General features: G+C 48.3%; 2 protein-coding genes and 1 pseudogene across 3 annotated transcripts; 2 read left to right on the top strand and 1 right to left on the bottom strand.

The window, feature by feature from the left end:
• Positions 1-3,784: 3,784 nt before the first annotated feature.
• Positions 3,785-4,260, top strand: LOC118641230 (annotated as a pseudogene).
• A 15,405-nt stretch (positions 4,261-19,665) lies between these two features.
• SLC47A2 (solute carrier family 47 member 2) lies at positions 19,666-44,758 on the top strand. Its single transcript, XM_036278373.1, has 17 exons — positions 19,666-19,791; positions 20,654-20,755; positions 21,031-21,099; positions 21,796-21,944; positions 23,186-23,228; positions 25,703-25,747; positions 25,986-26,083; positions 26,331-26,428; positions 27,403-27,516; positions 28,252-28,319; positions 29,289-29,397; positions 30,207-30,282; positions 30,686-30,755; positions 42,209-42,341; positions 42,418-42,512; positions 43,511-43,604; positions 44,544-44,758. Exons 1-17 carry the CDS (start codon positions 19,669-19,671, stop codon positions 44,756-44,758), a joined length of 1,701 nt encoding a protein of 566 aa, XP_036134266.1. The 5' UTR covers positions 19,666-19,668.
• A 2,843-nt stretch (positions 44,759-47,601) lies between these two features.
• Positions 47,602-66,054, bottom strand: ALDH3A2 (aldehyde dehydrogenase 3 family member A2). 2 transcript variants are annotated; one of them, XM_036278368.1, is made up of 12 exons: positions 66,012-66,054; positions 65,703-65,862; positions 63,464-63,695; positions 62,630-62,715; positions 61,995-62,203; positions 60,732-60,849; positions 58,373-58,514; positions 56,708-56,874; positions 54,590-54,689; positions 51,883-52,118; positions 51,046-51,140; positions 47,602-48,437 (listed from the first exon to the last, which is right to left on the bottom strand). In XM_036278368.1, coding segments are annotated over exons 1-11 (1,515 nt in total). In that variant the 5' UTR covers positions 66,014-66,054; the 3' UTR covers positions 47,602-48,437; positions 51,046-51,077. The 2 variants fall into 2 exon arrangements, with proteins under 2 accessions (XP_036134261.1, XP_036134262.1); XM_036278369.1 differs by lacking the exon at positions 51,046-51,140 and having other exon boundaries at positions 48,258-48,437.
• Positions 66,055-70,598: the final 4,544 nt, after the last annotated feature.

The following is a 70,598-nucleotide window of genomic DNA, read 5'->3' as shown; positions in this document are numbered from 1 at the left end:
AATGTCCTCAGGTAAAGATAAAAATAAATATATAAACAAATAAATAAACAAACATAAAATAAAAATTAACCCCTTATCTGATGTATCATTGGCAATTATGCTCTCCCATACAGTAGGTTGCCTTTCCATTTTGATGGTTGTTTCTTTTGCTGTGCAGAAGTTTTTGAGTTTGATGTAGTCCCATGTGTTCATTTTTTCTTTTGTTTCTCTTGCCTTAGATGTTGTATCAGTGAAAATTCTGCTGCGTATGATGGCTGAAATTTTGTTGCCTACATTTTCTTCTCGGATTTTCATGGATTCACAAGTCACATTTAACTCATTTATCCATTTTGAGTTTATTCTTGTGTATGGTGTAAGTTGATGGTATAGTTTTATTTTTTTGCATGTAGCTGTCTAATTTTCCCAACACCATTTATTAAAGAGGCTGTCTCGACTCCACTGTACGCTCTTGCCACCTTTGTCAAATATTAATTGAGCATATTGTCTTGGGTCAATTTCTGGGTTCTCTGTTCTGTTCCACTGGTCTAGATGCCTGTTCTTGTGCCAGTACCAGGCTGTTTTGATTACAGTGGCTTTGTAGTATAACCTGAAATCTGGTAATGTGACCCCTCCTACTTTGTTTTTCTTTTTTCTTTTTATCCTCACCCAAGGACATTTTTCCATTTTTTGTTCAGATAGAGTGGGAGGGAGAGAGAGGAAGAGAGAGAGAGAGAGAGAGAAACATCGACGTGAAAGGGACAGATCGAGTGGCTGCCTCCTGCACGACCCAACCAGGGCCAGGGACAAACTGCAACCAAGGTACGCGCCCTTAGCGGGAACTGAACCCGGGTCTCTCTGGACCGCAGGCCGACGCTCTAACCGCTGAACCAAACCGGCCAGGGCGGTTTGGTTTTTTTTAGTTTCTCTTTCTGTGAGTTCATTATTGGTGTGTAAGAATGCTGTTGATTTCTTGATGTTACTTTTGTATCCTGATACTTTGCCAAATTTGTTTATTAAATCTAGTAGATTTGTGATGGAGTCTTTAGGGTTTTCTATGTACAATATCATGTCATCTGCAAATAATGACAGTTTCACCTCCTCCTTTCCAGTTTGGATTCCTTTTATTTTTCCTTCTTGTCTAGTTGCTGTGGCTAAGACTTCCAGTACTAAGTTAAATAAGAGTGGCGAAAGTGGGCATCCTTATCTTGTTCCTGTTCTTAAGGGAAATGCTTTTAGTTTTTGCCCATTGTATGATGTTGGCTGTAGGTCTCCCATATATGGCCTTCATTATGTCGAGATATGATCCCTTTATTCCTGTATTGCTGAGCGCTTTTATCAGAAATGGGTATTGGATTTTGTCAAATGCTTTTTCAGCGTCTATTGATATGATCATATGGTTTATATCTTTCATTTAGTATATGTGGTGTATCACATTTATTGATTTGCGAATATTGTACCAGCCTTGCATCCCTGGGATGAATACCACTTGGTCATGGGGAATGATTTTTTAATGTGTTGCTAGATCCGATTTGCTAATATTTTGTTCAGGATTTTGGCATTTGTGTTCATCAGGGATATTGGTTTGTAGTTTTTTTTCCTTGTAGTGTCTTTATCTGGTTGTGGAATGAGAATTATGCTGGTCTCATAAAACGAGTTTGGAAGTTTTCTTTCTTCTTCAATTTTTTGGAATAGTTTGAGGAGAATGGGTGTTAGTTCTTCTTTGTATGTTTGGTAAAACTTGTTTCTTGAGGTAGGCCTGTAATGCTATGAACTTCCCTCTCAGAACTGCTTTTGCTGCATCCCATAGATTTTGTGTTGTTGTGTGTTCATTTTCATTGGTTCCCAGGAAGTTTTTAATTTTGAAGTTTTCTTTTGAGTCTTTTTCTCTTCCTTCCTCTTTTTCAAAAAGACTTGTTATACAACAAAATTTGTTATGCAGATTATTTAATTTATTCAAGAAAAGAACCTGAGAGCTTTGATAGTGTTTTCATGACATAAAGGTAAAGTCTGGGCTATTTATAAATTAGTCTGTATTGGTGATTTTCAACCTTTTTGTCTCATGATACACATAAACTAATTATTAAAATTCTGTGGCACACCAAAAGATAGATTATATATTTTTGCAAATCTGATAAGAAAAATAGGTATAATTTTGATTCATTCACATCAGACAGTTATTGTTGTATTGGCTGTTGTCATTTTTAAAAATTTGACAATCCAAGGGAAAAGAGGTCAGTGCCCCTGACTAAATAGTCAGGTATTGCATGTTTTAAAAATTCTTGTGGCACAACAGTTGAAAATTGCTGGTCTAGCCCTGGCCAATGTCGCTCAGTGGTTAGAGCATTGTCCTGCATAATGAAGGATTGCAGATTTGATTCCCGGTCAAGGGCATGTACCTCGGTTGCAGGTTCAATACCCAGCCCTAGTTAGGGCGTGTGCAAGAGGCAGCCAATCGATGTGTCTCATGTTGATGTTTCTCTCTCTCTCTCTCTCTTTCTCCCTCCCTCTTCCCCTCACTCCCTCCACTCCACTCTCTCTAAAAATCAATGGGAAAAATATCTCCCGGTGAGGATTAACAAAAAGAAAACTGCTAAAAGAAAATTGCTGATCTATATCTTTATTTATTAAAAAAACTTTTTTTTTCTTTATTGATTTTAGAGAGAGGGGAAGGGAGGAGAGAAAACATCGATTGGTTGCCTCCTGCACGCCCCCCAGTGGGGATTGGGCCCACAACCTGGGCATGTGCCCTGACCAGGAATCGAACCAGCGACCTCTTGGTGCATGGGTCAGTGCTCAACCACTGGGCCACACCAGCTGGGTGCTGGTCTATCTATATCTTTAAAACATCAGGAGTCAAGGGCCAGAATTTAAGGAAGGAAGAAAGAAAAAAGACCTAATGCCTCTTAAATGTCTACTATGTTCCAGGTGTTTCCATATCTATTGTTTCACTTACTTTTTGTATCAATACTTTCTGTGAGGTTTTGACTTTTTAAAAATATTTTCAACTGTGGTAAAATATATACAACATAAAATTAATAGTCTTAAACATTTTAAATTTCAGTAGTGTTAAGTATATTCACATTGTCCAATCAATCTCCAGAACACTTCACGTTGCAAAACTGAACTCTCTACTCATTAAATAACAGGTCCCCATTCTCCCTCCCCCAGCCCCTGACACCTACCATTCTGTTTTCTGTCGCTATGAATTTGATTATTCTAGGGCCCTCATAGGAGTGGAATCATATAGTTGTCTTTTTTGTGACTGGCTTATTTCACTTAACATACTGTTTTCAATGTTCATAATATTCACATGCTGTGTGACACCTGTTAGAATTTCCCTCTTTTTTAGGATGAATATATTCCACTGAATGTATACATCACATTTTGTTTATCCCTTTATCTACTGATGGACACTTGGGTTGTTTCCACCTTTTGGCGACTGTGAATAACGCTGCTGTGGACATGGGTGTACAAATATCTGTTTGAGTCCCTGCTTTCAACTCTTTTGGGTATATATCTGGACGTGGAGTTGCTGGGCCATAGAGTAATTCTTATTATTACAAAGGAAGAACAAGCTAAAAAGAATAAGTAACTTGCCCAAGGTCAACACACTAAGTGGCAGAATCAGAATATAACGCTAGTCAATTTAATTGAGCTTAAATTATATATTTCCTTTCTCCTGTTAAAAGATAAACAGGTGTATTAAAAATTGCAAAAGTTGGGGACAGAGTAGAGAAAAATGGCAGTGCCAAGCTTCCCCAGACCTTCTGCATGGGCAGGTGGCTTCTGGGCCCTTCCAGGCGCCATGGCTGAGCTCACGGGAGTGGGAACATGCCCTGAAGTAGGCTCAGGGTCTGGAGCGGTGTCTGCGTTCCCAGACTCCCCGCAGGTCCTCAGGCTATGGGCCCTGACAGTAGCAGCTTGTGCCCTGGAGACAGCACGCCGTAACAAAGTTCACATACAACCCGTATTTACAGATCTGGTCAAAGGCTTGCTATCCAGATTGAAGGAAAAAGTTGATCTGGTGTTTAATCCCGCCCACGCAGTGACTCCACTGAAGAGGCAGGAAGTCACAGAGCAGAGGCAGCTGGGGCTGGTGGCAGAAGTGTTCGCAAACTCATATATTCTTTCCACTGGTTCCAGACCCTCTTTCCCCAAGAGGATTATTCTGTTCAGCTACCATTAAAGAAAATAATCCAGGTGAAATTTTGGAAGCAATGAAGATGAAAGGGGACTACTGCACTTTCCAGGAGAGCTGGCCAAGAATCCCTTTCAGTCTGAACTTCCCCGAGTCCTAATGTGCAGTGTGCACTCTCTATTACACTGAATAATACATTACATTGAATACACATGTGAGTACAGATTGTATTGCATATGTGTGTGTGTGTGTGTGTGTGTGTGTGTGTGTGTGTATCAGCATTCAGGATATTTTGAAACTGAAGTCATTTCCTGATTAACAAGTACAATTTACAGAAATTTATCACAGAAAAAGGTGAAAGGGTAAGGCATCCTCTTTTACTCAGGAATCAAGCCTACAGAAATATTTGTGCAAGTAAATACACACATTATATATAACTTGTACTTTATATATAAATACAGGTTTTTTTGTTTTTAATTTTTTTTCTTTGTTGACTTTAGAGAGAGAGGAAGGAAGAGGGAGAGAGAGATAGACACATCGATGAGAGAGAATATCAATTGGCCACCTCCTGCATGCCCCACACTGGGGATTTGGCCCACAACCTGGGCATGTGCCCTGACAGGGGAATCGAACCAGTGACTTCTTGGTACATGGGCCAATGCTCAACCACTGAGCCAAACCAGCTGAGTTGTACTTTATGTATAAAAGATATTTATATTATATATGAAAGGGTATTCATTTCAGCATTATGAGGAAATCAGCCTAATTGTTCATCATTAAAGGAACTGGTAAATAAATTACACTATATCCAGAACACTGAATATGAGTGACATTTGGTCATTAAATATGAGGTAGAGCCGAACCAGAAGGTGTTCATGATGTACTATTGAGAAGGGAAAAAAGTAAGTTACAGAACAGCATTATCCTAGATGTATGTGTGTGTATCTATTTGTCTATCTATCTATCTATCTATCTAATTTTAATATTTATTTTTTATTGATTTTAAAGAGAAAGGAAGGGATAGGGAGGGATAGAAATATCAATGAAAGAAAACATCGATTGGCCCCCACTGGGGATTGGGCCCACAACCTGGGCATGTGCCTTGACCAGGAATCAAACCGGGGACAAAAAAACCAACAGAGAGAATAGGTTTGTATGTGGATGTAAGAAAGTCTCAGAAGACTCCAGGTGGGAGTGGAGGAACTTATACTCGTGGTGGTAGCATGTGCACAATGATAATGTATGACTTGTGTACTTTTAAATTTTACTTTCACTTGCTTATTGTCTTCATTTTATTATTTAGAATGACATCTGCTTTCATTCTTCTCCTTGGTAAGATTTTTTCCTTCTTGTTATCCTTTATCATATATTTCTGTTTTCTTCTTGTACATATATGGCAAACTGCTATACATTTTTTCTTCGATCCAGAGAAATGTATGTAAATAAACTTACCACTCTTAATCACATTTCTGAAAGCTTAAAAAAAATTAAGAGTTTATTTGAGCAAAAATCTGTTCAAATCCAGCAGCACCAGTCAGAAGTGGTTAGGCGCCCTCCACGGACAGGAGCTAGAAGGAAGACTTTTATAAAGAGACAGAAGCAAAGGAAGGAAAGTATTTGACTGGCTCTAGCTTAGCCGTTGCTTTACTTGGAAATGCCTAGTTGGCTATTTGTGATTGGTTGTCCTTGGGTTTTGATTTCTTAACCTTGAGGCACTTACAGGCTTAGGTTTTGGTTTGCTTAAGTAGGTTTACTAAAGTATTAGAACTGTGTCGGTCTAATGGCTTCCTTGTTTAATTAATTTGACACTCCCATGAGCAATGTTCAACAAACTGCCTCATGAAAAGGGTGCAGGTATGAAGAAAAGTGGGGATGTCTTCTTTCCTCCCAGGCTGGCATATAATCTGATTGGTCAGGAAGGGTCTTGCTACATGGTCTGGAAGCATCCTACAAGACCCACGGGAAGGACAATGGGCCCGGCTTTGCTCCGCGTCCAGACGCAGAGGCTGGCGGAGAGCTGGAAGCGCAGGCCTCCGGGAGGCACACGCAGGATCACGCGGTGGCGAGGACAGACCTTCAGTCACATCTCAGCTGGAAAACAAATGCAGATGTAAGGAGGACGCTCTTCTCACAGGGAAGAAGAACACCAGGCTACACAGTGACCAGAAATGCAAAGACGTTGAACAAAACAAATGACTGACGGATGAATGAGCACGTGGCCCTTCTCTCGGGTTCCTCCATTGCTGCCTCTCCCTGGGGCCTGCTTTTCTCTTTTCTCCTTCCAAACGGCGTCCTCGTGCCTCCAGCGCCCTGTCTGGTTTGGGATTTGACACAGCTTTGCCGAGGCCTGGCATGCTCCGGGCTCCCCAAGTCTCCGCCCGCCCGCCCGCCTTCTTCTCACTGACCCCTCTCCACGCCCAACTGCCCACCCCGGGAAGAATCTGACCCGTCAGCAGAGGCGGCGGGGCTGAGGCACACGGCCCCCCCTTTCCGGGCTGTGGGCGGGGCCTGCCTGGACCGGGGGCTGGCCTGGTTCCAGGTGAGTGGGGCGGGTCCACGTGTTGCCTCTGGCTCTGGGAGGCGAGGCTATCCAACCCAGGGAGACACCCCTGGGCCTCCATAATCCAGGCCAGTTGCATAATCCAGGCCAGTTGCATAATCCAGGCCAGCTGCGCACACGGCTGGGCTGAATTACGGCTTGTTTTTAAATAAAGGCAAGTTTATTTCCATCCTACAGTGGTCAGGAGTCCGGGTCCGGCTTCCTGTTTGCGCTCCCAGGAGGGTCACGCTCTGGTGCCATAGGCTTTCTAAGGAGAGTGCGCTGGTTCTGCCCTGCCTTGACCTCTGAACGCTTCTTGTTTCCGGCCAGCCTTTTGGACAGTGGGGCCTGAGCCTCGGGGTTAGCGCTTGGGAGGGATCCCTGCTGCTGGGTACCTGAACCCTCAGCCCCTGTTCACTGGATGTCCTCTGCGAGGCGCTGGACAGACCCTGTGTGCCAAAGCTGAGGAGCTCCCCAGGGCTGCCCCTAGCAGCACAAGCAGGGCTCCTGTCCATGAGCGCCCCCAGGACAAACCGTCATGGGAGCTGATCTCCCAGCACACCACATGCCTTCCAAATCCTCCAGTGGGGAGGGGCAGCTGGCCAACGTGGGCGTGGGGGCAGGCAGTATCAAGTCACTGAGCCCTGACATCCCCGCAGTGTCTGGAAGGGCAATCTCTTGGGGTTAGTGGGGAGAACCAACTGTAGGGCAGGCTCAGGGGGCCCCTTAGGACTGGAAAAGGCCGAGTTGGGACTTGCATCTATTAGTTTGAGAAGTAACCATTGACGATGGTGCAATTGAACCCTTTATCTTTTTTCCCCCCTTTTTAAACTATCTTTATTGTTGGATGTATTACAGATGTCCCTCCTTTTTTCCCTCCTTGATTCCCTCCTCCCACTCCCACCCCCTTCTGCCTTGCCCACACTATTGTCTGCGGCTATTGGTTATGCATATATGTATATAAGTTCTTTAGTTTCTTTCTTCCCGCCCTATCTCCCCGCTTCCCTTTGAGGTTCATCAATCTAACAACCAATTTGTACTTCTTAATTCCTTCATCTTTTTTTTTTTTTTTTTTTTATCCTCACCTGAGGACATTTTTCTATTTTTTGTTCAGGTAGAGTGGGAGGGGGAGAGAATTCCTTCATCTTTTTCACCTAACCCCCCTCCCATCTGGCAACCAACAAAAGTTCTCTGTATCTATGAGTCTGTTTCTGTTCTGTTTGCTCATTTTGTTTGTAGATTTGATTGTTGATGGATATATTTATTCATTGCTGTTTTATTTATATTTTTGTATCTTCTTCTTCATCAAGAAGACCTGTCAACATTTCATATAATACTGGTTTGGTGGTGATGAACTCCTTTAGTTTTTTCTTGTCTGGGAAACTCTTTATATGGCCATCGATTCTAAATGATAGCTTTGCAGGATAGAGTAATTTTGGTTGTAGGTCCTTGCTTTTCATCACTTTAAGTATTTCTTGCCACTCTCTCCTGACCTACAAAGTTTCTTTTGAGAAATCGGCTGATAGCCTATGGGAGCTCCGTTGTAGGTAACTAACTGCTTTTCTCTTGCTGCTTTTAAGATTCTCTCTTTGTCTTTAACCTTTGGCACTTTGATGATGATGTGTCTTGGTGTGGACCTTTTTGGGTTCATCTTGTTTGGGACTCTGTGTGCTTCCTGGACTTGTATGTCTGTTTCCTTCACCATGTTAGGGAAGTTTTCTGTCATTATTTTTTCAAATAGGTTTTCAATTTCTTGCTCTCTCTCTTCTCTGGCACCCTCATAATGTGAATGTTGGTATGCTTGAAGTTATCCCAGAGACTTCTTACACTGTCTCATTTTTTAAATTCTCTTTTCTTTTTGCTGTTCTGATTGGGTGTTTTCTGCTTTCTTATATTCCGAATCAATGGTTTGCTTCTTGGCTTTACCTACTCTACTATTGATTCCCTGTAAATTATTCTTTATTTCAGTAAGCACTTCTTGTAAGAATGAGGTGGAACGAGGCGGTGCAGGGTCTCCAGAAGCGCAGGTTTACTGGGAATCAGCCTGCCAGACTACCTCTAAGGAGAGAGTAGCAACCGGCTTGTACAGACTAAGGATTTTTATTTTTATTTATTTTATTTTATTTTTTTTATCCTCACCTGAGGACATTTTTCCATTTTTTGTACAGATAGAGTGGGAGGGAGAGAGAGGAACAGAGAGAGAGAGAAACATCGACGTGAAAGGGACACATCGAGTGGCTGCCACCCGCACGACCAACCAGGGCCGGGGACAAACTACAACCGAGGTACATGCCCTTAGCGGGAACCGAACCCGGGTCTCTCTGTACCACAGGCCGACGCTCTAACCGCTGAGCCAAACCGGCCAGGGCCTGAGTAGTGGTATTTAAAATAAATAATAAATAAGAAACCAAAAAAAAAAAAAAAGTTTACCAGGTGATTCTAAAGTGAAGTCAAGGCTTAGAACTGCTGGTTCAATCCCAAATTTAGTAATCCCATTTCCTGGAGGTGGACTTAAGCATGGGTGTGTGTGATATTAGAGGGAGTTGATTGTGGAACTTCTGGGAAAGTTACCCTATTCCCCAAAGGGTCTAAGAGATTTGAGTCGGGTATTGTCATGGCAGTGAGCTGCTCGTCACTGCTGCAGCCGGCGTGTAGTCACGAAGGAGAAGCCCAGAGGGCTGCCTGACCCAGCGCCCACACACTGTTGAGCTGCTAAGTTTCCAGTCCTGACTGATCACTGGGAACACCCAGAGAATGCTTTAAAATGCAGATGCGCACCCCCCCAAAAAAACAAAACAATCCAATTTAAAAATGGGCCAAGGACCTGACTAGACACTTCTCCAAAGATGACATACAAATGGCCAATAGACATATGAAAAAATGCTCAACATCAGTAATCATCACAGAAATGTAAATTAAAACCACAATGAAATATCACCTCACATCTATGAGAATGGCTATCGTCAATAAAACAACAAACAACAGTGTTGGCAAGAATGTGGAGAAAAGGGAACATTCATGCCCTGTTGGTGGGAATGCAGGTTGGTGCAGCCACTGGAAAACAGTAAGGAGGTTTCTCAAAAAATTAAACATGGGACTGCCTTATGACCCAGTGATTTCACTTCTGGGAAACCCAAAACACTAATTCAAAAAAAATATTCATTTTTGCATATTCAATGCCGTGGTAATTACAATTGCCAAGATCTGGAAACAGCCCAAGTGCCCATCAATAGATGAATGGATAAAGAAGCAATGGTACCTATATACAATGGAATATTACTCTGCCATAAAAAGAATGAAATCTTACTATTTACGACACCATGGGTGGACCTTGAGGGTATTATGCTCAGTGAAATAAGTCAGAGAAAGACAATAACATATGATTTCACTTATATGTGAACAATATAAATGAACAAACAAAACAGAATCAGACTCATAGATACAGGGTACAAACTGATGGGGGACTGGGTGAAAAAGGTGAAGGAATTGAGAAGTACAGTGTTAGTTACAAAACAGTCCAGAGATGTAAAGTACACCGTAGAAAATATAGTCAATAATATAGTAATAACTATGTATGGTGCCAGCTGGGTACTGCAAATATCAGAAGGAACACTTTCTAAGTATATGATTATCTAACCACTATGTTATACACCTGAAATTAATACAAAATAATATTGAATGTAAACTAATTGGAAAATAAATAAATAGATAGAAATGCAAATTACCAGGCCATACCCAGAAATTTTAAAAAATCTTCCCAAGATTTTTGCTTTGCTAAGGTGGACTCATCCATGACTACTGGGCGGCGGCTCTCTGACTTCCTGCTCCAGTACAATACCCAAAGCCCACATTTTCCAGTATGTTGGATCTTTTTTTTTTTTTAATCCTCACCCAAGGATATTTTTCCATTTATTTTCAGATAGAGTGGGAGAGACAGGGGGAGAGAGAGAGAGAGAGAGTGAGAGAGACACACCGACTGGTTGCCTCCCGCATGACCCGACCAGGGCCAGGGAAGAACTGTAACAGAGGTACGTAGGTACGTGCTCTTGACTGGAATCAAACCCATGGCTCTTTGGTCCAAGGGCTGACACTCTAACCACTGAGAAGACTGGCCAGGGCTATCACTTGGATCTTGATTCTGTCCCCACCTACACTGCGATTTTTCTGAGAGGGCTTGCCTCCCGCAATGCATTACACCGCGGTCCCCTTCCCCGCTGCCCAGGACGCCCGTGGTGGATGAGTCCTTGAATGAAGGTACAAATATGGGCCTGATGGGCTGATGACACACCCAGGCTGCCTCATAGCAGGATGGCTGCCCAGACTGGTTGTCATAAGCTTTGGGTCTTTGAGTAATGAAGTCCCCCCCATCCCCTGCCTTTTGTAGACTGTTTTATTTATTTATTTATTTATTTATTTATTTATTTATTTATATCCTCACCCGAGGATATTTTTCCATTTTTTTGTACAGATAGAGAGGGAGGGAGAGAGAGAAAGGGAGAGAGAGAGAGAAACATCGACGTGAAGAGACACATCGAGTGGCTGCCACCCGCACGACCAACCAGGGCCGGGGACAAACTGCAACCGAGGTACGTGCCCTTAGCGGGAACCGAACCCGGGTCTCTCCGGACCGCAGGCCGAAGCTCTAACCGCTGAGCCAAACTGGCCAGGGTTTGTAGACTGTTTTAAAATGTAGCTTTTGTTATTGTTCAGGGGCAACAGGTCAGGGAACAACTGCCACTGAAAAGATCCTTTCTCATACAAAGTTCCCCAGAGGAGGGGCACTCCATGTCACTGGGGGCCACATGGGGAAGCCCCAGGGTCAGTCAGGAGGGAGACTGTGGGCAAGAGCCCTTAGGGTACTTTCTAGGGAAGGAACGGAGGAGGCAGGGTGAGCAGGTTTAGGGTGGACTAGTCTGAATAGTTGGAGCTGGCTCTGGGGTGCAGCTGGTTGTCTGCCGGCTGGCTGGTCCTGGGTGGTTAGGGCAGATGGCTCACGGCCTGAGTCTGAGAGCTCCTAGCGGGGTATTGGGATGTGAACGCCCTGGAGGGTTGGCTGGGATGTAACAGAGGCAGAGTTGTTTGTATCTCGAGGGCTGGTTAGTCCTGGGAGGGGCAGTCTCTTCAGGGTCAGCAAAGCCCCCAAGATGTCAAGGTGTCAACAATACAGAATGAGGGCCCTGTGATGCTCCTGTCTTTCAGGACTCTCTGGGTAGAAATGAAAAGGAGCAAGAGAGCAGCGAGGGTTGCTTCTGCCTTGAAGCCAGCCACTCCCGTCCCTGCAGCTACTCCAGGAGCAGGTGGGCGCCACAGCGAGGGTGCCTCTGCTGAGAAGCCAGCCACTCCCGTCCCTGCAGCTACTCCAGGAGCAGATGGGCGCACAGCGAGGGTGCCTCTGCCGAGCAGCCAGCCACTCCCGTCCCTGCAGCTACTCCAGGAGCAGATGGGCGCCACAGCGAGGGTGCTTCTGCCTTGAAGCCAGCCACTCCCGTCCCTGCAGCTACTCCAGGAGCAGATGGGCGCACAGCAAGGGTGCCTCTGCCTTGAAGCCAGCCACTCCCGTCCCTGCAGCTACTCCAGGAGCAGATGGGCGCCACAGCGAGGGGACCGTGAGGAGAGGAGCCCAAGTAGCACAGAATTGAACCAGCGGCTCTTTGGTCCACAGGCTGATGCTCTACCTGAGCCAAACCAGCCAGGGCTCATTTTGTACTTTTAAAATTTAACTTAATTAGACATGAAAATCTGAGGAGCAACTTCACTGAGTGTGTTAAGAGTCGTGGAATTTTAGTACATTACTGGCCCCATAAATTCTAGACTTAAGGAATTTGTTGCTTAAAAAACTTCAGAGATGATTTATAGCTTTTTTCAGGAGTTTGCTGCAGTATTTAGCAAACTTTTCTCTCAGAAAAATCGTAATACTTTTCTCAAAATGTATCCCTACTCTTAAGACAGATCAGTATGATGACACCATTTCAAAGACAGTCTTGCGCTGTGAAGGGCAAACTAGAAGACAGCAAATAGGGGACATGGGAACCTGCCATTAGAAATGTTCCATTAGGTAGACCTTACCCCCTGAACCTTAAGAGAATAACAGGAACTGGGCAAAGGGGAAGGAGATATACATCAGCCAGAGTTAACCATTGCATTGTGCAGTTAACCATTGCATTGTGCAGTTAACCATTGCATTGTGCAGTTAACCCTTGTATTGTGCAGTTAACCCTTGCATTGTGCAGTTAACCATTGCATTGTGGAAATAGAACTGTTTACCCTTCAGGCATAACGGCTAACCGCAGATATCCGCTTCTGTACATGCTTGCTTGCAGACCCTTAGCCCAATTGCTTAACAGGGGCTAAGAAAACTATATAAGCAACCCTCCCCCTGAGCTCGGAGCAGGCCGGACATTCGCTGCGCAGCTAATAAAGCTCTCTTTGATTTGACCACATTTGGAGTCTGAGTTCGGATTCTTCTCACGGGCTACCACAGCGCATGCTGCGGGTGCTTGGTAGATTTTGTCTGATTGATAATGGCATGAATGATGAAGCCAGCTTTTAAGTCGATATGCAAATAAATCATGAGTGTGTAAGAAATTAAATGAGCTTTAAAAATAGATGCGCTAGCGTCAAGATAAAACATGACCTCCGATGGAAAGCTACTGGAGAGGTGGCCCCATCACTTCTCTTCATTAGGTTTCAGCCCAGAGCCTGCATTTTCTTTTGTATGGAAAAGCCAAAGTGTTTAAACAGTGCTAAACAAGGAAACAAAGTACATATAGTTTACAAGCAAATGAAAATATAAAGAACACAGAGATTCTTCCTATCAGAGTTACTCATTGATTTTAGTTTTTTTGGACTTTGTTTCAAGCCTCCTCGTTTTGCTCTGAATCAGTTGAAAGTGCCCTCAGCTGGAGCCGTGTACAATTTCACGAATCACCTGGAGCTACACACCTCATTGCCCTGCCTGGCTCTTCAATAGATCCAGTTGACAATGGTTTTCTTTAGACTGCCGGAAGTCCTGTGTTCTCACTGCCTCAGGATGCTCGGAGGAACGCAGTTCGTAAAAATCCTCTTCTAAACGCATATGAATTCACATTAAGGCTGAGTTTTTTGTTTTTTTGTTTTTAATCCTCACCCGAGGACATTTTTTGTACAGATAGAGTGGGAGGGAGAGAGAGGAAGAGAGAGAGAGAGAAACATTGATGTGAAAGGTACACATCGAATGGCCGCCACCCGCACGACCAACCAGGGCTGGGGACAAACCGCAACCGAGGTACATGCCCTTAGCGGGAACCGAACCCGGGTCTCTCTGGACCGCAGGCCAATGCTCTAACCGCTGAGCCAAACCGGCCAGGGCAAAGTGCTGAGTTTTAACTTTCAAAATGACTAACAGTGGCCTGCTTTGTCTTCCACAGAAGTCAACATGACTCACCCAGCCACTTATTTTCCGTTAATGAGAAATACAATTCAGGATCTTCATAAAGGCTTTCATAAGGTTTTAAACTGTAATCACTTGGATTATAGGCAGTGCAGGAAAAAAATCCAAGTAGCATTTTTATAGCATTACATTCAGAACGACTGTGGGAAGTAAGAAAGTTTATGGCATTTCCCTTGAATCCAGCTTTTTCTAATGGACTTGGTTGCCCACTTGGAAATTAATTTTTTAAATAAACAACATTAAGACATCAACATGTTTAGTCTGGAAAACATATTTTTCATTTTCAAATTCATGCCATACAAGAGTCCATGCTGTAAAAGGCATTTAAAGGCAAATAGCATTCTTATACACCAATGATGAACTCACAGAAAGAGAAACTAAGAAAACAATCCCATTTACCATCGCAGCAAAGAAATTAAGATACCTAGGAATAAACTTAACCAAAGAAATAAAGGACCTATTTGCAGAAAACTACAGGTCATTGGAAAAAGAAATAGAAGAAGATATAAAAAAGTGGAAACACATACCTTCTTCATGGATTGGAAGAATTAACATCATTAACATGTCCATACTACCCAAAGCAATCTATAGATTCAACGCAATCCCCATCAAAATACCAATGGCATACTTCACAGAACTAAAACAAATACTTCAAAAGTTCATATGGAACCAAAAAAGACCTCGAATAGCCATAGCAATCTTGCAAAAGAAGAACAAAGTAGGAGGGATCACATTACCAGACTTCAGATTATACTACAAAGCCATTGTAATCAAAACAGCCTGGCACTGGCACAAGAACAGGCATATAGACCAGTGGAACAGAACAGAGAACCCAGAAATGGACCCAAGGCAATATGCTCAATTAATATTTGACAAAGGGGGCAAGAGCATACAGTGGAGTAAGGACAGCCTCTTTAATAAATGGTGTTGGGAAAATTGGACAGCTACATGCAAAAAAATGAAACTAGACCATCAACTTACACCATACACAAGAATAAACTCAAAATAGATAAAAGACTTAAATGTGATTATTACCTGCTTCAAGCCATTTAGGAATAGTCAATGTATAAGTATATATTCTTTAGATGTACTTTTATGTAATTTTGGTGATGTCTCACTACAACACACAGCTGTATACAACAGTCTTATTTTATTTTATTATTATTATTATTATTTTTGTATGTGTCCCTAGTGGGGACCGAACCCGGGACTCTCTGGTCCACAGGCCGGGTCTCCAACCGCTGAGCCAAACTGGCCAGGGCTACAACAGTCTTATTTTATTTATTTATTTAATCCTCACCCGAGGACATTTTTCCATTTTTTGTTCAGGTAGAGTGGGAGGGAGAGAGAGGAACAGAGAGAGAGAGAAACATTGACATGAAAGGGACACATCGAGTGGCTGCCACCTGCACGACCAACCAGGGCCAGGGACAAACTGCAACTGAGGTACATGCCCTTAGTGGGAACCGAACCCAGGTCTCTTGGGACCACAAGCAAATGCTCTAACCGCTCAGCCAAACTGGCCAGGGCACAACAGTCTTATTTTAAAAGCCTGTGACAAGCTGTATGTTGCCACTGTAGACCATGGAAATGGCGACATGGGACTAAAGTCTGTGGCATGGGAAGAAGCTCAAAGAAGTCTGTACTGTATTCAAATCTTAACAAGCTGATGTGTTAATGTTTAAAGTTTTAAAAAGGGTTTGTTTAGTGTGGAATACATGTATGTATTGTTTGTGTGCTATGTACACACAGAGGAAATGTATGTTTGTCGTATATAAAAAACGGTTTTAGTTGATCTGTAATTATAATTGTAATAATAAAACAACTTAACTTCTCAAAAAAACAAAAAACAACCCAGAGCAAAGAGACAAGATGAACACAGACTACACTACCTCTCTTTTATAAAGTGAGCATTGGCTGTGCCGTGACCTGCAGCCCGAGGGCTCTCTCCCTTCCCCTCTCCCACTCGGACAGTGAGTCCAGCCTTCTTTCTGAGAACAGCAATGCAGGCAACCTTCTGAAGAGTGGGCTGGAGTCTCACCAGCCTGTGTGGAGGTGCAGCGAGGAGGAGGTCAGAGGAAGGGGGCGATGGAGGAGGGAGGCCGTGCATAGCTGAGGAGGGGTGACAGCGTGAACTAGGGGTGTGCGGAGCTGGCGGTGAGCTTTTCCTCACAGGAGCAGAGCGTGCTGCTTGGGAGCAGAAAGCAAGTAACGCCCTGGCCAGGTAGCTCAGTCGGTTGGAGTATTGTCCCGGTGCACCAAGGTCATGGGTTTGATCCCCAGTCAGAGCACATACAAGAAGCAACCAATGAGTGCATGAATAAGTGGAATGATAACTCTATCTATCTATCTATCTATCTATCTATCTATCTATCTCTCAAATCAATAAAAAAGAAATTTAAAAAAAAAGAGCAAGGCAAGATTAGTTGACCCATCCCGCAGGTCTAGCAACGAGGACTCTAGAGGGGGAGTGAGGATGAGGAGGGACAAGAGACACGAGAAATGGAGACAAGACAGGATTCTGATCAAGTCTCGTTTATTCAGGGGTAATTCACACAATATATAGGGCAAGAAGCACCTGTTGCCTAGCACCAGGCTTGCCCGAAGCAATTCTAGGAAATACTACAAAAGGAACAAAAGGTCAGTAAAGACTGGCTGATGAGTAAATGGTTACTTAAAGAAATGCAAAATACAGAGATAAAGAAATGCAGAATGCAGAGATATCCTGCCTTGGGGCAGGTGATGGCAGAGCAGATCATAACAAAATTGACGCCATGCAAAATGTCTCCCACAATTAGTCTTCTACAAAGTATAAACAAAGCAGAGAGTATTTATGACAAGTTGGTAGCGGTAGTCAGCCAATGAAAATTCCCAGCCAGATGACTGTGGCATCTTGGGGAGATTATTCTGGAAATTAGAGTGCAGAGAAGGTAAAGAGATTTCATCATGGAAATCCCAAGTTCAGCCACAAGGGGATCGCACTGACATTGCCCTGTGTCCAACCCCTGACCCTCATGCGTGGTAACTGTGAGGGTTAATTGAGGTGACCAATGCCGGGCACAGGCCATTCCCGGGAGAACCCACTGAACGCTGAGAGTGTCCCTGTGCAGGGGGCAGGCCATGGCCACATGCTCTCAAGAAGGCTGCTGTGGTTCTAAGGCTAGAGTCACTGTTTCCTAATCCCACAGCACATTTTCTTGTGCTGAAATCCACAAATCACCAGGCCTGGGGGTGCACAGCGCAGGGAGGCCAAAGGGAAAACCCAGTGGCCATTGGGTGGGTGAAGTGTAACCAAGAATACAGTTAACCGAATTAACAAGTAACCCGGTTAACAGAAGCCCTGGCTCCAACAGTGCCTGGCAGGGCACTGAGGACAGGCCCACCCCCATGCAGGGCATGAGCTGGAGACAGCATCCTTGGTGTTCCTGGCTGGTCTGTGGCAATGGGGGCCAGAGGCACCCTGGAGGCTGCTGGGCCTCTGAATTTGCCTAGGTCAGTGGCCTCTTGGTTCTCCACCTCCTTATCTCATGGTTATTGAGCCCTACCCAGTACACTTCAGATGCCTCATGGCTCAGTGAGGCTGCCAGGAGTGGGGAACCAGGTCCCCAGGAAGGCTCCCTCTTTTGGGTTGGAAATCTCCTTAACTCCAAGGTGTGTTGGGGCCTTGCAATGACTCTGTGCTCCCCTTTTCCTTCTCACCCCACCTCTTACCCTTCCCAGGACTTTGAATCTTTGGGACCTTCTTCATTGTGAGGTTCCCGAGCCCCCTCGCCAGTAGGGCAGGAGACTAGCTGCTCTGCTGCTGTTCAGGGTCCGGGCGCCGGGAAGGAGCTGGCAGGAGTGGAGGGGGGAGTGGGGAGCGTGTGTCTGTGATGGCGCACAGAAGCCGCCGGAAGGGAGCCAGCTCCTTGCCCTGGAGTCTGGCTGGCCCGCATTGACCGCGTTGACCGCTGTGGCTGAGGCTGGGACACGGACGCAGCTTCCGCAGGTGCCCTGGAGTGGTCCCTCTGCAGGCCGAGTCCACACTCTGAGAGGCCCGAGCTGCACAGAGGTTCCGGGGAAGGAGAAACAAGGAGGGTGTGACAGTCTCACCCACTGCCAGCCACCACAGCCGAGTCCGGGCCCTCCCCGACCGCCCTGCCGCGTGGGGGCAGCAGGTTTCCCTGGGGCTCGGGCCCCCACAGCGAAGGGAGGTTTTCCAGTCATCCTTTCAGAAGAGGAAGCCAAACCAGCCGAGAACTGGCCAAAGAGGAGAAGGACATGGGAAAGGCCCTAGAGGAGTGACACTGTGACACTGACAGTGACCCTGCAGCAGGTGGCATAGCTCTTCATCTGTGACCTATACTCATAACCACAGCGGCAGTGAGGGCCCTCTCTCCTCTTTGTTGGTGGGTTTCCACCGCAGTGCACAGGCTGTAGGTGATGCCAATCGGAGCTGGGCAGGATCAGGGCATGGACCTCACCCAGGCAACCCGGATGCCAAGACTAGTGGAGCATTTTGTAGCGAGGAGGTTTCCTGGGAATGTGGGGAAGGGCGTGCGCAGGGCAAGCAAAGGGAGGGTTGTAAGGAACATCTCCTGCTAGTTTTTGTCCTGACTTGCTCCCTCCTTGCAGATCTGGGGGCGGAGCCTCCGACTGGGCCCCTCCCTGACTGCAGGGGGTGGGGGTGGGAGCCAGCTGGGCCTATGAAGGGACTGGAGCCCAGCCCTCCCCTGGCCACCGTCCTGCCTGCGAATCCTGCTGGCCCCTCACTCATTCCTCCTCCTGGCTCAACCCACACTTCAAAGCCCGATCCAGGCCGGAGCCAAGTGAGGTGGTAGTTATGACCTTCCCCCGGATTTGCACTGCCCTGCTTGGCCTTGGTGGGTTGCAGTCCCACCCTGCATAGAAGAGAAGAGAGAGTGGACCTGGTGAGCCAGAAAAGAACCTGGTGGGAGGCCCAGTGACAGGTTCACTGGGCAAAATAGATGGCGAGAGGGTCACCTGCCTCTCAGGGTTGCTGCCGAAAGGCGTGGTGGGCAGAGGGAGGGCCAGGGGTCTTACCCCAGGGATCCTTGGTCCTGGCCCCAGCCCCTGCCCACAGGCCCCTGTCCCTCCCGCCTTACGCTTCCCAGGGCAGGGTTCTTGAGGCAGCCCGTCTGGATGGAACCTCGGCTCTGCTGCCTGGCTCTCTGAGTCTTCATTTTCTCCATCTGTGAAATGGGAGCCATCTGGGCATGATCACGCCAAGGTGTACGACTCCCAGTGTTCCAGCCCACCCGCCCCAGGTCCACACGCCTCTGCACTGCCCCCAGCCTTCCCCTCCTGGGGCTTTGCTGCTGACCCTTGGGAAGAGCAGACACAAGGCACCCACAAGCATCAGCCTGGGTGACTCGTGGGTGTCCAGGGCTCTGTTCTGTCCTTCCCTGGGGCCAGGGCCAGTGGGGCTGCCCAGGGAGGCCAGGCATATCCCACAGGTCTCCGAGGCAACACTTCTGCCTCCCCCGACTCATTAGCCAGGCCGAAGCTGACGGGCCACCTGATCACGACTGGCTGTGGGAGCACTCAGGAGTCCAGGTGGCCAGCAAGCAGCGGGGGCTCGGAATGGACCGCCTCCAGGACACAGTTTCCCTGGACCGAGGGGGCCGCTGCCCTGCCCTGCACAAGCTGGTCCCCGTCGGCTTTAGGGCTGAGGCGTGGAAGCTCTTTGTCCTGTCTGGACCCCTGGTAAGGAGGGGGGGTGAGGCTGGGGGCCAGTGGCTGTCCAGGCATGACCTGGGGTCTGCCAGGGGCTGCTCACAGCCCTTCCCCAGAAACTTCCCATGCTGCCATGTTGAGGCTGCACCAGGGGCTGCTGCCCAGAGCAGGTGGCAGCAGACGGCTGTCCCTGGACAGTGCCAGGGTTAGCAGTGGGGCCTGCCATGCTCAGCAGGATGAGCAGCATGTCCTCTTTCAGAAACCCACAGGAAGGCTGGGTTGAGAGATTTCACGATGACAAGTGAGAGGCACTGATGCAGGGGCCTACAGATCTCCCCAGAGAGGCGTTTGCAGGGAGGAAGGGGCCCCCGGCCCTTTTTATTGCCAAAGGAAAATGGCTTTAGGTGCATTTTTTTTCTAATCACAAAAGCTGATTGATATGTGCTCCTTGTACAAGTTTCAGACAAAACAAAAAGCTATAAAGAAGAAATCCATCTCTGATCCCAGCACCTGGACAGATTGTATTCCTCCTCTTTTTTGTTTATATGTGGCCCGGCCAAATGGTTCTAAGGACATGATGGCAGCACAAGCGGCTGCGGGACACTCGGGGCTCAGGCCCAAGCGAGGTGTCTTGTGTGTTCCCACACTTCTAGGCAAGAAGGCAGTTAGCCCAGCTGCGGACAGGAGCAGCACCCAGGCTTCCTGGCCCCTGGCCTGGCTGCTATGCCGGCCTCAGGCACACGCTCGTCTCCCTCGGTGGGGGCGATATGCCTGCTGGCTCCGAGGGGCTTTTGCAGGTTACTGGTGTGGATTCGGGCTGGGCTGTGATGGCAGGGCCGGCAGGCCGAGGCAGGGCCGAGTGGTGCTCTTGACCCAGGCTGTCACCCTTCAGTTCCTGTTCCAGGTGCTGTCCTTCATGATCTATGTCGTGAGCTCGGTGTTCTGTGGGCACCTGGGCAAAGCGGAGCTGGCGTCAGTGACCCTCTCAGTGGCCGTGAGTGCAGCAGGGGATGAGTAGGGACGGTCTCTCCCAGGCTCCTCCGCTGGCTTCCAGGAGAAGACGCAGCATGAGGGCTGACCGCTGTATGCAAAGCTGGACCTGGGGCCCTTGCAAGATGGGGCACAGCCCGTATGGGCAGGAACCCACCAGGAGGGAGGTCGGCTCAGCTGCACATCTGAGCAGCTGCTGGGTGGCCTTGCCCCAAATGTAGGGCCCCTCCTTGGGCTCCACCCGACAAGCCCTGTGTTTTCTCTTGTATGTGGCTTCAGTTTGTCAATGTCTGCGGAGTTTCCGTAGGATTCGGCTTTTCCTCAGCATGTGACACCTTGATGTCCCAGGTAGGTGGGCCTCCTAGATCTGGGCAGGGAGAGAGGATCCCTCAACTGTTGCAGAAATGGTGGGGGATGGGGCCCCTCAAAGTCCCCTCAGTGCTCCTTGGAGCTGGGAGCCTGTCAGACACCTGGTGGGGCAGCTGTCAGGAAAGCAGACCCCCCACCCCTTTGACAGAGTCTAGGCAGGCAGGAGAGAATCCTGGAAGGAGAGGGAGGAGGCAGCTCCTTGCTCATGTGTGTCCAATGCTGAGGGTGCACCAATAGGACTCCCCTGCTCTTGAGGACCCACAGCTCAGTGGGGGCTCAGCTACCCCAAAGTTATGCGCATATGGTGGACTTGGGGACCTGGGTTCGGCCCTGGCTGCCACCAACTAGCAGGGTGAGTTGGCAAATGCTCTCGGAGCCCCCCTTGCCTCAGCTGTGATGTGGGGAAATAGTGCTTTCCTCACTAGGCGCTTCTGAAGAACTGGGGACAATGGGTGGACAGAGGATGGCACTCAGTAAACAGCCACTACTATAACTCTGTGGTCCGGCTGAGCCTCTGCAGGGGGAGCCACCCCAGACGTACCAAGGGCTCCCAAGCTCTGCTACCAAGGACGCTGAGTGGTGCCTACGTGGTGTGTGCAGGAGCGCCTGGCAGCACGGGCACCCCTAGCAGGGGACCCAGAAGGCGCTGAGTACAGAAGGGGGGCTGTTTTGCAGAGCTTCGGCAGCCCCAACAAGAAGCACGTGGGGGTGATCCTGCAGAGGGGCGTGCTCATGCTGCTGCTCTGCTGCTTCCCCTGCTGGGCGCTCTTCCTCAACACCCAGCAGATCCTGCTGCTCTTCGGGCAGGACCCGCACGTGTCCAGGTACCGCTTGGCTCCTGCCAGGAAGCCGGGGAGGAACCCCCTAAAGAAGCCCCCCTCCAGGCGCCACGCTCCTCTGGGTCAGAAGCAGTCGCAGGCGTAGCTCCCTGGGACGGTTCCAGGTTAGGTTTGGGGATCCTTTCGCACTGCGTGCTGCTCCAGCTGCGACCAGCAGGGGGCGGAAGGCCCGTGGTAATGCAGCAGGACGGAGAAAAAAGAAGGGATTTGCATGTTATTAGCATTTGTGTCCCGCGCCAGGTGGAACTTCACAGAGGCTTTGAAGAAATGGAGTGTGCACTACCACATATTCCAAAAGGGAGAAAGAGGACCGAACCCATTTCTGATTAATTATGCAGTCTGTTATTAATTTCAGAAACGTCATAGGAATGTCTTGTTCATTTTACATTATGTGCACTCCTTGGCTATTTCTTTCTTTCTTTTTTATTTATTTATTTATTTATTTATTTATTTATTTATTTAATTAATTACTTTATTTTTGTTACAGATGTTTCTCCTTTCCCCCCCACTGATTCCCCCTCCCTCTCCCTCCCCACCCTGTCCCCGGCTTTGTCCATGTCCATTGTTCATGCACACATGCATGTAAGTTCTGTGGTTTAACCCTCCCCCACCATCCCCTCTTCTGGGGATTGTCAGTCTGTACCCCACTTCCCTGTCTCTGGGACTACCCCATTCCTCAGACTGTTATGTTCATTATATTCCACAAATAAGTGAGATCATATGATACTTGTCTTTCTCTGTTTGGCTTGTTTTGCTTAGGATGATACTTTCCAGATCCCTCCATGTTATCTCAAAGGATAAGAGATCTTTCTTACAGCTGCATAGTACTCCACTGTGTACATGTACCACTGCTTTTTTATCCATTTGTCTACTGATGGACATTTGGGTTGTTTCCAGATCTTAGGTATTGTAAATAGTGCTGCTACGAACATGGGGGATACATATATCCTTTGGCTATTTCTTGATAAGAGAGAACTTTTTTTATCCCCTTACAAACTACATATGACTCCAAATTTAAGTTCCTAAGTCATGAGGACCCTGTGGTTGGGTCCCTGAGTTCCTCCTCTCAGCGTGTGGTGGCAGCACCCTGAATACTGAAGTTTCCTTGTCTCCGCGGAAATCTGCAGGGCCTGGGAGAGCCTCTCCTCAAACCCGGGGTTCCCGGGATGTCCCCAGTTTAGAGGGGAACAGCCTGGTCAGCTCTGAAGCTTCTGGTTCTCTTGCAGGCTAACCCAAGAATACGTGCTGATTTTAATGCCAGCACTTCCGGTAAGTGCGGGGGTCTGAGCCTGGAGCAGGGGGGCTTACAGTGTCCTGGCTCTGGCCCAGGCTCACCCCCTCTGCTGGGAGGCAGCGACTTTCCACCGAGCGGGGGTGCGAGGGTGGGGTGGGGGGCGGTGCAGGGTCCGGAGGGAAGCTCCCGTTCCAGTAGGTGCACATTGACTGCCTTGAGATCATTACTGAAATTGGAGTTACTCGGCCAATTTGTAGCAATTCTGCCCCCACTGGCAACACTCATCAGAAGAGTATTATTAATGTTTTCCAATTACAAATAAATCGTTTAAATATGTATTTTATTGCCAGTGAAGTGAACCATTTTTCAATGTATTTATTGATCATTTGTTTTTTTTCTGTGAATTGCTTATACCCTTTGCTTATTTTAGTGGATTAATCTTTTTCTAATTATAGTAAGTTGTTAAATAATAGCTTAATCCTTTGTCATATATGTTGCAAACACTTTTCAGTTTGTCAGTTGCCTTTTAATTTTTTTCTGTATTTGACTAAAATAATTTTTAATATATTTGTAACAGATCCATAAATCCAATCCTTTATAATATCTGTCTTTGAGGAACTTAAAAACCCTTTACCCATATCAAGATTATATAAACATTTGGGTATATTCTCTTTGGGGTTTTTTGTTTGTTTTTTTATCCTCACCTGAGGACTTTTTTTTTTTTTTTTTTTTTTTTTTTGCATTTATCTTCAGACAGAGCGGAGGGAGAGAGAGAGAGAAACATTGACTTGAGAGAGATGCATCAACTGGCTGCCACCCACACGACACCCAGCCAGGCGGGAGGAACCTCAGCTGAGGTAGTTGCCCTTAGTGGGAACCAAACCCGGGACTCTGTGGTTCCCGAGCGGAAGCTCTAACTGCTGAGCCAAACCGGCCAGGGTGGGCATATTCTCTTTGAACTCTTTTCTGGTTTTCATTTTTACACGTAAGGCTTTAATCCACTTAGCAACCTTTTTCTAAGACAAACGATTGACTATTCTCTTCTTTCTTTTCTCCATGAACTTACCAAGTACTAAAACTAAGCAGTGCCCACCTGGCTCAGCCCAGAGATCGCTGTGGTCAGGGTCCACTGCTGAGCCCTTAGATTGTTGAAGCTTAGTGACAGGTGTCATCCCTGGCAGGTCTGTGCCTGGGGCTGTCTCCGTCTCTGGAAGTGCAGCCAACCTTTCCTTCATGGCACCAGGGGCGAGCTCTTCAGGAGAAAGCTGGGAAGGGAATGGGCCCAGGTCTTGTGGGATGTGCCCCCACACCCACCCTGAAAGGCCAGTGCCGTGACCTCTCTGGGGCCCAGCCAGCTCCAGATTTCTCTGGAATCATGGAAACCACTACAAAAGGCTGGTGTTTCTCCTCCAAGGTTTTGGCTCTTCAGACCAAGATGATGGTATTTTGTCAAACAGGGCCATTGTGCCAGGGCAGGGAAAAATATCCTATAAAGTTATTACCGTGACAGCTCCTTTAGCAAATAAAGCAAGTCCCTCCCACAAAATGCAAATGCAAGATTTAATCAACAATAATACTTACATAATGCCTACCTAACATTTGGAATGATTAAATATGCCAAACACTGTTTTGTAATCACATTGTATGGGTATGTATGTGTAAATATTAGGTATACACACATTATTATCCCCATTATAGATGAGGAAACAGGCAAGAGACGTTACGTGATTTGCTGAGACTCGCGCGTCTCCTGCGAGGCAGACCAGTATTCGAACCCGGGCAGCGCAGTTCCAGCTCCGGGCTCCAATCACTGTGCTGCGCTGAACACGCAGGAGGGGCTGAGGGAAGGGATGGGCAGGAAGGCACAGGCCCTGGGCCAGGCTCTGACAGAGGACAGAGGAGCAGGAGCAGTGCCCCTGAGACACACACACACACACACACACACACACACACACACAAGCCTGCGCCCCTGCTCCACAGGGGAGGCCCTGCCCCCCTTCATGGGGCCTTACCCCTGCTCCGCAGAGGCTGCTGTGGCCAGCATCGCTCAGTTCCCAGCACTCCCCTAGTCCAAGGCCGCTCTTGCCAGATTGTCTCCAGCAACCAGAGCCAGGCACTGGTGTGGTCACACCTGTGGATTCGGGCTCTGACGTGTCCTGTGCACTGTCCCCTGGACAGGCTTCCTAAGCTGATGGAAGTCCTGGGTTGGCAGCCAGAACCTGCCAGGCCCTCTGCCTCTTGTGCACACCCGCCGAGGTGTGCTCTGTCACAGAGCCCATGTCCCCGCCTGCTGTCTCCTCCACCGGAGCAGGAACGCGAGGGCCTCTCCCCCGCAGGCAGGCCAGAGCACACAGCCAGGTGAAGCCTACCTGCTGGGTCTTACATGTACTTTGGTGAAGGAATTGCTCCCAAACTCAGACACCTGAGAAATATCTGTCAGTGTTCATCTGGTGATTTTTTTAGTAGTTGTTGTTTATTTGTGTGTAAATGTATGTTTTATTTTATGCAGGCGATTTTTCTGTACAGCCTGCTGGCAAAATATTTGCAAAATCAGGTAGAGGTCCCGGCTGGAGGGGTGGCCAGCACACTGCCCAGTCAGGTGGGAAGGGGTGCCGGGGCTTTCTCCCTCTGGGCACTGGCTGTGGTCGGGGCGCCACACCCTGCTCTCTGGTAGGTGCCAGTGAGGAGCTGCATGTCTCCAGCCTCTTCCCAACCCCTATGTGTGCCCACGCTTGCCCACACCTCGGCCCTACCCACCCACAGCGAGGCCAGCCAGTTTCCATTTGTTTCAGGGAATCATCTGGCCCCAAGTCCTCAGTGGCACCGTGGGCAACTGCGTCAACGCCTTGGCCAACTACGTCCTGGTTTCTGTGCTGAGCCTAGGGGTTAGGTGAGGCTGGTGAGCTTTGTGGGGGGCCTGTCGAGGAGCACTGCCCCCCAAGCACCCCACCCCTGACTGGGGCAGGTCAGTTATCCTTGCCTCGCCCATGGCAACGGTGGAGGCTGCTCACACCATCTTGAAGTGGGGGGTCATGAGGAATTTGATGGGGACTCCCTACCAAAGAAACGAGGAGAGGGCCACTTCCCACCACCCTCCCGGCACAGAGTTGGCGTCAGCCCCGCTCTCTCCTTCCCAGGGGCTCCGCCTACGCCAACACCGCGTCCCAGTTCGTGCAGACCGGCGTCCTCTTTCTCCACATTGTGCTGAAACGGCTGCATCAGGAGACCTGGGCAGGTGGGGAGGGCGCCCTGCTTTCGGGGGCTGAGCAGGCGAGCATCGGGTGGGGCCCAGCATGGGCACGGGGTGTCCTTTGCCAGGCAGAAGGCCCAGTTGGGGCCCCCCTGGAGGAGCCCCATCCCTCACCTGCCTCTATTTCCCTTCGAGGCCCCCTTCCCTTTGCTCTCCCCCTCAGGACTCCCACCCCAAAGCCCGGGGGTCCCCTCATCCCCTGTGTCACGGTGCAGAGCTTCCGCTGGCTCCTTGGTCTCAGGGTGGAGATTAGAGTAATTGCAATAACCCCGGCAGAAGCCTAGGTGTCGGCCCTGGGCGGAGTGCCTGCCGTTCCTGACCTCAGTTAGACTTCACAACGCCTGATTGTTCCCCTTTTATTTACACTGAGGAAACTGAGACAGAGACAGGTTAAGTAATTTCCCCCAAATGCCCAAGAGGGTGCATGGTGGGGGCTCGAACCTCCGGAAACCTAGCTCTGCAGCCTGTGGGCTCCATGTCCAGGCATTTCGGGAAGAGCTCTGGGGCCCCCAGGCCTCATTCGGCGGGCAAGGGAGTCCTGCATGGCCGGACCCTCGCCAGGTCCTGCACAGCCCTATCTGCCCGGCCAGCCCGTCTCATGCCATCCTCCCCACAACCCTCCCGGGAGGCAGGGCAAAGATGAGCACTCTAATCTCCAGAGGAGGAAACAGCCCAGAAAGGGCAGGTACTGGTCCAAGACCCTGTGGTATCACAGGCAGAGTCGGAACCCTCACCCGAGCCTGGGGCTCCGGTCCTGAGCTGCTCCATGGTGCCCTGTCCCCGCATCCTCCTCCACCCCCCCACCAGCACCGGGCCAACTGGCATGCCCTGTGTAAAATGCCAAGTGCCTGAGCCTGCTGAGCGGAGCCCAGGAATGGGCAGAGCCAAGGGCCATCAGGGCCCCCCCAGAGGGTGTACGCACGCGGGCTGCTGCATGCTCTCAGGGCTTCTGTCCTTAGGCTGGTCCGTCCAGTGCCTGCAGGACTGGGGCCCCTTCTTCTCCCTGGCCGTCCCCAGCATGCTCATGCTGTGCATCGAGTGGTGGGCCTACGAGATCGGGAGCTTCCTCATGGGTACGTGGGAGAGCAGGGTGGGGCCCATGTGGGCGGCTCACGGGCTCAGAAGGCCCTCCGGACAGTAGTTCACCAGCCGGGCCCAGGCTAGCCAGCTGCTCGCTCGTCTCCCCCTCAGTCCGCGAGCTCCCAGAGGCCAGGCCTGGGGCTTTTGGGCCGGAATCCCAGCACTGAGCGGGCGCCCCGTGCAGGTGGTCACATGGGGGGGAGGAGGGGGGACGTGGAGGTTGAATGGACTGGTGCGGGCAGTGGGTGGGCCTGCTGGCCCTGGGCTCACCCGCCGCGGTGTGTGCTCATCGGAGCGCTCAGCACAGAGTCCAAACAGCCAGAGAATCAGGCCAGTGCTGTGGTCGCCCCGAGGGACCTTCCAGTCCAACCCTGGACGGCTAGGAAAGCCAAGGCCCAAGAACAAGAGAGGCTGCCCAGGCTCGTGCAGTGTCAGCCCTGAGACCTGACCCTGGGGTTCCTGACTGGTCCAGTTCTCCTCGCACACCATTGCCACCCGTTTCCAGGGGTCCAACTCGAAAACCAAACCACCCGGGGAACGGCCTGCAGGATCCCCAGTGGCTGGGCAGGGTTTTCCTGGAGGGCCGGAGGCCAAGCAGGAACATGATTTTGTTGTGAATCTGACCTTCAAATCACTTACCCCTTGGCCTCCAAAGTGGAGGGGCGATCTGTCAGCCCTGGTCCCTCAGCTGGCCCCGGGGCCAGGGCTCACTTCCCGCTCTCGCGCAGGCCTGCTCAGCATGGTGGACCTCTCTGCCCAGGCGGTCATCTACGAGGTGGCTACAGTAATCTACATGGTGAGGCTTCTTGGGGGTGCCTTTGCCATGCCCTGCACCCCGAGCCAGCACCCCCCAGTGCCCTGGGGGTGTCATAGGAGGGAGCAGGCGCTCACTCCAAAGACTATCTCTGTCTCCTGAGGGCCCCTCCCAGACTTCTCATGCCCATCTGTCGGGCCCTCCCAGACTCACACAGGCAAGGTACAGCCACTCCCCTGGTGGTGACAATGAGCTCTCGTGATCTTAAAAGTGTTTTTGAATTAATTAACACCATTTTAAAATGGGGAGATTTTACATCATAATCTGGATTTTTGCATTTTCTTGGAAAATGGGACATTCTATTTAGCATTGAGCCCATGTTCCTGCACTCCCTTTGGAGAGAGCTGGGTGTCAGCGTCCCCTGGTGGTAGTGGTGGGGAATTGCTCTTCTCCAGCATGGGCCCCGTTGCCCTTCTTTCTCCAGAGACTTGGGTTGTTCCATGTCACTCATGTACAAATCTGCCAGGCTCCTGGGGTCATGCAGTCTGTGACCTCAGGATTCACAAAAATCTACACTTACAAAACTATTTATAAGATGATTCTAACTTTCACAGAAAAATAATGTTTCTTACAGGGAGCTTTTCTGGCATACTTGGGGCCGTATTTGCCTTTTAAGTTTATTTACCCATAAGGGTTTAGGGACACAGTGATTTTGACTGCAAGGCCAGTCTGCCTGCGATGCTTGATGGAGTGGAGGGGGTGGCAGACACTGGCTCACTTGGTGTCCCCACCCCATGCCCCAACCTCAGGTGTCACCACCTGTTTTCCGCATGAATGGCCTCTCCTCATGCAGCCTCCCTGAGATCCGCCATCTTCGTCCTCCCCCTGGTGGCCCAGGCTGGAGGGCTGCCTGCTTCAGAGCCAGCCCAGGCCTCTTTCGGGCCCAGCAGCCACCCCGTCCCGGGGGTGGAGGGTGGCTCCACTGACAGCACGTTCTTGCCTTGATCCCAGATTCCCATGGGGCTCAGCATCTCCGTCTGTGTCCGAGTAGGGACGGCCCTGGGAGCTGCAGATACCGTGCAAGCGAAGCGATCAGCCATCTCAGGCGTGCTCTGCACAGGTGGGTCCTCTCCTGGGTCGCGGTGGTCAAGGGCCTGGGCCAGAGGTGGGCGTGGCATGTTGGAGGCAGGGCTAGCTGTGGGAGCAGACAGGCTTACCTTCCAAACCTGCTTTCCCTGTCTTCCTGCCCAGAGTAGCCCCAGCTGATAAGTGGGTGGTGCTTCACCCCCTCCCCGAGCAGCAAACATCACTCTTGCCTGCTGTGCCCCTTCTCCACTTCCGCTCGCTGCTGGGGTTCTTGGGGCCTTCCAGGCAGGACAGCTCGCCCCCACTCACCTCAGTGTGACCCTGTGAAGGCTCTTCCTCCCCAGGCTTTTCCCTCCAGCTGTCCAGGGTCCTCTGCAAGCGTGGCCTTCCAGCGTCCCCAGGAGCTTGGGACCTTCACATGGCTCTGCTTTCTGAGGCTGAAGATTGGGATCAGCTCCTCAGTGGAGAGTGGGGTTCTCAGGCTTCAGATTGCACTGGATCCCCTAGAGACTGGCTCAAGGCACAGATCGCCTGGCCTCACCCAGCAGATTCTGGTTCAGTAGGTTGGAGATGGGGGTCTGAGAATCTGCATTTCTAACACGTTACCAGGTAATCCTGATGCTGCTGGCCTAAGAACCTTACTTTGAGAACCACGGCTGGAAAGGCATTTTATATGCTGTCCTTCCTATAGGATGGCAAAAGAATGTCATGGTCCAAATGAATGGCTCTAATGCACGGGGCTTTAGGCCCCTGGGAGTGAAGGGCTGGGCCGACTTTGCTGCCCTGGGCTGGCCTCCCCCATGGGCTGGGCTTAGCCAGATGTTCTCCCTTTTTCTCTTTCAGTTGGCACCTCGCTGGTTATCGGCACCCTGTTGAGCCTCCTGAAAAATAAATTGGGTTATATTTTTACCAATGATGAGTAGGTAGTCGGTTTTCTTCACTGGCTTCTGGGAAATGTCACAGTGGTTTACTGACAGTCCTAAGACATGTCACATGCCTGGCTCAGCCTTGGGTCCACAGGAAACAGGACCAGCCCTGGCTTTGCCCCCATGGAGAAGAAGCTGGGCCCTTTGCTCCCGGGTCATGGCCTCCGCCACTTGCTTGTCCAGAGACCAGATGCTAAGTGGAGGGCAGTACAAAACTGAGGGCACTTTTGAAGTTTTAGGAAGACCCACAGACATGGAGAAACTCGGGACTAGGGGTGTTGGGTTTGCATGGAGTAACCACATTCCCAACATTTTGGGGAGGTGGTGTAACTAGGTCTCTAAGAATACAGTCATGCCTTCGTGCTCCAAACGTGTTCTTTCCTCTTCCTCCTGCAGAGAGGTCATCGCCCTGGTGGACAAGGTCTTGACCATTTACACTGTCTTTCAGCTGTTCGAGGCCCTCTGTGTGAGTACCCTGTGCCCCAGCCCTTCCTGAGGCCTCGCAGGGCTGTGAGGGTGAACTCCGCAACACGTGTGAAGGACTGACTATAGAGTAATGCCCAAAGTATTTGCTCATATTAGTTCTATTTTTCATATGCTTTCAATGCTTTTTTAGAGAGAGAAAGGCAGAGAGAGATAGAAACATCGATGTGAGAGAAAAACATCGATCAGCTGCCTCCTACACAACCCATTCTGGGGATCGAGCCCAAAACCAGGCATGTGACCTGACCGGGAATCGAACCGGGACCTCTCCATCCATGGGAGGATGCTCAATGCACTGAGCCACAGGCTAGTTCTACTTTTATTCAAAACAATGACTCCTTGCCCTGGCTGGTTTGGCTCAGCGGTTGGAGCCTTGGCCTGCGGTCTGGAGAGACCCGGGTTCGGTTCCTGCTGAGGGCACATACCTCGGTTGCAGTTTGGCCCCGGCCCTGGTTGTGTTGTGTGGGTGGCGACTACTGAATGTGTCCCTTTCACATCGATGTTTCTCTCTCTCTCTCCCCCTCCCACTCTATCTGAACAAAATATCAAAAAAAAAAAAAGTGTCCTCAAGTGAGGAAAAACAAAACAAAACAATGACTCCTCTTGCCTTCTGCAATTCCAACAAGCCAAAAGATGAATGCCGATGAGCAAAACTGAAAATTGCCCCAGTGTAACTCACAAATCTTTCTCTTCCTTCCTTGCTCCTCAGGAGCTGGGGCCACAGGCACTGACCTGAGGCCCTGACTGGCCAGGAGCTTGGCAGCAACCGTACCCTGTAGCCAGTGACAGGGACACTTCTGAGAGGGAGCGAGGCAACCCAGAGTACAGACGGAGTAGAATTTCTGCTCCTTTGACCACTAGAGGACAGGTCCCATTGGTGCAGACTTAAATTCTAGAAATTTTATTAATTTATTTTTGTTACAGATGTTTCTCTTTTTTCCGCCATTGAAACTCTCCTCCCAATCCCGCCCCCGCCCCCAGTATTGTTGTCTATGTCCATTGGTTACATGTACATGCATATAAGTTCTTTGGATAATCCATGCCCTCCTCCTCTGAGGTTTGTCAGTCTGCACTTCTACGTCTCTGGCTTTGTTTTGTTCACTAGTTTGTTTTGTTCATTATGTTCCTCAAATAAGTGAGATCATGTGATATTTGTCTTTCTCCGCTTGGCTTATTTTGCTTAGCATAATACTCTCCAGGTCCCTCCATGTTGTCTCAAAGGATAAAAGATCTCTCTTTCTTACAGCTGCATAGTACTCCATTGTGTATATGTACCACAGCTTTTTTATCCACTCATCTAGTGATGGGCACTTGGTCTGTTTCCAGAGCTTAGCAATTATAAGTGGTGCTGCTATGAACATGGGGGTACATATATTCTTTCTGATTGGTGTCTCAGGTTTCTTAGGGTATATTCCTAGAAGTGGGATCACTGGATCAAATGGAAGATCAATTTTTAATTTTTGAGGAAGCACCATATTATTTTCCATAGAGGCTGCACCAGTCTGCATTCCCACCAGCAGTGTACTAGAGTCCCCTTTTCTCCACACCCTCGCCATCACTTGTTGTGTGATGATTTGTTGATGGCGGCCATTCTGACAGGTGTAAGATGATACTTGAGTCGTTTTAATTTGAATCTCTCTGATGATTAGTGATATTGAGCACTTTTTATATGTCTCTTGGCCACTTGTATGTCCTGTTTGGAGAGGTGTCTATTTAGATCCTCTGCCCATTTTTTAATTGGAGACTTTGTCTTCCATTTGTTGAGTACTCTATATCTTTTGAAAATTAACCCCTTATCTGATGTATCGTTGGCAATTACGCTCTCCCATATGGTGGTTCTCTTTCCATTCTGATGATTATTTCTTTTGCTGTGCAGAAGCTTTTCAGTTTGATGTAGTCCCATGTGTTCATTTTTTCCTTTGTTTCTCTTGCCTTAGGTGTTGTATCAGTGAAAATTCTGCTGCATATGATGTCTGAAATTTTGTTGCCTGCATTTTCTTCTAGAATTTTCATGGATTTATGAGTCACATTTAAATCTTTTATCCATTTTGAGTTTATTCTTGTGTATGGTGTAAGTTGATGGTCTAGTTTCATTGTTTTGCATGTAGCTGTCCAATTTTCCCAGCTCCATTTATTGAAGAGACTATCTTTTCTCCATTGTGTGCTCTTGTCTCCTTTGTCAAACATTAATTGAGCATAATGTCTTGGGTTAATTTCTCCATTCTTTGTTCTGTTCCTCTAATCTATATGCCTGTTCTTGTGCCTGTACAGGCTGTTTTGATTACCATGGCTTTGTAGTGTGACTTGATATTCGGTATTGTGATCCCTCCCACTTTGTTCTTTGCTTTCAAGATTGGTGTGGCTATTCAAGGTCTTTTTTGGTTCCATATAAACTTTTGAAGTTTTTGTTCTAAATATGTCGTTGGTATTTTTTTTTTATCCTCACCCGAGGACATTTTTCCATTTTTTGTTCAGGCAGAGTTGGGGGGAGAGAGAGGAACAGAGAGAGAGAGAGAAACATCGACATGAAAGGGACTCATCGAGTGGCTGCCACCCGCACAACCCTACCAGGGCCGGGGACAAACTGCAACCGAGGTACGTGCCCTTAGCGGGAACCGAACCCGGGTCTCTCAGGACCGCAGGCCGACGCTCTAACCACTGAGCCAAACCGGCCAGGGCTGTCGTTGGTATTTTGATGGGGATTGCATTGAATCCATAGATTGCTTTGGGTAGTATGGACATTTTAATGATGTTAGTTCTTCCAGTCCATGAACAGGGTATGTGCTTCCACTGCTTTATATCTTCCTCTATTTCTGTTTTCAGTGTCCTGTAGTTTTCTGAGAACAAGTCCTTTACTTCTTTGGTTAAGTTTATTCCTAAGTATCTTAGTTTTTTTGTTGTAATGGTAAAAGGGAATTTTTTTTTTTAGTTTCTATTTCTGTGAGTTCATTATTGATGTATAAGAATGCCTCTGATTTTTTTTTTTTTATCCTCATCCGAGGACATTTTTCTATCTTTTGTTCCGAAAGAGTGGGAGGGAGATAGAGGAAGAGAGACGGAGAGAGAGAGAAACATCAACGTGAAAGGGACACATCGAGTGGCTGCCTCCCGCATGACCCAACCAGGGCTGGGGACAAACTGCAACCGAGGTACGTGCCCTTAGCGGGAACTGAACCTGGGTCTCTCTGGACTGCAGGGTGACGCTCTAACCACTGAACCAAACTGGCCAGGGTGCCGCTGATTTCTTGATGTTAATTTTGTATCCTGCTATTTTGCTAAATTCATTTACTGGCTCTAGTAGGATTTCCGTGAATTTTAAAAAGCATGGCTTAAAAAAAGAAAACACGAAAGTCTCATTTTATAAGCAGGATTTGAAATCCCGTGTCTTCTACTTTACAACTTGAGTTAAGTGAGCTCTTGTTTTATTTAAAAAATTTTTTTCCTTATTGATTTTAGAGAGAGAAGCAGGGAGAGGGAGAGAGAGATAGAAACATGGATGAGAGAGAACATCAATCAGCCGCCTCCTGCATGGCCCCCACTGGGGATCAGGCTCACAACCTGGGCACGTGTCCTGAACAGGAATCAAACTGGCGACCTCTTGGTGCAGGGTCGATGCTCAACCGCTGAGGCACACCGGCTGGGCTAAGTGAGCTCTTTAGGAATGCATCCCCCACATAAAATCCAACAGCTCTGCACAGGAGTGTGTGTTCGACTAGCAACACACAGCACCTGCATTCGAAACACATAACCCACTGAGAGAAATTCCATTCACAGCGGATTTTCCCTTAGGACTCAGTGCACACTGTCCAGTGTGCTACATATTCTAGAATTTACCTTTGCATCTGGCTGGGCGTTCAGGAAACATACTTGGAGCACACACTTATACTTAGCGGAACTGCTTCCTCTGGGCTGTGTTCTGTCATCTTACACATTGTTTTTATCACGGGACATGAAAAGAAACTATCTTATGGAATCTATTATTGCTTTTGTCATAGGATCTTGTTAAGGGCACTATTCATATTTCTTCTCCTGACCACTGACAGTGGTTGGGAATAGGTCTGCAGTTCTCAAGAGATGAAGTTTCCGCAGCGGGCAGCTCTCCGCCCCCGGACCTCAGCGGACTTGGAAACAGATTTATAACTAGCAGCTCTAAGGGCCCTTGTAGCTTGTGTACCTGCCTCCTGTCATCTTGCCTCCAGCTGTATTTACATTTTTCTTCATGTATGTTTTCCATGGACCTTATTTTTTTAAAATACTTCTACTAAGTTATAATTTACATGCATAAAATTCACACATCTTAAATGAATAATTTAATGATTTTCAGTCCATCTAGAGTGGTGCAACCATCACTGCAATCCAGTTTCAGAACCCTTCCATCACCTACCAAAACTTCCTGGCGCCTGCTTGGCAGTCAACTCCTGCTTTCCTCGTGTGTGAACTTGGCCTTTCCCGAGCGCTTCGTATGCATGAAATTGTATGTGGTCTTTTGTGACTGCCTTCTTTCACATAGGATAACATGTTTGAGGTTTAGCCATGTTGTAGCACTTTTCAGGACTTCATTCCTTTTTATGACAATAACAGTCCATTCAGTGGGCATAACACATGTTTCTTCTCCATTCATCATTTGGGTTGTTTCTGGCTTGGGCTATGGCTCAAGCCGCTGGTGACCTGGTCCTATAAGTCTGTGTGTGGATATATGCATTCGTTTTTCTTGGCAGAGTACCCTAGGAGTTGAACTGTTAGGTTGAATGATAAGTTTATGTTTAAATTTCTAAGAAACTGCCAAACTGTTTCCCAAAGTGGCTGTGATGGAGGCGTTCTGGGGGTCTGGGGACCTGAAGGTCCGCCACCCACTCAGGGTTCTTGGCTTCATGCAGGAAAGAATTCAAACTATAGCCAGCACAGACTTTAAAGTGAAAGTGAGTTTATTATTGAAACAGTGAGGCAGAGAGTAGCTACTCCACAGGCAGAGCAGCCCCCCTTTAGCAGAACTTACTTCCTTTATTGAGGTGGTGGCCCTGGTTACCAGTAGGTTAGTGCATCGTCCTGATGGGGTGCGGGATCTATCCCTGGTCAGGGTACATACAAGAATCAACCAATAAATGCATAAATAAGTGGAACAACAAATCGATGTTTCTCTCTCTCAAATCAATTAATTTTAAAAAATTTAATTAAGGAGAGAGTAGGGTATTCGATAACGGAGAGAAATATTCAGGTCTTCCTGGGAAAGGGGTGGGGATTCCTCAGAGGAGCTCCATTAGCCATTTTGTGTCCTTATATGTAGGCTTTTAATTTCTGATCATGATGGCTCAGGGCGTGTTGATTAGTATGCTACTATATTACAATGAGCGTATACTGAGGCTGCTCTGGGAGGGCGGACTACCTTCATTCAGAGGCGGGGTGGGTATCCCAGTATCGCTGGAGCAAATCACCGCAAACTTAGTGGCTTCAAACAAGACACTTTCAGTGTTTTATAGTACTGGAGATTAGAAGTCCTAATGGGTCTCACTGTGCCAAAGTCAAGGCTGGTTCCTTCCAGGGGCCCCAGGGAGAGCCATGCCCACCTTTTCCTGCCCCTGGAGGCAGCTGCCCCCCGAGCTCCCAGCCCCAGGCCACAGTGGCATCGCTCCGACCTCTGCTTCGGTCACCAAGACTCCTCGGTCTCTGCTTCTCTCTCACACACAGGAGGACCCTGTGATGACACTGGGCTTTCTGGACAATCCAGGAGCATCTCCCTATCTCACAATGACACCCGTAGGTCCCAGGATTAGAGCGTGGCATCTTCGGGGGCCCTCGTTCTGCCTACCACACGTGGCGAGTGTTCCCTATGAAGAATGGACTCTGCTTTACTTTGCTAGTCTCATCCTCCCAAACTGATCCCAGACCTAATGAACGAGGGAACCACAGGCGCAGCTCATGTGGATATCAGTGGATATTTAGTTATTTTTATTTTGTTAAGATGAGGGATGTGGAGTGTGGTTTGTTTTTACACAGTTGAGCAAAGAGGTAATGCATAGGGACAAGAGGTGACTGACTCTTGAACTTTGAAACTTGGTGCACACATTTCTCATTATCTGATTAAGGTCACATTTACAGGTACTGTAAGCTGAGACTTTAACATCTTTTTCGAGCACACAATTCAACCCATAAATAACACTTACCTTCTTATTATTAAGTTGTATTATTAAGTTGAATTCTTTATATGTTCTTATATACAAGCCCTTTATCAGATACATGATTTACAAGCCCAGCCTGTGGTTTGTCTTTAATTTCCTTACTGGTCTCTTTTGAGCTGCAAAAGTTTGCACTTTTAATGTAGTCAATTTCTCAATTTCTTTTCCCTTATGGCTCACAGTTTTACTGTCATGTCTAAGCACTCTATACCTAACCCAAGGGCACAAACTATTTCTCCTATGAGTTCTTCCAGACATTTCATAATTTTAGCTCTTACACTTAGGTTTATGATTTATTTAGAGTTTATTTTGTATGTGGTATGAGATTAGGATCTAAATTTATCTTTTTGCATATGGATGCCCAATAGTCCTAGTACCATTTGTTGGCATGTGAAATGCTCTCCCCAGTGAATTTTCTTGGCACCTTTGTCAGAAATCAATTGGTCATAAATGTACTGGTTTATTTTTAGATTCGCATTGATTTATACGCCCTCCCCTCTGCCAGTGAGTGCTACACTGTCCTATGACCGTCTCTTAGCATCAACTGAATCAGTTGCTATGAATTTTCCAACTTCGTTCTTTTTTTTTTTTTTTTCAAAATTGCTTTGGCTGTACTAGATCTTTTACATTTCTATATGTATTTTTCAGCTTTTAATTTCTACTACTGGGATTTTGAAAAGAATTATATTGAATTTATAGAGCAATTTGGGAAAAGCTATCATCTTAATATTCCATGGATATGGAATGTCTCTCCAATTATTTAGATCTTCTTTAATTTACAATATTTTGTAGCCTATTTGTCAATGGACAGATCTTGCAGTATTTTTGTTAAATTTATTCCAATATATTTTGTTCTTTTTGATGCTATTGTGAATGGTACTTTTTCCTTAATTTCCATTGTTAGTTTATAGAAATATAATTGATCTTTGTTTATTGACCTTTTATTCTGTGACCTGGTTAAATTCAATCTAGTAGTTTTTTGTGTGTGGATTCCTGAAGATTTGCTACATATAGGATCATGTGATCTATGAATAAAGAGTTTCACTTTTTCCTTTTTATTTGGGTAGAACCCCGGTACGATATTGAATGGAAGTGGCCGATCTTTCATCATATGCCTTGTGCTCAGTGTTAGGAGAAAAGTATTCAGTCTTTCAGCATCAAATATGTTGTCTGTAGGGTTTTTATAAACACCCCATATCAGGTTAAGGATGAGCTGTTTACTCCTACTGTGCTGAAACATTTTCTCACGGATTTGAAGAATGTTTTTTTGCACCTGTTGGGATAATCATGTGGTTCTTGTCCTTTATTCTATTAATATGGTATAATAACATTAACTGAGTTTCAGATGATATACCTTGCATTTCTATGATAAAGTCCTCCAGATCGTGGTGTATATATTTTATATATATCGCTGAATTTGGTTTGCTAATATTTTGTTTAAAATGTTGCATCGACATTCATGAGGGATATACATCTGTAATTTTTTTTTAGTTCTAATTTATTTATTTATTTTTAATTTTATTTTTGTTACAGATGTTTCTCCTTTTTTACCCCATTGACACCCTCCTCTCCATCCCCCCCGCCCCTTCCCCAGCTTTGTTGTCCATGTCCTTTGGTTATGCGTACATGCATATAAGTTCTGTGGTTTATCTCTTCCCTCCCCCCTCCCCCCTCATCTGTAATATTTTTTTTTTATCCTCACCCGAGGACATTTTTTATTTTATTTATTTATTTATTTTTTTTGTTCAGATAGAGTGGGAGGGAGAGAGAGGAAGAGAGAGAGAGAGAAACATTGATGTGAAGGGACACATTGAGTGGCTGCCACCCGCACGACCAACCAGGGCCGGGGACAAACTGCAACTGAGGTATGTGCCCTTAGCGGGAACCGAACCCGGGTCTCTCTGTACCGCAGGCCGACGCTCCAACCACTGAGCCAAACCGGCCAGGGCGAGGACATTTTTTAATTTTTTGTTCACATAGAGTGGGAGGGAGAGAGAGGAACAGAGAGAGAGAGAGAAACACCGACGTGAAAGGGACACATCGAGTGGCTGCCACCCACACGACCCAACCAGGGCCGGGGACAAACTGCAACCGAAATACATGCCCTTAGCGGGAACCGAACCCGGGTCTCTCCGGACCGCTCTAACAGCTGAGCCAAACCGGCCAAAGCTCATCTGTAATTTTAAAATATTTATTCATTTATTTATAATCCTCACCCGAGGATAAGTTTTTACTGACTTTTTTTTAAGAGAGAGTGGAAGCGGAGCGACAAAGAAACACTGATGTGAGAGAGAAACATCGATCAGTTGCTTCTCTTATGCGCCCTGACTGGGGATCAAACCCACAACCTAGGAACGTGCCAGGAATCGAATCTGGAAACTTTCGGTGTATGGGATGATGCTCCCACCAACTGAGCCTCCTGGCCAAGGCTCATCTGTAATTCTTATGTTTTCCTTGTAATATCTTGATCTGGCTTTGGTATCAGGGTAACATTGAGTTTGTGAAGGATTGGCATTATTTCTTCTTTAAATATTTTATAGAATTCACCAATGATGCCATCTGGGCCTGAGCTTTGGTCAGAAGATTTTAAATTAATTCAATTTACATACTTGTTACAGGTCTAGTCACCTTCTACTTCTTGTTGAGTTAGTTTGAGTAAGCTGTGTCTTTCTAGGAATGTATTCCCTCCGACTGAGGTGTCTAATACTGAGGCCTGGCATTGCTCATACTGCCGAATAGTCCTTTTCTCTGTCGTCGGTAGTGATGTCCCTGCCCTCGTCCTTGATGTTGGCCACGCGTGCCTCCGCCTGCCTGTCTCCTGGGCCACGTTCACCAAAGCCAGCTCCCTGGTAGTGTTTGTCAGTTTTGTGGACCTTATCAAAGAACTAGAATTTTTGGTTTCAATGATTTTCTCTGTTATTTTTCTCTTGTCTATTTCCATGGTTTTCACTCTCATCATTATTCCCATCCTTTATTTCGGTACAGTTTGCTCCTCTTTATTAGTTTCTTCAGGTGGAATATTAGGCTATTGATTGGAGACCTTTCTTCTTTTCTGATCTAGGCATTGAAAACTATATGTTTCCCCCTTAGTACTTACCGCTTTGGCTACATCTAATACATTTTGATATGTTGTTTTCTTTTCATTCAGTTTAAGATATTTTAAATTTTCTCTTGTGAGTTATTCTTTGACCCATGAGTTTAGAAGTGTGTTGTTTAATCTCCAACTATTTGGGTTGTTCTCAGACATTTTCTGTTAGGCATGTCTAATTTAATTCTGTGGTGGTCAGAGAACATACTTTGTATGAATTCAATATTTTTAAATGTTCTGTGGCCTAGCATAGGTCCATCCTGGAGAAGAGCATGTGGCCTGTCCCCAAGCGCTGTTGTTTTGTTTAGTAACTCGCCTGGACACTTCTGTGGATCCTGCCTCCACACCCTGCAGCTGCTCTCTCTGCTTAGTTGTGTGCGCGGGCGTATGTGCACGGATACGCGTATGTGTGTTTCTTGTTTATTTTTAAGCCTAGCTTCCTAGGGGTCACTACTGTGTCTGCATAGCTCAGTGTTCAGCCAATTACTGATTGGAGGTTGTGTTCAGATGCCTCTGACCATTGGTAAAGCTTCCATTTTCTGCTGAGGACCTGAGTGTGCGCTGGGGGTGCATCCAGGCCGTTTTCAAGTCTGCCCAGCTTTTACTTCCTTCTGGGTCCTCTTGTGTCTCTTCTGTCCATTCATAGGTTCCACTGTCCAGGATGTGTGGGTGGCCCGGGTCTGCTCCACTCTCTGCTACAAATATGCACAGCCTCCAGCCAACGCGGGATATTTGGGGAACTTACCAAGCTCTCCCCTACTCCCCCGGCTGTTTCGCCTCATGCAGCTCTTTATTGAGTCTCTGTCAGTCCACTGGTCCATCGCTTCTTCCAAACAGGCCCACAAGTCAGGCCCTTGCTGTGGAACTGCCCCTGACCTTGCCATGGGGGTTCACCACGCTCTAAGGGCCCTCACCATGGCACTGCTGACGGCTGGGCAGGGTAGGTCCTTGTTGCAGGAGGGCTGCCCCGTGCGTTGTAGGAAGTTCAGTAGCACCCCTGGCCTCAACCCCCTGGGGCCCAGGTCCACCTCCCAGCTGTGACAGTCAAAGCCACCGCGAAATACCTCCAGGAGGGCAACACTGCCCCCAGGTTGAGAAATACTGGTCCAGAGCACATCAAGCATAATTTTGAAGGAATTTTTGTTTTTTAACCAAAAATATTATCTTCTATTTCATGATAGACGAGAAATGTGTGCACCAAGTTTCAAAGTTCAAGAGTCAGTCACCTCTTGTCCCTATGCATTACCTCTTTGCTCAACTGTGTAAAAACAAACCACACTCCACATCCCTCATCTTAACAAAATAAAAATAACTAAATATCCACTGATATCCACATTTAGCTGCGCCTGTGGTTCCCTCGTTCATTAGGTCTGGGATCAGTTTGGGAGGATGAGACTAGCAAAGTAAAGCAGAGTCCATTCTTCATAGGGAACACTCGCCACGTGTGGTAGGCAGAATGAGGGCCCCCGAAGATGCCACGCTCTAATCCTGGGACCTACGGGTGTCATTCAGGGTCTTGAGACAGGGAGATGCTCCTGGATTGCCCAGAAAGCCCAGTGTCATCACAGGGTCCTCCTGTGTGTGAGAGAAGCAGAGACCGAGGAGTCTTGGTGACCGAAGCAGAGGTCGGAGCGATGCCGCTGTGGCCTGGGGCTGAGAGCTCGGGGGCAGCTGCCTCCAGGGGCAGGAAAAGGTGGGCATGGCTCTCCCTGGGGCCCCTGGAAGGAACCAGCCTTGACTTTGGCACAGTGAGACCCATTAGGACTTCTAATCTCCAGTACTATAAAACACTGAAAGTGTCTTGTTTGAAGCCACTAAGTTTGCGGTGATTTGCTCCAGCGATACTGGGAAACCCACCCCGCCTCTGAATGAAGGTAGTCCGCCCTCCCAGAGCAGCTGCTGGTGGGCGACCAATCCCACCTGCACTTTCCAGGGCGGGGATAACGGTGTGGAGGTGAAGGCTGCGGCTCTGCAGTCGTGCTCAAAACACAGCTACTTTGGGTCCCACTGGGCAAGCGGCCCGATCTCTGGCTCTGTTCTCACGGGAGAGTGGCTGAGAGCACCGCCTCAGGCTGTAGGAGCTCGGGGAGGCCTGCTACAGGGAGTGCGGAGCAGTGCCGTCGGTGAGACCGCCTCACGTCCTGACTAACCTCCTGCCGCCCCCTCTCCTCACAGTGTGTCTACGGTGGAGTCCTGAGAGGGACGGGCAGGCAAGCCTTCGGAGCCACAGTCAATGCGATCATGTACTACGTCATTGGCCTCCCACTGGGCATTGTTCTGGCCTTTGTGGTCAGGATGAGAATCGTGGGTATGTGCAATGAGGGGAAGTCAGGAGAGGCCTGGGGGTCATTGGACACCCCCCCACTGCCACCTGTCTCCTGCAGGCCTCTGGCTGGGCATGCTGGCCTGTGCCCTGCTGGCAGCGGTGGCCTTTGCAGCCTACACTGCCCGGATGAACTGGGAGCTGGCTGCAGAGGAGGTGAGCCCACAGCCCTGGCCTTGTGACGCTCTCACCTGCCAACCAGGTGGAGACTGCTCCCCGGAAATGCCAGGGCACACTAGGCCTCAGCGGCAGCGATGTGTGGTCGCAGGGGAGCTGGCTCAGACTCAACACCCGCTCCTGCCATTGTGCTCGGAGCCCACGCAGTGCCAGGACAGGCCACACACTCTCCGATCACAGAAACACACACCAGACCCTTGCTTAGCCAGCCCGGCTGCTGAACGCCAAGGGCAAAGAGCTCACTCCAACTAGTTTGAACCCGCATGTCCCGAGTGTGCATGACTTTGGAAGAGGTAATAAATCACTCTGTCCACCTCCCTCCTGGAAAGGCCAGTGTTTGCTTCTCAGGCACAGCCCAGCTCGAAGGCAGGGGACAGAGGGTGTGTTCTGCTAAGACCCCAGTTCTGGCAGGAAACGATTTTGCCCTCATGTGGGGAGCAAGTCCCCTTGGCGTGTGACAATGGTTCGCAGACGTAAAGCTGCAGCACTGAGAAGCCTGCCCTGCCAGCTGAGCCCGTGCGTCTGCGTGCTCCGGCTGCCTTGTTGAAGCAGGCCACGCATGAGGCCTGTTGCGACACAGCCTCCCATCAGGAGCTTCTGGGTGTAGTCTGAAACCACCCCTGGCAGGCAGGCAGAGGGCAGGGAGCAAACAAAGGGAGTGCTAGGTGGCAGGTTTAACAAGCAAGGCACATGAGGCTTGTTTGAAGTGGCAGCTGGACAAGTAGACCTCTGCACCCACCTGCAGACTCTTCAATGTTTCACAGAGGCCGGGCCTGGGGTCCGTCACACACCCACCGGTCACAGCATCGCCACAAGGCTCTCGCAGGGCTGCGTCCTGGGGCAGCTGCTAGAGCAGGGGAGGCAGGCGGAGCACAGTCCAAGCATAGGGGAGGGAGTGAGGAGCCTCCAGTGGGGTCCAGCTCCTGGGCCGGCGGTGACGGGGCTGGCAGGTGACGCAGGCACACTCTCTCCTGCAGGCTGAGAAGTGTGCGGGGCTGGCACCGCAGAGCACCGAGTGCCCCGTGGGCACAGCCCCCAGACCTGGGCCTGAGAAAGCTGTTGCCTCTTCAGGTAATGCTGTCAGGCTGCTTCAGCTCACGCAAATGCCAGGGGCACCCTGCTCCTGGCTGCCCTGCCTCAGGTGCCTGGGAACCAAGCCCAGTCCTCTCACCGTGAGGATGACGCCCCAGGCCCCAGCATGACAGACGGACGGACTCCATGTCCTCAGCCTCATGAGGCAGCAGGCCATTGTCCCTTTCTCAGATGAGGAAGCAAGGTGGGGCGCTTAGGTCCCTTCCTCACTGTCCCTCAGCTGGCAAAGGCGAGAGAGAAGACCCAAGCGTGGCTGTACCAGACCAGTATGCTCTCGCCACTAACTCCAGCTGGGGGCAGAAGGCCCCGTCCTGGCCCACAGCTGTCGGCCCGGGCAGGTGGGCCTGGCTTGACTGACGAGTTGGGGACACTTCCCTTGTCCACCTCCCTGCACTGCATCAGACAGACAGGCACCTGCGGTCTGTATCCAGTGTCCATGTGGTAAGTGATGGCCCTGCTCCAGGCACCGGGGCCACCTGCCCCAGGCTTGTGCTGCCCAAAGCCCTGTTGTCGCAGCGACTGCACCTCAGCCTGGGTGCCTTGATCTGTGCAACAGTGAACAGCTGAAACTCCGGGAGCTGACTGCCACACAGGCACAGCATGGTCACCTGGGCATTCGATGTGTCACGTGTGCTGACAAGGGGAGGCTCAGACAGGGACATGCCTCGGCCGACTTCTTCATAGTGACTTCATCTGCACATCAAACTCCGTGTGTGAGGCTCCCCACAGAACCCTGTCCCGCGACCGGCTGCAGAGCAGAAGGGCAGGCAGCGTTCGGTGCACAGGCTTGTCTGACGGCAGGGGCAGAGGTTAAGCAGTTCTCCCACCGAGCCAACACAGCCAGGGCCTAACCTTAGCTTCACCAGCTCTTCACCCTGCCCCCAGTACTGCTGAACTTGCTCCTGTTTGTCTCTGCAGTGGCTACGGGCAGCTCCCCTGGTGTCACCCTGACAACGTACTCAAGGCCCGAGTGCCATTTGGACCTCTTCAGGACTCCAGAGGCAACCCTTTCTGCTCCTTCCAGCAGACTCTCGGGGAGACAGCTGGCCATCCGCCGAGGCGCTGCTCTGGGGGTGGCGTCCGCCACACTGACAGCGGGGCTCGTCATCCGTGTCCTGACCTCCAGGCACTAGCACGGCAGCTCGGAGACAGAAAGCAAGCCCAGAGTGGCTGCCCCCACTACACACCCTGACCCACGGGTCCACCTACAGAACCACCGACGGGATCCAGTGCAGGCCGACACTCCGTGACAGACGTCTGCACTGTGCGTTCAGTCCTGGTCAGATGGCTTGCTCCCCTCTGGCCTGGATCAGTGTAGAAGACTCAGCTGACTACAGTCCCTCCAGCATCAACAGCTATACACACATTCACAAACAAAATGGATTTATGGATCAAGGACAACAGAAAAAAGGATGTATAGTGTCTAACTCCCTGTTCTGAAGTGTCAACGTGCTATGAATTCAGTTTCACGGTGTTGTGTGTCCAGACAGCCCGGGCCTCCTGCTCATGGGGGGCACAGCCTATGTCCTTGTCCGACACAAATACCTTTGTTGTTAATCCTCACCCAAGGATTTAATTTTCCATTGATTTTTAGAGATTGTGTGGGGGCAGGGTGGAGAGAGAGAAACATCAGTGTGAGAGAGACGCATCAACTGGTTGCCTCCTGTACGCACCCTGACCAGGGCGTGCCCTCGACGGGGAATTGAAGCCTCGACCCCTTGGTCCTCGGGCCGACGCTCTAACTGCTGAGCCGAACTGGCCAGGGCACAAATACCTTTTATTGGTGCTTCTAGCACACATATAAAACGCCAGGTACAGACCATGGCAACCATGCTCTCTAGGTAACAGGGGTCGAGGAAAGGGCTGCACGGCCGAGCTGGGCGTTGGACGCGCACCAGCACTTCAGAGGCTCCTCAGGTTGGATACGTAAACGCACCGTGTACCCGACACAGCCCTAGTAGACAGGACTGGTGGCGGGACCCTTTTTGTGTTAAATCGTGTGGGATTAGTGTCCTAGGAATGCACTTACACTTTAAATCAGCAAGTGGGGATAAGATTGTGCCACTAATTCTGATGTTTTCGCCATGCTGTACCCCCCACCCCCAAGAATTCCTGACACCAGCTGAACGTCCACAGTGTAATGCAATTCTGACACTATCTACTGGAGAGAGGCTGAGCCCACAGGTTAAGGACTTGGTCCACAAGGCACACCACCCGCCCTGCCCCCACCTCTGACTGCAGACTGATCCCAGGTCCAGGCTGCCACCCGTGCTCACCAACCAGGTGCAGATGGAGGTGCCAATGACCCCTCCTTAGGTTCAGTGAATGTGTCTGAGTGGCTCACAGAACTCAGAGGAATCTTACTTACTAGAGCGCCAGTTTACTACAGAAAACATGTAACTCAGGGACAGCCACGTGGGAGACACACACAGGGCAAAGGCTCGGGAAAGGGGCGCACACTTCCATGTTACCCCATCTCCGCATGCTCACCAGTCCTGCCTGCTCTCCGCACCCGTCCTTCCGGTTTCACAAAGCCTCAGCGCGTAGGCGTGATCGAATCATCAGTCTCTGGTGATCAACTCAACCTCCAGCAACGCTGCCCCTAAGGTCCCAGGGTGGGACTGAAAGGTTGTTTTCCTTGGCAACCAGCCCCATCCTTAGGCCCTGACAAAAGTCACATCATTAATGTCAACAAGACACCTTTATCACTCTTATGACTTAGGAAACTCCAAGGATTTTAGGAACTTTGTGGAAGGAATAGGGACAAAGACCATATATTTCTTATTATAAATTACAATAGCACAGAGGATGTAGTTGGGAAAAAACCTATTTACAACATAGGTACTTTGGAAAACAAAAAACCAAACTCACAAAGGACAGAAAGTAAAGCTTGAGAAAAGGTTCAGCTAAGAAGCTGAACTGGGAAGCACCTGTGGAGGCTGCTGCTGCCACCCTGACAGACGCACACGTGCTTCCAGCCGGGAAACTGTGGCCAAGGGGCCGCTCCCAGAGACCCAGCCCGATGCTCGGCGGAGAATGGTACTGAAATCATCCAACTTCATAACATACAATGTCTTTATTTCGAAGCAGAATATACTAGTAGACAATGATTTAGTTTAACTAGAAATTATAATGTACAATATACCAAATGGCATATTGAAATTATGACTGATTATTCTGATAGTTATACAGTTTATGCAGCTTTTTCCTAAACCAGTATAGTGATTAATTTTTGACACCTCACCCTGTGATTAAGACATAACATACTTCAGACAGCCTTCATGGAACAAACTCATTCAACAAAGCGGATCATACATTCTATAAAGTGAATTACATTCTCTCACTGAGTGGGCGGAGTCTGTCTTCAAACAGAGAAAGGGGACAGAGCTCCTGCTGCCGGTCACCCAGCAGGGCCCAGCAGGGAGGCTGGTCCACTGGTCGAAGTGCCTCAGGTCTTGGCCATGTTCTGAGCTTCTGTGTCCTTCATCCCCTTCAACATGGCCAACACCATGGCTTCAAGTCCTTCTGCAGACTTCTCCAAATGATCCATCTGAATATCCAAGGCCTCTTGTCCATGACAGACAGGAAATGGTTTCCCCATGTTAAGTTCTGAAGGCTAAATTTATCCCAAAAGGGAATTCTCTGAGGTTTAAAAAAGTGAAATTAACTTGCATTTGTGCTAAAGAAATAAAAAACTTAAAGATTTGTCCTTGGAAATACACTAACTTGCAATTTTAGGATCCTGGCAAAGGACCAGTATTGTTATAAATACAGTCTTTTATAACTACATTTAAAAATGCCAGCCCTGACCAGTTTTGCTCAGCAGTTAGAGTGTCAGCCCATGGACAAAAGGGTCACAGGTTCAACTCCCCGTCAAGGGCATATCCTGGGTTGCAGGTTCAATAACCAGCCCCAGATGGGGTCGTTCAGGAAGCAACCAGTCGACGTGCCTCTCTCTCACATCAACGTTTCTCTCTCTCCCTCTCCCTCCCTCTCTTACATTCTATCTAAAAAAATCAATGGAAAAATATCCTTGGGTGAAGATTAAAGTGCCAGTTAGGTTTTATAAGATGTAGAATTCTCCAACTCCTACACCATCAGATACCTGTGGGACACTAGCACTGTCTTCCAGGAAGTCCTAGGAGCTACAAGCTGCTTTGGGAATGTCACAATCAGCCTTGTGGACAGGGACGCAATTGCCACAAACTGAACACAAGGCAGAGTGGTGAATGGGCGAGAAAGGAGGAAACCCAGTGGTCACACAGCACGTTTGACAAGAGGGCCAACTGCTGGAGGTCAGGTCCTCAAGTCCCAAGGGATGAATGAGGGACAGGGATTCTCCCCTGCCCCCCCCAGTTCTGGAGCCTGGCAGATCTAGCCACATCTCTCTGGACTGCAGAGAGCTGCTGGCAACCCTGGGCAGCACTGAGCTCTTGAAAGTTCCCAGAGTGATGGAGGCAATAGCAGGGACAGGGCAGGTGACCCACGTCCCATGCACTGGAGTGAGGAAGTCACCAAGTAGGTTCTGAGACTCCTTCACATAGCTGGACACACTCTCCTTCTATGGTCTGGGCAGCACCGTCTGGAACAGGTTCTCTGAGCACCCTCACTTGGGAAATGTTGGAATTTGGCTGAAATGGCAAATTGTATTAATGGTGCTTGGTAATGACTTTAGGGTTGATTATAGTGCTGCATGTTTTACTATTTTTTGGTAGGATGTTAAAATTATTGGTTCATTAGCTATGTAATAAAGAAATAATTTAGTAGAGGCAATAGGAGGCTGAACAGGACCGTTCTTCAGTAGTATACAGCCTAGAGAGGAGAAAGAGATCCAGGTTACTCTGCTGGTCTAAAAACCCGCCCTGCCTGCTCTGGAACATGAGCTGAGTGTGTGGACTCTAAATGCATTATATAAAAAGGCATGTGTATCCCTAAGAAGTATAAGTGCTGGTTGAACTGAGGAAAAAAGATTTTTGCTCTCTCCCCAAAACAGCAGTAACAAGACACATGGTGACAGAGGCGGTATTCTGTCCAATATCAATGGGACAGTACTAGAATAGAGCCTGGAGCTGCAAGTGCTCATTTGCTGTCCTCACATTGTGAGTAGGAAGCTGAAATCTCTCCATGAAATCTGATCAACAGTTTTGATACTACTAAAATTTCGCCATGGCCAGTTACTTGGTTGGTTAGTGTGTCATGCCAATACGACAAGGCTGTGGGTGTGATCCCGTCAGGGCACATACGAGAAACCAACCAATGAATGCATAAGTAAGTAGATCAACAAATCCCTGTTTCTGTCTCTCCCTTTAAGAATCAATGTTAATGCCCTGGCCGGTTTGGCTCAGCAGTTGGAGCGTCAGCCTGCGGACCAGAGAGTCCTGGGTTCGGTTCCCACTAGGGGCACGTACCAAAAAAAAAAAAAAAAAAAGCAATGTGAAGAACTACTACCAAATCCCAAAGTAGCCCCGAGTCAACGCCTGCCTGCCGAGGTGAGATAATGCTGTCGCAACACCTCCAAGTCCAAACGCCGTATTTATTTTGTCAAGGCCTGATGGCACTGATCAATTTTAACCTTTTTTCTTTCTCAATCTTTCCATACTTTCTACTATGCTTTCTGTAGCTCCTTAAGTTTTATTGGAACTTTACTTTGAGTATTTTATGCATATATTTCAGTGCACATATAGAAAACTGCTGCCCACTCCGAGACCCGGCCTGCTCTCCCCTTGGACTGACCGCTCGCTGCTCCCCCCTCCCAGGGAAGCGCTTCAAACCCGCCGGGCCGGGGGCTCCGGTGGTTGGGGCGCCGTCACGTACACCGAAAGTTGTGGGTTTGCTTCCTGGTCAGGGCATATACCCAGGTTTCAGGTTTGATCCCCGGTAGGGATGTGTGTGTGAGAAACGGACTGATTTTTTCCTCTCACATTGATGTTCCCCTCTCTCTCTCTCCCTGTGCTCTCTCTAAAATCAATGAAAACATATCCTCAGGTGAGGAATAAAAAAAAAAAAGTGTCTCAAATCTATTCTAATTCTAGCAAAGTGAATAAAATCACATCCACACATAAAGTAACTAGTACAGAAAAGCAATTTCAGGAAAATGTTTACAATGATAATAAAGATTTGAGTAAATGACCAATATAGGCTCAGTCATTTATTTAATGTAAAAGGCGATCTTAAAAAAATGGATAAAAGCTGGAGAGAAAAGCAGAGAAGCAGCCAGGAGGCAAGGAAAGCCAAGCCTTTAGTCTCACTGGACTGAAACCACTCTGAGCACCAACACATCAGCTCCGGGACGGGGGCTGGGAGGTGGAGCCCCAGGGCCCCAGGAAATCCCTGAGTCCACATCCTCATTCCATAGATGAAGAAGCTGAGGCCTAAGGATCAAAGCCACACTTTCTTGTTCCCAGCTAAACATTGCATACACAGCGGCTCTCTAGACTCTAACAGAGAAGGGTGTGCCTGTCGCACTCCCCGGGGAATCTGCAGGCCTGGCCTGCTCTGCCTGTCTGGATGGGGCAGCCTTCTGGGGAACATGGTCAGCTTGGACCTCCAAATCTGCCACGAAGCTAAGAAAGTCCACCCCAAGGCAGAAGATGCACACCAGGCTGGGGACCGCCATCCTGAGGAAACATGGACAGCGACTGCAACCCCGAGCACGCCTTGGACCTCAGAGCGGTGAAGAACAGAAAGCCCCTAGGCACACACGTTAAGTTTGCTACCAGTGATTCTCAAGTCACACTAGGGAAAAATAAACCTAAAACAACTCAAAACACAACAAAAAGTGACTCCGATTTTTAGGAGATTCTGAAATTATGAAACAAAGAGTTGGGTGTCTGAACGGGAGTCAGGTCTACACGGGTTGGCTGGCACGTCCCCAGGGCGGAAGAGGACGGAGGTGCGCACCAGCCACCCTCTTTGTAGACAGGATGTGTCCTCTAACCCAGGACGCCATCACCACTACTTTTCCAAGGTTCTAGCAACCCACCCTCACCCTTTTAAAATTGTGGGAAAGTTACGTTTTTAACACTGATACTCTGGGCCAAAGTCCAAATTGAAGACAAATAAATATTCTTTTTATCCTCACCCGAGAACATTTTTTCCATCTTTTGTTCAGATAGAGTGGGAGGGAGAGAGAGGAAGAAAGGGAGAGAAACACTCATGTGAAAGGGACACATCGAGTGGCTGCCACCCGCACGACCAACCAGGGCCAAGGACAAACTGCAACCAAGGTACGTGCCCTTAGCGGGAACCGAACCCGGGTCTCTCTGGACCGCAGGCCGACGCTCTAACCGCTGAGCCAAACCGGCCAGGGCTAAATATTCTTTTTTCAACAACCCATAAGCCTCTAGCTGTAGAAAAACAAACAACTAAAAGAAACATACCCCAACGTGGCCCACTTTGACGGAAGAAAGGGAGCTCCTACCTCGCTCTGACAGACAGCTGCGCTGAGCCGCCTCACCACTGCCTCCAGGACTGCCAGGAGGCCAGCGCCCTCCTCCTCAGCACAGCCTGGTGTTTCTGGGAAAACCCAAACGGTTCAAATGCAACTGGCATCTCCAGGTCCACCAACACAGGCATAAAACAGCTCCTTCCACCACATGCTTGAACCCTGCCTCCCCTCCAAGCCTATTCTTCATGGACGTCAGTATTTCCAGTGCATCTCCTCGGACGGATGCTGGGAGCTGCACACTGCCTGTCCTCAGTCCACCTTACCGCTCATCGCCTGGGGTTTCTCTTTCACCCCAAGGACACACAAACTGCCTGGTGAAGCCAGCTGGCAGGGGGCCTCTTAGTAAGCCTGTATCTGTAATAACCAGTCACCCAAGAGAAACTTTACATGGTGGTCCAATCAGGAGGAAAAGCACTCAGACTGCCCTCACCGAAGCTACTCCACCACCAAGACAGTCCACCACTATCGTCACCTCAGCACTCCCTCCACCACGCGGCGTGCTGCTGTCAGGCGCGGCCAAGGACAGAGCTGAGGCCGAGGCACCGAGGGCAGAGGATCAGCGGTGGGCAGCCGAGTCCTGTGAGGCAGTTCTGACAGGCCGGAGCTACAAGCACTCAGCCGCCGAGGCGCCAGCTAAGCAAGGGGTGACTGCGCCCGAGACCTTTCTGAAAGGTGGCTGGCCGGCAGGCTGTCCTAATATGAGACAGAGTTCATAAACAAAAGTCAGAGGAGCTCCCAAGACGAAGGAAGCGCAGCTGGCCGCCGGGCAGGCAGGAGCAGAGAGCAGCGCCCGGGACTCACGGCACTCACCTTGACAAGCACAGCAGCCACAATGCCCAGGAACGCGAGGAACAGGAGACTGAGTTTTCCTTTGCTGAACCGTTTCAAGAGGAAAAATTTTGCCCAATCCACCTTTGACTGGCTGTTGGGAGGATATCTGACTTTGTTAGCAGCTTCTCCCTTAAAACTTTTTAATAAACAGGCACGTTGATGAGAAAAAGTGTCGAAACTATGTTGTCCATGATAAGCTCCCATCCCACTCGAACCTGAAATACAGGGAACAGACAAAAACAGGTTCCTGTAGGTGACACCAGCTTCCTCTCCAACGACAGAGGAACAGTCTCCCTGCCGCCTCGGACACCCCGAACGCCCCTTCAACCTCCAGGCCAGACCACGTGGCTCTTTTCAGGACATTCTTCCCAGGGCTCCCAGCAGGGGAACCCCCCTAAGACAGGATGCTTTCCAAGAGCGGGCCAGGTCCGCAGCTCTCCACGGCAGGGCTCCCCCCGGTGCCTCGCATCCTCTTCCACCCCCACCACCACCCCTCAGCGCGAGGCATCACGCCGCCCCAGTTTCAGAGAGGAAGAGGAGCTCAGCAGGGTCCGGTGGCTGTCTGAGGGGAATGCACAGCTAGCCCGGGAGCCCGCGCTGGTCTGGTTCTAGTGCTGTGCATGCTTCCCACCAGCCACGTGGCTCCATTCACCCACAGCCCTGCCTGCCCACTTGCTTCCTCTAAGCTCCTAGCAAGGAACACAGACCAGGACGATGGGGCGACAGAGCTGGGGGGTAACAGGCGAGTGTGAATCTCTGCCCTCTCACAACGCTGTGCTGTGCCAGCGCTCACTCCCGCATCGACGTGTGCTGGACAGACGTGCGTGGTGCCGTGCATCAGGCACAGCAACCGGGCCCCGGAAGCAGTGTCCTGGCCCATCATTTACTTTTTTTGATCCTCACCTGAGGACATTTTTGCATTTATCTTCAGATAGAGCAGGAGGGAGAGAGGGGGTAAGAGAGAGAGAGAAACATCAATGTGAGAAAGACACATCGACTGGCTGCCACCCACACGACCCCAACCGGGGCCAGGGACAAACTGCAACTGAGGTCCGTGCCCTTAGCGGAAACCGAACCCGGAACTCTCCGGTCTGCCGGCTGATGCTCCAACCGCTGAGCCAAACTGGCCAGGGCGTGGCCCATCATTTAGATGACAGCTCAAACTGTAGGGAAATTTGGCAACATGTATAAAAGATATGCATTTTGAAACGAATTTTAAAGATATACACCAAAGGTTATCTTTAAGTAGTGGGGTTATGGGTAATTAAATTGTTTTCCTTGGGCTCTTCTATCTTTTCCAAGTTTTCTTAATAAGCCTGAATTTCTTTTGCATTTGGGGGGGAAGTTTTTTTGTTACAAAGAAGAGGGTATGGTCAACTGTGCGAAAGGCTACCTAGTCAGACGGACTGAACTCAGTCACTGGAGCTGCACGCTGCTGGCACGTGTGACCTCGTGGCGCAGTGCGAGTCTGAGGCTGCACCTGCAGGTGGAAGCCAAGACCCTGTGGAGCGCCGAGGACCAGACACAGCAGAGTCCAGTCTAACCCTAAGACTCTGGGCAGTGAAACCGTAGTAACTCCAGCCCAAATCTCACTAACCATCCTCCTTTCATTCACCGCCTCTCCACACCCAAACACATCAGCAAATCATGTTGCTCAACCTCCCAAAATATCCACTCCCTTCCACCAGCTGCCCTGCCACCATCCCAGTCCCGGCCTCCCCCAGTGCCAGTGTGGCTCCTGCAACATCCCCTGACCCAGGCTGGCCCCACCTTCCCCTCATACATGTCAGTCACTGTGTTGGGTGCTGGCAATACACGTACATCCTAGAAAGGGACCTGTGGCTATTGTGGAAAACAGGCCAGGGTTTCTTGGGACGAGCGTGCCTTAACCTGGGCCGTTGCACTCCCATGGAGTAGGCTGTTTATACTACTGCAGGGGAGGGAACTCAGCAGGAGCTTTTAAGACTGCCTTTTAGTGTTTGCTTTTTGCTATGAGAACTTAATAGCTTTTTGCTATTAACACATTTGTTAATCTGTAATATCTCTAACAGATCATAGAGAAGCCTACAGCTAGATCCCAAAGGAAAATGTAAAGAGTTGAGTCAATCATCCCAGGGGTGAGAGAGCGGGTAAGCCCAGCCCACAGGGAGCAGCAGGCCGAGTCCACAGGGCTTCACCGAGAGGAGTCTGTTCTGCTGTCCTCTAGGGGAGCCTCCCATTCTTCTCAAAGCAGGAGACACTGTGAGGAGAGGCTGGCCCTGGGCCAAGGGCTGGGCGCAGCATGGTGAGCGCCGCTCAGGCTGCCAGGGCACACGGCATAGGGACCGAGAAACCCCTGCACTGCTGTCTGCTCCTGGCCGTCTAAGCCTGTCTAACCACCTCCCTTAAACCAAAGACACAGGGACCTAGACCTGACTGTTGGCCTACAAAAAATCCCCTAAATGTGGGAGAACAACAAACAAGTGACACAACGAAAGAAACAAAATAATTAGAGACTGTGGTAAACGCTACTGAGGACGAAAGGCGGGAGACGGAGAGAGGGCCCCTCAGCAGAGGACCTGGCAGGTAGCAAGAGGACTCCCATGGCGGCCGGGGACGGCCCCTCAGGAGGAGGACCAAGCAGAGAGCAGCCGCAGCGATTCCTGCGCCACTCTGAACGTGCGCTGTGAACAAGGGGAAGACTCACCCACTCCGCCGAAGGGCAAAGAGCTGAGCGTGAAGTGCATGATCACGTCGTTGGCCGTGACACCGCCGCTGGATGTGCTGTCGATCATCCGTCGAATGAGCTGAGGAGCAGAACCAAGGCTCCCGGTCAGGAGCGCCCAGGCGGCTGTGCTCTGATGCACTCTGCCTTCACATTCGGGCACAGCTACTCGAGCTCGGGGACACCGTGCCAAACAAATGAACACCTAGTGTCCACAGAGCTCTACCAGGAGTGAGTTCCTTTCAGCCCATCTTTCAGAACAATGGGTCCCTTGCTCTTCTCAAATCATGACACAATTCAAGGAAAGGCAGATCCCCAGACAGGACAGACATCAAATGTGATCCCTGTCTAACCTCTCTGACGCACACCTAGTACTTCGAGGGTGGCAGCACCACATCACCCCTATTAGAGTCGGACCACCCAAAATGGCAGCAAAAAGCCTTTTTTAAAAAAAGGGACAGTTCAGACTATATATTGTTTAAAATTTTTAAAATATTTCTCTAGCTCTGCTTTAAATTATAGAATATGATTTATAGATATCATTTAGTTTTTATGAAATGCAATAAATATTTAAGGTTTAGCATCCAATTTTTGAAGAAACAGTTGTCCTAAGATCTGAACAGGAAAAATGACGCTGGACTGGTCAACGTCCTTTCACCTGGGTGCCAACAAGCCCTTGAGAGTTCTTCACAGCAAACGTCGAGGGGACTGTGGCCACACACGGTCACCCAGCAGCCGGTGGGAAGCGCTCCCCCGAGCGCACCCTGCCAGTGGACTTGAGCTTTCAGGGTCCCATCACCACGTTGTCCATGGTCATTTAAAATGTAGACCTCTGGCCCTGGCCAGTTCGGCTCAGCGGTTAGGGCGTCGGCCTGTGGTCCGGACAGACTTGGGTTCAGTTCCCGCTAAGGGCATGTGCCTCAGTTGCAGTTTGTCCCCGGCCCTGGTTGGGTATTGCAGGTGGCAACCACTTGATGTGTCCCTTTCGCATCTCTCTCTCTCTCTCTCTCTCTCTCTCCTCTCTCCCTCCCACTCTATCTGAACAAAAAAATGGAAAAATGTCCTCAGGTGAAGATTAAAATCAAAACAAAGCGTAGACTTTTGCTTGTTAAGAGCCCACACACCTGGCTCCCTGAACGTTCTGTTCAGACCTGCATCTCAATGGCCTCACCACGCTGACGCCGCCACCACACAGCCCGTGCGCGGCCCTGAGCTCTCCAGAACACATGCAGTCTGAGTGCTCAGACCTCCACTGCCATCTTCCCCTTTTTGTGTCTGCTTTTCTTCAGGGGGCTCTTGAACCTACTTGACCTTCCTGAGGCCACTGTCCCTTAGCAGCAGCCAGTCACCTTTTTTTAAAATTTTTTTTCCTCCCTATTTTAATAATTTGAGAGAGAGAGGAAGTAAGAGGGAGAGAGAAATAGAAACATCGATGAGAGAGAACATCAACTGGCCACCTCCTGCATGCCCCCTACTGGGGACCGGGCCCACAACCTGGGCATGTGCCCTGACTGGGAATCGAACCGGTGACCTCTTGGTGCAGGGTCGACGTTCAACCACTGAGCCACACTGGACAGATTTCAGTCATCTTCTGATGCAAGTAAATAAAGTGGCCAGGCTCTTCATGCTGTGTCACATGGTAAAACGTTCACCTGCCTGGTATGGTTCTACCACCCTAACAGCAAAATCATGTAGCTGGAGAAACTGAAGATATCACAACCACTTCCCCGACAGTGCCAGAGATTTCTGCCCACACAGTCCCGAGGGGCTGGGAATGCCACCTGTGTCATGGGGGAAGGCTCTTACACAGAGTGTCCAGTGGATTAATGTCAGAAAAGCTTCTAAAGCTGGCACATTGAGTCTACTATGTGGGCAGTATTCGAGTCAAAGAAACTGGTGCCACTCACCCCTGGAGACCCAAGGAGTAAAGGTTATCGCGATAGCCCCAAGGCTGACTGCCCAAGACAGCAATCTAGGAGAAGAGCCTTGGTTGGTGGATTCTGGTATCACACAAAATAAACCATCGTTTGCTTTACCACAAAGAGGGAACACGATTTACAATAGTGGCTTATTACAGTGTGCTCTTCTCTGTAAAGTTACCTTACTGTTATGAGAAAACAGATAGATAGCCAAGGGCTTTTCACGAGCATTTATGAATTCTATGGCTTCATCTGCATTCTTCACAGGCACTATTGGAAGAACTGGTCCAAAAATTTCTTCTTGCATCACTTTGGTATCAGGATTAACATCAGTAAGTATTGTTGGGGCTAAAAAGGAAAAAGCAAAATGAAAATGCTATAAAAGACAGAAATGCAAAACTCTCATGTTAGATTTTTTCATCAGGTCACCTATCCATCCCTTTCCTATTCCCATCCAAGTATTACCCATTAAAAAAAATAAGTCCCAAGTCTGTGGACAAACTGTGCGAATTAAATGTCTGCAAGCACATGAAGCAGGATCCTCATGCAAACCAAGGGAAAGATATATGCCTGGATATATCGTATGTATGTGAAACCCTGTTCATAGCCATATTCGTAACAGGAGGTTATGTTTACATCTTTCAGGGAGCACAGATAGCCCCTCTGTGTATCAAAGCAACACTTCTTAATTCAACTGCTTTCTTGCATAGTATTTCATTGACCTTTATTTGTGTTCTGTTACAGATTAAGAAAACATATTTAAATGGTCAAGATTCCCTAACCCTTAGTTCAGTGTTCCATCCACTATGGGAGGGCAATACAGACGCTGAAGCAGCTTCGCAGAGCATCCCAGCATTCATGCCGAGACAGGCACCAGGCAGCACCCAGAAATACCCCGTGCACAAGCTCGACCGCCAACTAAAAGGAAGACACCTGCCGATAACAAGTCTGCGCTTCTCCTTTTCTCCTGGTTTCCAGCTGGGTTCTGCTGCAGCGTGGTGGACGGTTCTTGCCAGCACCCCCAGAGGTACATATGCTACACCCTAAACCCACTGCCCACCGTTTCCCTGGGTCGGAGAACTGACTTGGTTTAGGTGTCCTCCTCTGCACAGCCATGTGCTCGGATAAGGTGACCCTGACTCCAGGACAGAGAGAAGTTCCTCACCAGTCTGAGCTGCTCAGGGATGACCTTTCCGCTCACCCCTGATTAGCCTAGAAGTGGGAGGAGTCAACATGCTGAGGATAGCAGGGCAAGAAGACGAAACAACTGGAGCTTTTGGAGGGTATTACTGAGCCAGTGAATTCACAGGCCAGAGGTACTTATTATCTTATTAAGTTCTTTAAGCTTTTGCCAATTAAATGTGTAATTCTTCTGTTATCGTGTATGCTACTTTGGAAAAATGTGTTTAAAATTCAAAACTAATATAGATTTATGTCAAAGAACAAAAAACACAAAAAGTAAACAAATAATGTCAAGCATGATAGATCAAAACAGCACTGCCGGAGCTAGTTGTGGAATTACGGCTAAGCTATGTCCTCGGAGCCGTTTCCCAGCCATAACTGGGTAATTACGGAGGTCTGTTCTGCCTCTGCCTCTCAGGGTGGTCAGGAAGAAAAATGTAGATAAAATATGTGTAAATACAAAAAACTAGTGCAACACAGGTAGTATTATTAAACGTGTGTGTGTGCGTATATGATCATCTTTAAATAGTTTACAAAACAGTATACCAGAAAGCAGTATTTGATAATGTATTTTACACTAAATATCTATTTAGTATCAATAAATAGTATCAATAAGTACTGTCAAACTCCCCTTTCTCCATAAGAAAAGGGGGGTTCCCATTACCTATGTAGCGGGTGGCTTCATCAGTCTCCCCTCCAAAAGCTATCTTCTGTCCTTCAAGCAAACTTAGTACCCTCTTAAAATGACGAAGATTGATGATCCTTTCATAATCAGGAGATTCTTTTATATTTTCTCCATAAAATTCCTATTTAAAACAATAGTGTTCAATTGTCATAGAAGACCCACATTTCGATTTCTTTAATAAGTACAAAACCCACTCATGCTCAGAAGTCTGGTTTTCTAGCATCACAGCCCACCCCACCAAGAACCTTAACAGTACAGACGGCTCCCCAGTTACGGGTTCAACTTTAGGTTTTTGATGTTACGATGGTAGGGACGCAATACACATTCGGTAGAAAGCGCGCTCCGAAGCCCGGTCTTTGCCCGGGCCAGCGGATGCTGTCTCAGGCTGGGCAGCAGCAGCAAGATGACTTTGCCAAAATGTAGGCTAATGCCTGTGTTCTGAGCACGTCAAGGTAGACTAAACCAGCTAGACATTCAGTAGGTTAGGTGTACTAAGTGAATTTTGATTTGTATTTTCAACTTAAAATGAGTTTATCAGGATGCAACCCCACTGCAAGTCAAGGAGAGTCTGTATAGCAGTAAACTCAAGCCTTTGGGCATGTCAAGAATTAAGCACATGATTATCACTTTCCATGGTTTCAGGGGTTCACCTGGATCTCTTGCAGTCTACCTGTGGGCCCTCCTGGGGGTGAATGGGGGAGGAGATGTAGGGGGTCTTGCCCTATTTCAGGGCCACTGTGTTTACCTGTCCGCTGTGGCTGCTGTCCTGCGAGGTGCTGTGTGGGTGAACAGTGACCTATGGCCTGCAAAGCCTGATGCACTCTCTCTAGCCCTTTACAGGAAGTTGGCTGAGCTTTGCACTATTTCATTGTTTTGTATCTTCTCTAGACTGGTATTTCTACCCATCATAGATGACAGGGAAACCACTCAGAAGATCAAAATACATTTTTTTGTAAATTAAACAAGGTAAAAGAACCACGAAGGCCAAATAATCTATATTTATTATGCGAAACACACATAACATTACTGAATTGCTGTATCACTTCAAGGCCTTATAAAAGCTCTAGACTTGCTCGTCAATCAAAATGGGCACTGTTCACCCACCTCCACAAACAGCTCGAGTCTGGTGGTCGGGATCATCCACCCCTCTCTTCCCTCTGAGGCCTGCATCTCCTAAGCCCTAAGGCTCCCCACCGGACTTGTAACCAGGAAGCACTGGGCAGCTTACCCCTGAACCTGTCTCCAAGGCCCCTCTCTCTGACTTCCCAGAGAGCCAAAGCAGCCCTGCCCAGGCTCTCTTGTTGCTTCTTCTGTCCTAAGCCCTTCCTTGTTTCACTGTCCCCAGTTTTAATAAATGTACTCTCAAGATCAAGCCAACAAACAAACAAACAAAACCCCCGAACAACAAAGAATCATCCAAGCAGCTTGTTGAAATGCACGTTCCTGGGCCCAAACTCTGGTGCCATTAACCATGGTTTTCAATGCTGGCTGCACCTTAGAATCACCTGCAGACCCCACCCCAATGAAATCGGCCTGGAGGGTGAGGACTGGGAACTTTTCTTCATGGCTCTCTAGTGACTTCAGTGAGAACTACTGTGTTCAGAGTATAAACGCCCCAAAGAAAGGCTGAGGGGTTCTTATTCCTTTGAAACTGAGTTTATCACCATTCTCAACTAAGCATATTCTCCAAACCTCAAGAGGTTATAGTCTCACAGGGATTTTTAACCTCCTCTTTGCCGTACCACAATCTCTGAGTCTGGTCAATTCTTCTCTCTTTTTTATTTTTGTAAATCCTCACCCGAGGATATTTTTCCATTTATCTTCGGGTACAGTGTGTGAGCATGCGAGAAAGAAACATCCATGTGAGAGGGACACAGCAAATGGTCATCTCCCGTACGACCCCAACTAGGGCCGGGGCGAACCACAACCGAGGTACGTGCCCTTGACTGGAATCGAACCCACAACTCTTTGGTCCACGGGCCGACACTCTAACCGCTGAGCCAAACCTGCCAGGGCTGAATTTTAGTAATTAGTTTACGTGTGCCATGAGATGAAAAAGGTTGAAAATCTGTTTTAAAGCATGTGCCACAACTAACCAGTTGTTTCATCAACAAATCAACGAGAGAATTTAAGTGGGCTTAACACCAACCCAATTCTGCATCGCAGCAGACCTTCTAGAAAACGGGCAGAGAGCATTTTAAATTATCCAGTGAGTTAATTTAGTCACATAAACTATTGGAACTTTCTGGGGAAGGGAGGATAAAAGGGTGTTGCCTGCAAACAGTTGATCTGACTCATCTTAATGAAACCAACGGAGCCAGGTGTGTTAAATACAAACCTTCACAGTGTCCTTAATCTTCTGCACGATCTGATTCTGGAGAGACGACTCACAGAGAATGTAGTCGGGAGCAATACAGGTTTGACCGCAATTCATGTACTTCCCCCAGGCTATGCGTCTGAAGGGGGAAAACCCCAGATAGCAATGGAATTAAATCTACTAGTTATTTGTTACCTACTTTTCTATTGTTTGAACATTCTGAACTAGCATTTATTCATACACCTGCTTGGCAATTTTTATAAAAACAAAAACATTTAAGAACTCGTTTCTAAATCAGCTGGGTGGAACTTATAACGCGTTTTCTGACTGATGTGAAGCACTCGACGGGGGAGACATTCTCATGCCAGTCCATGGGAAAATAGTGCTTGATAAGCAGGGAAACCACTGCCTGCTACAGGAAGAGAGGCATAGCCTCCCGACACCCTCTTCCTGCTCCCACTCCAGCCAGAGGACATCAGGGAGGACAGGAGTTCCACAGACTCCGCCTCTCCTGGTTGCGACTTTAGGTCCTGCTGGCAATATGTCCAGGTAGGCAGAGCAGCCCTCCCCACTCTGGAAAACTGTGCCGTGTGGGATCTAAGTCCGTGACATGAACACGCACTGACTGAGGATCCCATATTCTGAAAGCAGACTTCCACTTCCGAAGCTGGCCCAGACCCCAGCCTAACCCTCGATACCTCCTCCATGCCTCCCATCTCTGAAGGAGAGAGAGACCACCCCACTCTGAGCACACAGTCACTTCTGGGTTTTGGGACTTCCTGACAGCTAAATCTGATTTAGCAGGGAGAACCTGAAACCTTTTGTTTTCTAGTTCCCAGTTTGCGAGATGCTAATCTAAGTTAAAAGATAATACTGGTTTTAACAACAAAGGAACTCAGTAAGAAATCAACTTGATACCCTTTCTGTGGGGAATTTAAAGATTTTATTAGGCACACACAATACTGTGGATTACCTATGTCCTGGATCATCGACCAGCAGAACAGTAAAATTTATCGTAGATCTACCATCTCAAGGGCAGAAAGAACCTTTCCATACTCCTAAGGAGGATCATGGGACTTATGACCTACTGCTCACCTCTCTGGCAGTGGCACAAAGGGACAGTTTGGAAAGAGCTGTTTCTCACAAGGACATCAACCACTAAAGCTTACTGATGTCTCTTGGGGCCAAAAGGCGTAGGGTTCCAGTGCAAAGAGGATGCATCAACTTACTAGGAAAAGCCTCCACAACACTGGGAAAACCCTACGTGACCAGAGCCAGCCTCACCTGCAGGCGATGTCCAGGTCACAATCTTTGTCAATGTAGCATGGACTCTTGCCTCCCAGTTCAAGGGTCACAGGAGTCAGGTGCTTGGCAGCAGCCTCCATGATAATTCTTCCAACTGCAGGGTTTCCAGTATAGAAGATGTAGTCAAACCGCTGCTTCAGGAGCTCCGTGGTTTCCGGAACACCCCCGTTAACAACAACATACAGGTCCTTAAAGAAGGAAAAACAGAAACACTTGCACTGCCAAATTAATCTGACCAACTAACATGAGCAGGTTCTTCAACATAAACATGTAACATTCAATAAAACCATGTGAAGATGAAAAACAGCCCTGTGTGTACAGAAGGAGCAGATGGAAAACAGGCAAAGAACAGAGTCTGGTGAAATCTGAGAGCCACCATCCCACTGAGGAACTGACTGGACAGCCCAGTGTTTTCCACATGAGCTCAGCAACAAAGACACAAAAGAGAAGACAGCAAGTGCTTGGATTTGACCAGCTGTTCAAATTCAACTGTTCGAGGTTTAAAGAAACTGCAAACGGACCCCCAGCCATCAACGCCATGTACCAGTAGAGAGGCCAAATGTGTGTTCCCCCACAGCAAACAGATGTTTTGAAGATGGTCAAGACATTCTTACCCGGTCTAAATATTGGGGGAGGAGCTTAGCCAAGATATTGGCTGTATTTTCACTTAGTTCAGAAGGCTTGATAATCACAGCATTTCCTAAACAAAGCAAAAAGAAGGACGGCATTGTCTAATACTTGATAAACTTTTTAATAGCTACCAAAATGGTGTTCAGGTAGGAACTACAGGCCAAATACTACACATATTTCTGCTGCTCTTAATTCTGCTTTCTCATAATGAGCGTGAGAGCTCGTCTCACTTTCTCTTTCTCAAATGCTAACTTCTTAGTTCTCATTATCTTCAGATTGCTGACAACAGGCTCCATCAGCCTCCCCTACTCCTCCATCTTTCCATCACTTTTCTCCCACTCCCAATCCTGGATTTTCCTCTCTGCCTTGGAACTATTGAAAAACAGGTCTTGTCAACATAAAGCTGTTGCTCTGGATCCTGCAGAAGTGAGTGAGACATTAATCTCTTGGCATTTACTATAAACCCAAGCCAGTATTACTCCCATAGCCCTCACATGAATGAAAAAATGATACACCCAAGGCCAGAGCTGGCAACTGAAACCACATTAGAATACAGATACCAGACTCCAAATTCCTGAGCCTATTCATCATGCCTTTACACCTTCACAGGTTCATTTCCTGGGAGCTATATAAAATAGTTACTATGCAAATCTCCTCAGGAGTCTATTTTTAAAAATATATAATATTTGTAAATTCTCAATACACTGCTAGTGTAAACCAAGGCATACCATCAAAGCAAATGTATTTAATTAGCCACCATCCTTAATTTATAATCAATGAGAGACTAAGACCCTTAAAAGAGTATAAAGACATCAGACCTGCAGCAATGGCTCCTATCAGTGGCTGAATGTTGAGAACAAAGGGGTAGTTCCAAGCTCCTATAATCAGTACAACTCCCAGGGGCTCTGGTTGAACAAAGGCCTCATCCAGCATGGTTAGCAGGTTCTTCTTGGCTGGTTTAGCAGTAACCCATTCAGGAAGCTTCTCCAGCATTAGATCAATTTCCCCAAGAACAGTAATGACTTCCTGACTGTAAGCATTAAGTTCACTCTGTTAAGAGAATCACAGTAAACCTTGCATAAGTATGACATTCAGCCCTGAATGTCAAAAACGTCAGGCCAGGTACACCTGCAGTGAAAACTGGCATTATCAGGCTAGCAGGTTTGCCATTCAGATTCCTTTGGCACCCTCCAAGCTCTCAAGAAAGACTTACAGACTCCCTCTCTAATGTACTCAATCCCTGTAAATCTTTCTTTACCGATCCACGCCATTTAAAATTAAACATTACCTGTCAGGATGACATCACTGATTAATAATGGCTTGCTTAGATCACACTTTATAAACCACAGCAATTATGCTTTTGACCTGTATCTCAATATTTCACCCTTAATACAACAGTTTATAACTACATTCATATTTTATTTGTGTATGTTTTGTTTCCCAACCAAATTTAAAACTCTCAAGGGCAAGGGACTTATTGCATTTTAGTAATCCTATATATGTACATATTCACACAAACATTTCATGCTTGTGGAATAAATGATCTAGACTTTTTGAAATCTTAATTATCCCATCTTGTTTATTTGATATCACAGTCCCTCTCCACCTAAAGTACACTAAAGGAAGTTTTAACAGTTTTAATAGTTTTAACAGTTACTCTTAACACTATTACTACTGATATTACTGTCCTTCAAAATAATCTTTCACGGGAAGTGAGGAAGGGAGAGGGAGACTCATACAGCCAGAGCATAGTCTTGTTACTCCTGGAATAAAGATATAAAGTAAAAGCAAAATGATAATATTATTAGAAAATATAGGGGAATATATTCATGCCCTAAACACTACTCAAACCCTGGTTCCAAAATAGGTAGAAGGCACCACCTGGGAGCTTGTTAGAAACTTAGAATCTCTCCCCTCCCAGACCTGTGAACCATAACTTGCATTTTAACAAGATCCCTATGGGATTCGCCCTTGCACTCGAGTTTGAGAAGCACTGATCTAAAGCCAAGTCATGGAGGAAAATTAAAGTGCAACGACAACCAAAAAAACCTCTTCCTACCCTGGCCAGTTTTGCTCAGTGGTTAGAGCGTCGGCCTACGGTCAGGAGAGACCCAGGTTCGGGTCCCGCTAAGAGCACGTACCTTGGTTGCAGTTTGTCCCCAGCCCTGGTTGGGTCGTGTGGGTGGCAACCACTTGATGTGTCCCTTTCATGTCGTTGTTTCTCTCTCTCTCTCCCCCTCCCACTCTATTTGAACAAAATATTGAAGTGTCCTCGGGTGAGGATTAAAAAAAACAAACAAACCCTCTTTCTACAAAAGAAACAGTAAACAAAGTTAAAAGACAAGAAACAGACTCAGAGAAAAAAACCTGCAATATATTACACTGACAAATTACCGAAATCCAGAAATATACAAAAAATCCCTACAGGAAAAGGACCAAAAATTAAACGAAAAACAGGCAAAAATATAAAAGGCAATTCACAAACAGAAGCCAGAAAACACTTGCACTTCTGCGTCTGCAAATACGCACAACAGGGGTGGAAAGATCGGGGAAAGCCAGGGTAAACTCTCCCACAGTCCTTGCATAATCACAAATTGAACGGGCTAATAATGTTTGAACAAATTAAACTCCATTCTGACCAGTTATTCCTGCACATAAACACCCTAGCTGTTTTCTAGAAAACCTGGGACTGACACTCAGAGGAAACATAAAGATAAGGGGTTAATGATGGCCCAGACCCCTGCTGGAGCAGACTCCTTACCTCTGAGACAGCTTTTATCAGCCCTGACACCAATCGCCTGGTGCCAAGAGAATGTGGGCTGTTTTTTTTTTTTTTTAGTTTCTATAGTTTGCAACTATAAAACCCAGAGGACAAAGAGATTGGGATGCTGAGCTGGAAATTTGCGACTCAGTCCACCTGCACCTAGGTGCACGCAATAAAGCCATTTGGCTCTACACTGGCCTTACGGATGCGATCTCCCACCACTCAGACCTTCTACAAAAGCACCGGCTCAGGCGGAGCGCGCTCCAAGCAGAGCTCCTCGCCCACGCGCGCACCTTGCACAAATCGGAGGAGAGGGCCGCCAGGATGTCCTTTTCGCGCTCCTGCACCATCCTGCGCAGGGCCTCCAGCTGCTGCAGCCGGAACCTCAGAGGTCGCGACCGGCCGGACCGGAAGGCATCGCGAACCCGCTGGACTTCGCGCTCCATGGCCTTCCTGGTACCACGGAGAAAGGGAAAGTAAGGGGCACAGTGGCGGCGGGGGCGTGACGGATGCGTGTGCGGCCAGGTGCCGCTTCCCTTCTCCTGCCCCTCCGCCGGTGGGCCGCAGGGCTGACCCAAACCGCGCTTCAGTGACCCACTCACATCAACTCGTCCTCGCGTCCCGTCCGCGGAGCCCGACTGCTCACGAGCCACTGGGCTGTACTGGACTACGCCCCGAGCCGCGCGCCTATTGGTCGGGGCGGGTCGCGTGACCCCGCCGGCGGCCCCGCCCCGTGCCCGGACCAGACCACGGGATGGGATTTGGGGGTGCGGCCTGCTGAGGGACCGGGTCTCTTGAGCCGCTCCCGAACAGGAAACGAGGAGTCCGGGAGGAGCCGAAGGGAACCGGGAGTGGGGGTGCGCTCAAGCGGGGATCTTCGTGTGGCCGGTGGGCAGAGGCCGAGGCCGGGCGCGGCCCGTGCGGCTGTGGAGCGTGGACGCCGCCCGGAGCCCGAGCGTGGCGATGCTCCCAGCGCCCCCTCCGCCTGCTGCCCCTGCGCGGAGTGCAGACTGCCCGGGGGGCTGGCCGCTGGGTGCCGCCCGACTGCCCCCCTCTGCTGGGTACGGACGTTGCGCCACCAGCCGGGGAGTTCACCCGGGGCGCACGCCACCCTCTGGCTCCTTCCCTTCTCCCGGTGAGGCAGAGCTCCAGGAAGGGAACCCGCCCACCGAGGTGTCCCCACCGCTTTGTAGCTGCCAAGCCCAGTGAGGCCACAGTCAGCCTCATTTTAGACCCGTGCGCAGCCGTTGGCACAGGTTTGGCTGTCCTCCGGAGGAACTGCCGGACCGTCCTCAGGGTTTCCTCCGGCCAGACCGGCTCCCCTTGCGCGCCTCGAACGTTCGGTGCCTCAGCACTCTGCCCTGGCACCTGTCTCTGCCCACGGCCACTCTCTTATCTAATCCCAAGGATGGCGTTCGAGAAGGCTTTAAATTCCACCGGTGGTCTCACCCTTTCCTCTGAACTCCAAGGCGCATGTTCAACTGCACCTTATTCATCCACGTTTGAACTTAACAGTAGGCATCTTGAAGTTAACTTCAAATACAACTTTGATGTATCCTCATCCACTAAACAAATGCAATGCACACCTCCTCCAGTGTTCCTAGTGTCAACAAACGGTACCATCCTTCATCCCATTTGCTCAGGCCGAAGTCCCCAGAATCATCCCCGACTCTTCTCTTTGGCCCTATCCTCAAAAACTAGATGGAATCCTAACACTTCTACCCGGGTCCAAATCATAATCATCGTCACCTGCACTAGGTGTAGCGCTGGCATCCAACTGGTTTCCCTGCTTCCACAGTTCTGTGGAGACTGTCATTTCTCAGTTCTACCGTGTCATGCTGAACGCTGTGCCACCTGGCCTCCAGTGAAGTTCCACCAGCGGGAGGCATGAGCAGGAAAGAAGGCAAGAAGGGGAGAGTAGCTTTTGCTCCTGGAGTCAATGGTGTGGCAGTTGTCAGCCATCTCTGTAGTGACGTGGAGTCAAGACTCTGGCCGTCCCTTCCTTGGTCAAGGTTGCACATCTAGGAAATAGAGGGTGGCAGTGACAGCACCTGCAAATGGCACAGGCAGGTGTCGCTCTTATGGGTTCCAGCCAGGGGTATTTGTGGCAGCTTCTGATCTCTAGCACCCCATTCTTCCTTTAGACATTTATTACTCTTAACATGTCCTCTGCCTGAAATCACCAGAGTGATTGGATCCTGACTAGTGCTCTCCAGCCTCTTCTCCACCTAGCTGTCAGTGATCCTTGCAAAAGGTACCTTGACCATGTTACTTCCCTGCTCAAAACTTCCCAATGGCTTACTGTGTCATTTAGAATACAACCCCAAACCACACCATATTTTACAAACTCTGTATGTCGTGACACCCAGCTTCCTCTGCAACCTCATTTTGTGTAATTCTCTCAGTCGGAGTGGTTTCCTTGCTGTTCACTGAATACTAACTGCATTCCCACCTCAGGGCTTTTGCAATCTGCTGTTTTCTTTGCCTGAGTGCTCAGCTAACTTTCTCACTTAATTCAATCTTTTCTTAAATGCTACCGCATTAAAGAAGCCTTCACTGACCACTATGGCTAAAGTAGCAAGTTCTGCTCCTCTGTCCCTTACCTTGTTTTTGTTTACTTGTTTTTGTCTTCCCACCGAAAGTCTTAAAAGTCAGGGACTTTTTCATGCTCAATGTAATATCAGTGCTTATTATAATAAACCTGGCCAATAGTAGATACTCAATAAACTATTTATTGAAAGAATGAATAATAAACTCTCAAATACTCCTAGTCCGTGTCTTGGTGTTGTCCACTATTATGGCTTTGTCAACAGCCTGTAAAATCTGAGGCTTATTTAAGTAGATTCTTGGTGAAGGAAGGTACGTCAAACTCTTCTCTACCTCCACTTCTCGTGTGTTCTTTTGGCAAAAAAATACTGTCCACCTAGAGATGCTGTGGTTAAATGGAAGACTGCAGGTGAGCAATCTTCTTACATTACAGGACAAAACTATGGCCTCCAACACATACCAAGTCTTTAAACAAAGTCCATGTATTGACTCCACGTGAAGGTTGCCTGTGCATAGCTGGCCAACTCAATATCTAGAACTGTGTAGCAAGGTTTTAAACGAGCTCAAAGTTCACCACAGAGTTTACCCAATTATCTTTTTAATCTGATCTGAATGACCATTAACCCTGAGCTAATAAACATTATATAAGGGACTAGGTAAATTGAGTTATAAATCCTGTCACAATTTTTTAAATGTAAATAATGAACAGAATTTCAACATGAAAATAGAACAGAAACCAGTATCATCTAAGGCAAGTTAATCTGAGTAGTAAATAGCTACTTCTCCTGCTGAGAATAAAACAGATTTCTTAGAAAGAATCTATTTTGATTCTAATGGCACAATCACTAAGAGTTTGACTCCTGACCAACTCTCTTGAACATTTTCTTTATTGTAGAAATCAATTGATGGTGTTTTGTTGGGCATTTTTTTTATTTTCCCCGGTAAGTGCCCCTAGTGGGAACTGAACTCGGGACTCTCTGGTCCACAGGCTGCGCTCCAACTGCTAAGCCAAACTGGCCAGGGCTTGTTGGGCATATTTTAAAACCAAATTCAAATGCTAATTTAACAGAACAAGGTGATATATTTATGGAACAAAGAAGCCTGGGAATTTTTTTTTCTTTCTCTATTGACTTTAGAGAGAGAGAGACAGAAACATCGATGGGAAAAAACATCGACTGGCTGCCTCTTGCATGCCCCCTACTGGGGATCAGGCCCACAACCTGGGCATGTTGTCGAGGTTTAGCCACTGAGCCACACCTGCTGGGCAAGCCGGGGAATTCTTTTACCAAATTCCCAAGTTGAAACATTCTCCCAGCTTTTTGAATATGATATACTCATTGATTTAAGTAGCTATGGGCCAAGGAAATTACCACTGCAGGATATAGGTTATGGGGTGAGTGCTCACAAGCGATTTCTTTCAGGAAATGTAGTAGACTGTGGTCATTTTCGTATGCCTGCCCACAATCCTTTTCCTACTCTCCCCTCTTTTATATGTTCTTAAAGACAGTTTCTTTATTGTGGGGGACCCACTCCATCACTCCTCTCCTTCACAACCTTAGGGTTATCATATGAGCCTGTAGTCAGTGTCAAATCTTCCTACCACAGCGATTGGTTCAGGAATATGCAGGTGACTCAAGCCTGACCATTCAGCCCTCCCTGAGACTTTTGTGAGATCTCTAGCTATGTGGACGATATAATTCTGGAGCCAGCAGTAGCTAATTTGTTGGCACTCAAAGGGAAATTACTTTCTGAGAATAAAGTTAATACAGAGAAAGACAGAGCCCACAGACAGTCTTGATAAGCTTATTTGTATTCAGTTAAGGCTTGAAGCTAAAAGTACATCTGTGAAGTACACCTTCACAGTTCCATAAGCCAATAAATTTCCAAATGTTAGGGGTCCAAAACTTGAATTGATTTTTTTGCCACTTGCTACCAAAAGAGACTTATACATTTCACATAATTCTGTTGACCAGGTCTTCAGATTAGTCCCACTATGGAGCAAAAGAAGTTAAAAGATCTTAAAACTAAAACTGTGTAAGCAGTGGATATACTCCTTGCAGGGGAACATAAGTTATGAGCAAATCATTCAACTTTCTGTTGTAACCCAGGAGATGGACCACACTCAGACTCAATTTTTCAGTTTTTGGGGATGTTTTATTACCTGCGCAGGGACTGCAGCCAACCTACACAGAGGAGAACTGCAGCCCCGAGCTCAGGGGGAGGGCTGCTTATATAGGACAGGGGTCACTCAAGAGTTTAGCAGAGCAAGCAAGCTGCTTGTACAGAAGCGGAGGCAGTTAGCGATAAGCAGGAGGGAACGGAGGTGGGAGGGAGCTGAGGCGAAAGGGAACTGGGTGAACTGGGTCAGCACACATCTATCCTGCTATTCATTCTATTATCTAAGTTTTAAAAACTAACAAATTCGAGACGGATATCAGCGGTCAGTCAGGTGCAATACACACATGTTGAACAGTTACAGTTTTATGGGGTAAAGGGAGCTTCAGTTTCTCCCTATCAGTTTCTTTACAGAGCATGCAGGACACTCTGGCCTTGGGGCCCTTTCTGTCCTCCCTTTTCCTGAAGGATGTTGCTTTTCAAATTCCCAGTGAAGGTCAAACTCTGGTTAATTTTTATGGGGCAAA

Source organism: Molossus molossus, unplaced genomic scaffold (genome assembly GCF_014108415.1).
Source record: "Molossus molossus isolate mMolMol1 unplaced genomic scaffold, mMolMol1.p scaffold_m16_p_27, whole genome shotgun sequence".
Classification (NCBI taxonomy): Eukaryota; Metazoa; Chordata; class Mammalia; order Chiroptera; family Molossidae; genus Molossus; species Molossus molossus.
Note: the sequence above shows the minus strand (reverse complement) of the source record. Positions and strands in the feature narration are given on the sequence as shown.

What these genes read in the sequence shown, in the direction of transcription:
- SLC47A2 (XM_036278373.1), top strand. Translation starts at nt 19,669, where the DNA reads ATGGACCGCCTCCAGGACACAGTTTCCCTGGACCGAGGGGGCCGCTGC. An exon ending in GATCGGGAGCTTCCTCATGG is followed by an intron (nt 27,517 to 28,251) that starts GTACGTGGGAGA and finishes GCTCTCGCGCAG; the next exon opens with GCCTGCTCAGCATGGTGGAC. An exon ending in CTCAGGCGTGCTCTGCACAG is followed by an intron (nt 29,398 to 30,206) that starts GTGGGTCCTCTC and finishes TTTCTCTTTCAG; the next exon opens with TTGGCACCTCGCTGGTTATC.
- ALDH3A2 (XM_036278368.1), bottom strand. An exon ending in TCCCCCAATATTTAGACCGG is followed by an intron (nt 62,204 to 62,629) that starts GTAAGAATGTCT and finishes TCCTTCTTTAAG; the next exon opens with GACCTGTATGTTGTTGTTAA. An exon ending in TGTTTTCTCATAACAGTAAG is followed by an intron (nt 54,690 to 56,707) that starts GTAACTTTACAG and finishes TCTGCTCCTCAG; the next exon opens with CTCATTCGACGGATGATCGA.